The 71525-nt window shown below is 48.3% G+C and overlaps 1 protein-coding gene across 2 annotated transcripts; it reads left to right on the forward strand.

Moving 5' to 3' along the window:
* Nucleotides 1-17019: 17019 nt before the first annotated feature.
* Nucleotides 17020-45716, forward strand: PMP22 (peripheral myelin protein 22). Of its 2 annotated transcripts, none has more exons than XM_060133979.1 (5): nucleotides 17020-17203; nucleotides 21304-21415; nucleotides 22655-22754; nucleotides 36370-36510; nucleotides 44416-45716. In XM_060133979.1, the coding sequence occupies exons 2-5, from the start codon at nucleotides 21338-21340 to the stop codon at nucleotides 44577-44579; spliced, it is 483 nt and encodes a 160-aa protein (XP_059989962.1). In that variant the 5' UTR covers nucleotides 17020-17203; nucleotides 21304-21337; the 3' UTR covers nucleotides 44580-45716. The 2 variants fall into 2 exon arrangements, with proteins under 2 accessions (XP_059989962.1, XP_059989960.1); XM_060133977.1 differs by lacking the exon at nucleotides 17020-17203 and adding an exon at nucleotides 18259-19765.
* Nucleotides 45717-71525: the final 25809 nt, after the last annotated feature.

Here is a 71525-nt window from a genome sequence, read left to right on the forward strand (position 1 = left end):
GGTAAGACAAGTCCCAGCCTTCCAAGCCTTATAGCCTAGAAGGAAGACTCCACTAAGGAAATAAATGAAGAAATGCAATGAAGTATAATTAGATTCTCAACACATGGACTTGGTATTCATGGTGTCAGCAGCCTCTGAGTACTTACATAGGTCTATGCCATACATTGATTTTTTTTTTTTTTTTTTTTTTTTTGCGGTACGCGGGCCTCTCACCGCTGTGGCCTCTCCCCTTGCGGAGCACAGGCTCCGGACGCGCAGGCTCAGCGGCCATGGCTCACGGGCCCAGCCGCTCCGCGGCATGTGGGATCTTCCCGGACCAGGGCACGAACCCACGTCCCCTGCATCGGCAGGCGGACGCTCAACCACTGCACCACCAGGGAAGCCCTTTACATTGATTTTTAAAAAGACTATTTTTAAAGAGAAGTTTTAGGTTTACAGCAAAAGTTGAGAGAAAGGTACAGGGATTTCCCATATAGCCTCTGCCCCACACATACACAGCCTCCCCCATTATCAACGTACCTCACCAGAGTGGTACAGTTTTTACACCTGATGAATCTACACTGACACAGCATCATCATCCCAAGCCCGTGGTTTACCTTAGGGTTCACTTGGTGTTGTACATGCTATGGGTTTGGACAAATGTATAATGACATCTACCCATCATTATATCATACGGAGTATTTTCACTGCCCTAAAGATCTGTGCTTTGCTTATTCATTCCTAACTGCTCCCCAAATTCCTGGCAACCACTGATCTTTTTACTGACTCCATAGTTTTGCATTTTCCAGAATGTCATAGCGTTGAAGTCAAACGGTGTGTAGACTTTTCAGATTGGCTTCTTTCACTAAGTCATATGCATGTATATTTCCTCCACGTCATTTCACGGCTGGATCGCTCATTGTGTGTGTTCAATAATATTCCATTGTTGGGATGTACTGTAGTTTAATCGAACATGCAGTGATTTTAATTTTGCTGGGTGCGGTATGACCTGGTTGGCTGAGGGCACAGTGTGAAGTGTATGGACAAGAACATGTTGCCAAATTAATGAGGACACCAGCTGACTTCCCACCAACAGATGCTGGCTTCTGCAGGGGTGATGGGGGGACTGGTACAGTTACCTTCACAGTGTCATAAAAAACTCAGTATAGTGAGAAACAACCTTGAGAAAAATCCAGTTGCTAGTGACAATGATACAAAAGAGGAGAAATGAAAGACCTCCAAGGACATGACTGTTCTTGTCCAGAAAACAGAGCATTTAGAGAGAATAAGGGTGCTTTACTGGTGGGCCCCGATGCAGGAACTCACGAAGTGCTCAGAATGTATTCCTCACGAATAGAAAGGCTCTATTCTATACAAAGTGCGTAGTGGTAGAGGGAAATTGTCAGGTTAAGCTTCACGAAGGGAGTGATCTTGGGGCAGATTCTTGGAAGATAAGTCATGTACCGACCATGTGACTAAAATCAAAAGAAGAGAAAGACCCTCGCCTGTTTGGAAAATACTGGTCAAAAACCAAACAAAGGGACTTCTGTTGCTGGCCAAGGAGGGTGATAGGGATTTAACCGCTGACCAGAAACAAACAAAAGTGATCATGGCAGGAAAAGGTCATAAGCTGGTTGTTTGCCCTTGAAATATCGTTTCCAATAGCATCAGTTTTAAGTGGTACTTTCATTCCTGACTAACCCACAAAAGCTTGTTTCCTCCACATGACGGAATTTCAACTGCGTTCTCTGTTAAGTAGGTTTTGTGGCCTGGTTTGAAGACACAGTCCCCACTTTATACATTGTTTTCCTGGAGGAGATTTTGGGAGACAAGAGCAAAGAAACCACGTTTATTCCAAAAGCCCTTTTACCTGCTGCCAGGTGCCTGCTGAAATGGAAATGGAGAGGTGTGGGTGACAGGTCTGGCCTCTGGGAACAGTTAGGCGTCCTTTGGTCAGTGGATGAAGGTCTTGTCTAAGCACTTGAGGGCTCGCTCCTCCGTGGGGAGGGCTGTCCGAGGCTCTGGGCTGCCCTGAAAGGGTAACTGGGGAATTCTTATGGACCCAGAGGCTCTCCAGCTTGATACAGCTCCTTTTAACCCAGGTAACGTAATGAGTGAAAGGAGTGGTGGGAGATGATAAATGGCAAATAAACGTCAATGTTCAGCAGGTAATAGGGTCTGTGGACATTTAGCAAAACAGAGAACACATATTCCTGTGGGGCAGAAAAAATACTCACTGGGTATTCTGTCGGCTCTTACATTGCCCCGTCTCCCTTGTAGCTGAGTTGGGTCCACCTGATAAGTTTTGGTCAATGGATTCTGAAGCAAAATGTCAAGCTGGGTGGTCAACAGCCAAGGTGCTTCCTCCACCTCTCCTTCCTCCCCCCAGTAATCTTGGATGCTACTAATTTATATGATGGGTCACAGGAAGGAGGAAGCCTGGATCCCTGAGTTGCTGCTTGGAGCAGAGCCCTCACCAACCCTCAGTGGACTTTGAGTGAATGAACAGTAATCTTTCATTGGGTTAAGCTGCTAAGATTTTTTTTTGTTTTATTTGTTATGTCATCAGAGCCCATTCTGTCTTGACTAATATACTATTTAAGTCTGAGCCAGATGGTTGCTGCCGTACATAATGCAGGATTGGTGTTGCCTAACATCCCAGTTTTTCAAAACAAGCCAGAAATGGACATTTTCGTGTGACTCCGGGTTTGAAATGCTGGCGACATATTCAACTTGAAAACACCATGGTTCTACGCTGGGTAGACCAAACATGTCGGTGGGCTGAGTTCAGCTTATCAGGGGCCAGTTTCCAATCTCTGAGGTCCCTCCAGCCTATTAAGTATTTTACAAACTGAATGTCCTGTTACCGTTCTAATTTCAGACTTAAAGGCAACAATTGCGGGGATCAGTGGCGGGGAAATAAATGTCTCAGAAACTTCAAGCTAAAACGTACGAGGTCATAGCCAAGGAAGGTAACCCAAAGAGGAAGTTCTTCTGCTTCTTCTCTCTCCCCTCCTCTCTTCCCTGCCCTTCCCACCACCTTCCAAAAAGGATGTGAGGCGTGCCTTAGGTCAGGTTCTCCAGAAGCAGATGCTGAGATGGGGCTTCAAGAGCAAGTGATTTGCTAAGCAGATGCTCCCAGGGCAGGTTGGTTAGGGATGGAGAGAGCAGGGAGCGAAAGGGGAGGAACCAAGCAAAGATGCCACCATCTCAGGCAACATCCTGCAGAAGGTAACTTGTCCTGACCCTATGGGGAAGCTTGGAGGGCTAGTCACACCTCCGAGTTGTCCCGACCCAAAGCAAGGGGTCTGTGCTTTCATTCTCCTCAACCGGACAGCCTGGCTAATGACCAAGGTGGGGGTGCAAGGCAGGTATGTGAACACCAGGCACCACCAGCTCTCCGAGCCTGCAGGTGGAGTGGTCCAGGAGCCCAAGGGCAGCCCTTCAAAAAAGACCTGCAGGTACCCGCCATTGGAAGCACAGTGATGGGGGCAGTTGGGGGCGCAGGTGCAGAGAAATGATAAAATGGAGTGTGAGGGTATTGGGGCACAGCATGGATACGGCCCACGTTAGGCGTCAAAAAGATCTAAGGAGAAGAATTCTCTAAAACTGCATCATTAGGGAATGGAAAAGAGTGACTTTGTTGGGGGCTCACGTAGTAGTGATCGTAGTTCTTTGTAAGCACATGGTAACTGTGTGACTTTGGGAATCTCGTTTAATTTCTCTGAGCCTCAGTTGGCTTGGGATGATAGGGTTGCTCTGAAGAACACAGAGATAGTGTGTTAGGCGCTTAAGCCTGGTGCATTTTGGTGCTCACCAAGAGTCCTTAGCACCTTCCTTCCACACGCTCCTGGGACCCCGGGTCCAAGCACCTGCCCGATGCTCTCCTCTGTCCGGACGCCCTTCAGTAGCCTGCATCTCCCCGCTTCCCCGGGCGATGCCTCCTCCCAGAACTGGTCCTTCTCTGTCCACGGGGTCCTCTCCAGGGAGTAGATTCCACCTCCATCACTTGGAAGCATCTGATAAAAAACGGATGCATGTTTCAACATTCCTAACCTAAAAGGACCCTCCGGCAATGAAATCAGGAAGTGTTAAAAATCTTGATGTGCAGGTAGTTATTCTGGTTGTCAGAAATAGAGACAGGGAAGAAAAAGGAGCTGCTTGTACGAACATATGAGAACTTGAACTGAAATCAAAGCTGACCAGGGTCCCGGGCAGCCTCAGGGACTCGATGGCCCCTCCATCTCACTCACTTCCCATCCTCCAGGGCCAGATGTGACAGGGGTCAGCAGCCAGCCTGGGTGCCCCCATTACAGTCCGCGACTACCTCTGTGCACAGTCCCCGGGGTGCTGGTGGCAGGATTGTGACATTTGTGGTTTTGTGGGACAGGAGCCCGACCAACAGCACTTTGTCACAGATTCATTTCTGTGATATACTAGGGACTCACCAACAAGGTCAGCCCTGCTCCAAGCTGCAAGGTTAAAATTCACAGTCATCCACGGAGCACCTGCTGTGAGTCAGAAATGGTGCTTTGGCCCAACTTGGAGACAGTGCAGAAGACGGACAAATAAAAAGAGAATCTCCAAGGCAACGGAGAGGAGTGCTATTTGGGCGGGATGCGGGGGTGGTGAAGTGGGGACCGTAGCAACACAGGGGATGGATTCCTAACCGGTCCTTTCAGGGCGTTTGGGAACTTTCCAAGAAATAATAAGCTGAGAGCTGGGGGATGAGCACAAGTCAGAGAGGAGGAGGTCGAGAGAATTCCAGGCGGTGAGAAGGGGTAGGGCAGGGCTTGGAAGACAGGACAGAACACACATGTTCGTTAGAGGCGCTGCAAAGTGCAGCCCACCTGTCACCTGGGACGGAATATGTCGGGGATATTTCAAAGCACCATCACAGCAAGTTTTGTTACAGGAGAAAAGGATATAAGTCAGCTAATAAATAGGCTATAACCAGGTTTTCGTTTTGCTCTGTTTTGATTTTTTTTTTTATTGCAGGACTTCTCAGAACCTTTAGAATTCTTCTAGATGCTCATGTCCATCAGGAAATCCTCCAATGGACTTTTTTCCCAAGAAATATTTAGCGTGCTCCATGGAGCCCTTAGTGGGCAGTGCTACCTCGGTAGAGGCACCTGGCTGAAGCTCCGTGGACAAAACAGGGCTGAGAAAGTGGTCTCTGGAGATCGAAAGACCCAGGTTTTTTGACTGATTCTATGAACAAATTGTTCCCTTTTTCTAGCTTTGTTTCCCTCATTGGTTAAAAAAAACCAATACAAATAATAGTTCCAAAAATAATAGTTGTCAACAGTGGTTGCCCCTGGGGGCTGGGGATGGACTGGCCAAGGGCTTGATGGAATTTTCTGGGTTGACAATAACGTTCTGTATTACCCAGGTGGATGCAATTATCAAGTTCCACCCGTGGTGCCCTTGAGATGTGCACATTGTACTGTATGTAAATCTTACCTCAGAAAAGTTAAACATGTATTGCACTTTAACGATTTTCATGCCACGTGATTTAAGAGTGAAAAATACCCTGGCATCTGCAACTTACTTTTAAATGAATAAAAGTTAAATGGGTTGGTAGATGGATAGTTCTGTGATAAAGCAAATGCCGCTAAAAGGGAGCAAATAGAGACTCTACGTGGTAGGAATTTGGGTGTACACTGGGTCACTCTTTCGAATTTTTTGGTAATTTTTTGCATAATAAAATGTTGGTGAAAAGGAATAGTAACTATTTCTCAGGTCAAAATTTCAGTACTTTGGGGCTTCCCTGGTGGCGCAGTGGTTGAGAGTCCGCCTGCCGATGCAGGGGTTCGTGCCCCGGTCCGGGAAGGTCCCACATGCCGCGGAGCGGCTGGGCCCATGAGCCATGGCCGCTGAGCCTGCGCGTCCGGAGCCTGTGCTCCGCAACGGGAGAGGCCACAACAGTGAGAGGCCCGCGTACCGCAAAAAAAAAAAAAAAAAAAAAAATTTCAGTACTTAGCACAGTGTCCAGAACAGAATAAGTTGGTGATGATTGTTATTATTAATGGTAAGTAGATAGTGACAAAACGGAGGCGGACAGAGCCTTTGGCTTTGGCAGTAATTCAGAGAAATTAAACCAGGGCCTAAAATAGAGTAGTTGCCGTGAGAATGAAGGTGGTGGAAGCATTTCTAAGGTGCAGCTGCTAACACTCGGTGGCCAGTGGTAACTGGTGTTGAGAGAAGGGGAAGAGGCTGGGATGCTGCTGCAGCTTCTGGTCTTGGCAATGGACGGATGCTGGTACCTTTCAGAGATAACCATCCTCTCCAGATGGAGGAAAGCTGGCTCTAGAATGTCCTGGGACTCCAGGCAGTTTTGTTGCCGAGGAGCCGCAGCAGCCCTGACCCTTTGACAAGTCTTATCTTCCCCCTTCCAAAGAACAGTTCGACATATGTCAAGCTTTGTTTCCACCCATGAAGGGAAAATCTTAAGGCTTCAAGACCCTCCCTCAGGAAGATGCTTCAAGGGACACTCTTTAAAGTACTTTGCAGCTTTCTCTGGAAACGACACCCTTCGTGGTCCTGGTGTCTGCAGGTTGTTAAGAAAGTGGTAGCTCCGTGGAGGGGAGTGGCCACTCAGAGAGCAGGCTGCATCCTTCGGCGGGCTGGAGTGCAGTTCCTGCAGCCCTGAGAGCTGATCCTCGCTGGGCAGTGCTTGTACCAGCGCTCGGGGCAGGGCCGGCACTCAGATCAGCGTTGCCATCAAAACTGTGACCCACAGGTGGTAGAACGATGCTTCCCAGTACAACTACTTTTTCTAGCCAAGGAAGTGCTGAACATTGAGAGGTATTGTTTTCATTATTCAGCGCTCTTCCCAAGTAAGGGTTCTGTCCTTCATAAAAACTTGCCTGTTTTTTGATTTTCCATAGGCCTTGCGTTGGGGATTGAAAAAGTACCATTTGTTTCGGTGTTCAAAGAAAACACTTTAATAGTCAAGCTTATGCCACAGATGAGAGTTCGTGGTTCCAGGCCAGGGATTGTACCAGCTGCAGGGCTGGGCTCAGCCTTCTCCACAGCGATGCTGCTGGAAGTATTGTGCACACATGGGACCGGTGCCGGCTCAAAAACTAGTACCGGGCTGCTGTGAGTAAGTAGAAGTTGAGAGTGAGAATTTAGAAGGTTTCAGAGCAGTTTTACGTGGCATGACATCCAGTGCGTGACCAGGGGACACGTCCATCTGGCATGTCTATAGGATCCTACAGAGGCTCAGGAGTCTTCTCAGTCTCTCTGACCTTACCACTCTCCTTCTTCATGGACACAGCCGAGCCAGCAATGAAAGCCCGTTTTCCAGGCCCCAGAGCACCAAGAGCGCCACCAAGTCTATCCACTACCCCCGAGGACATTGCCTCTGCTCTGCTGGCCGAGAGTCCTGCTTCTGAATACAACCTGTGTGGTACCAAACCCCATCCCTGTGATTCTTCATGTATCAGTTAGCTTCTGCTGTGTAAGAAATCATCCCAACTCAGTGGCTTAAAATGACACATTATTGGTTTTCACGATGCTGAGAGCTGGCTGGGTTTTGTTTGGCATCCCTTCCGGTCTGGGCCAGCATCAGCTGTTCTTTCCTGGGGTGGCTCACACGTTTGGGGCCTTTGCTGTGTTGGCCGGGATGGTTGAGATCATGCTCCGTATGGTCTCTCGATACCCAGCAGGCCTCCCTGGGCTTATTGGGATGATGGGGAACAGTGCCCAGCAGCAGGAGAGTAACCCCCAATGGGCAAGTGGGGGTTAAGCCTCTGCTGATGTCATCCTGCTAATGTCCCATTGGCCAAAGCAGGTCATGTGGTCAGCTCCGGATTCAAACAGTGGAGAAACAGACTGTACCTCTTCATGGAGGGAACAGAAAAGCTACATTGCAGAGAGGCGGGCATACAGGGACGGGAAGATTTCCCGGCTATTTTTGCATCTAATCAAGATTGAAGAGACCAAGTGACATTGTTTGCTCCTGGCCCATAGTAACTGCTCACTAAAGAGCTACTGAATGAATATGTTTACTTTTTTTTTTGCGGTACGCGGGCTTCTCACTGTTGTGGCCTCTCCCGTTGCAGAGCACAGGCTCCGGACGCACAGGCTCAGCAGCCATGGCTCACGAGCCCAGCCGCTCCGCGGCATGTGGGATCTTCCCGGACCGGGGCATGAACCTGCGTCCCCTGCATCGGCAGGTGGACTCTCAACCACGGCGCCACCAGGGAAGCCGTGAATGAATATGTTTTTAAGAGGCCTTCAGTTTTCCTCCTCTTCACATATTTGAGGTTAAGATGTTCAAAGTACACTGCTCCCAGAGTCTGGTTCTGACTGTCGATGGCCTTGGATGCCAAAAACGCTTAGTCATCTGTTTACTCTGTCATCATGGAAGAAGCCAGTAAAGTCCAGTGACCTTAGTAAGAGGAACTGTATGGCTTTTGTTTCCCATATAGAAGCAACCACTGGTGTAGACTGGGAACTCGATCTTCATTCATTGTGTGGTTGTTAAGACAACACCAGCTGGTTTCAGCTATTCACACAGGTATTCACACATAACATTGTGCATAAAGAATAGGGAGTAGGGATCAGCTGGTGAAATTGTTGGGCGAAAAATGGCTCCATCAGGCATATATCTGGAGAAAACTCTAATTCGAAAAGATACACGCACCCCAGTGTTCATAGCAGCACTATTCACAATAGACAAGACATGGAAGCAACCTAAGTGTCCATCAACAGATGAATGGATAAGGAAGATGTGGTGCATATATACAATGGAATACTACTCAGCCCTAAAAAGGAATGAAATAGTGCCACTTGCAGCAGCATGGATGGACCTAGAGATCGTCATACTAAATGAAGTAAGTCAGACAGAGAAAGACAAATATCATAGGATATCACTTATATGTGGAATCTAAAAAAATGATACAAATGAACTTATTTACAAAACAGAAATAGACCCACAGACATAGAAAACAAACTTATAGTTCCCAAAGGGGAAACATGGTGGGGGGAGGATAAATTAGGAATTTGGGATTAACAGATACGCACTGCTATATATAAAATAGATGAACAACAAGGACCTACTGTATAGCACATGGAACTGTACTCAATATTCTGTAATAACCTAGAAAGGAAAAGAAATCTGAAAAAGATTTTTCAGAATCACTGTGCTGCACACCTCAAACTAACACAGCATTGTAAATCAACTATACCTCAATTTAAAAAAACAGAAGGGCTTCCCTGGTGGCGCAGTGGTTGAGAGTCCGCCTGCCGATGCAGGGGACACGGGTTCGTGCCCCGGTCCGGGAAGATCCCACATGCCGCGGAGCGGCTGGGCCCGTGAGCCATGGCCGCTGAGCCTGCGCGTCCGGAGCCTGTGCTCCGCAACGGGAGAGGCCACAGCAGTGAGAGGCCCGCGTACAGCAAAAAAATAAAAAATAAAAATAAAAAAACAGAAAAAAATGAATAGAGGAACTTGAGCTTGCAGAAAAAGTTTTCTTGCCTTTTCTAATAAACCTCACGTTTCCAGAAAAAAAAAAAGTAAGGAAAATGGCCCCAGCAGTCATCTGAGTGGACGCAAACCCACTGGCGTGCAGAGAGTGGGGCTCTGGTGCCACCAGGCTTACGGACAGGTTCATGGACCAGGTTCTTCCTTTACATAGCTCCGTAGCTAAGTGGTCCAGGCATCCAGCCCCATGACAGGTCTTTTCCCTCAGCTGGATCGAGTGAAGCTTCTTTGTCAGGTCTTCCATTTGGGGGCCCATCACTGGCAACCCATGCCAACCACTCTCACCCTGGACTCTCTGGAAGAAGCTCTTCAGCTGGGTCATTTGAGGAAGCTGGGGTGTTCTGCATGATGATACGACCAGGATGCTTCTGTTTCTCTGGAGGATTTCCTGCCCTCCCCTGCAGCCTGCATCCTACGGCCATCGCTGGGTTTCTGTGCACCAGCTCCAATATTCCTCCACGCATCACCTCTCTCTATATGTTGGGGTGCGTCAGAGGGGCCTGGGGCTGATCTAGGAAAAAATGATATCATCACAGGAAGCTGTAACACACAGCAAGCTTCATTAGGCTCTTGGACAGGGTTGCATGAGAGACAAGGTCTGTCACCGCATGAGACCCTGCATAGGGACCACCATCCAGAAAGGGAAGAAGAAAGGAACTCCTCAGGAGGGGGGGTGTCCCATTGAGGCTGCCCAGCTGCCCGGTGGGGCGTCTCTGGGTCAGAGGACTGAAGGACCGAAGCAGTTTGGGGGTCTTACAACCACAAGGCTCTCATCAGTAGCCTGCAGATGTGAGGTGAGGTTTCATGGGGTATGCAAAGCAGGCAGCTTCTAAATAACTAAAACTTTACTCATTCCGGCTATTTTAAACTGATTGGCTGTGTAAAAACTGGCGTTAGATGCCAGCAAGCTTTCAGGTAATGGGTCTCAGCTATGCTCAAGATATAAACCACTGAGGGGCCAATACCCAGAGGCCACCTTCGGATCACTCCTATAACCCCATAACTGGGTTCTGGGGTGTTCTTCTGAAGACCAGGATGAGGCCACCCCGAGTTAAGATGCTGTGGTCCCCCTAAAAGGAGAATAAACGTATGACAGGGGAGAGCCTGAGTGGCGATTGGCAACCACATTGCTCCGATGACCTCAGACCACATCCAGCCGATTCCTTACTCAGGATCACAGCCCCTGTGGAAGCTGTCTCTTCCCTGCTGGGGTGAAGTTAGCTGGCCTGCGGGCCTTAGCCGATGCCTGCTACCTACACATCGCCTCTTCATTTCCTGATGTGCCTGGAGCCAGTCTGAGGAAATGCCATCTCTTCCATTTGTCTCCACTGATTGAGGCTAGAACGTCAGGGCCGGGGAGGGTCACGTAGCCCAGTGTTTCCAGTAGTGAGCTCCAGGGAATCTAAGTCTCGGGAAGAAATCTGGGAACAAACGTTCCATGGTACCATACATTTAGAAAATGCTTCATCACCTCGTTCCCTCCTAGGGATTCCCAAGACACGATTGTAAGTTCAAGGATCCAAGATTATAGAGGAGTGAGTGTGTCAGGTAGAGCGTCCTTTGGGGAGACTCTTGAAGATATTCACTTGGGAGGAAAATTCAAACGGCCCTGAGGTCTTCCAAGGGTTTAGGAACTCACAAGGTACTGAAATTCAGATAGTAAGGGTATTTTGAGTTCATTATGGTTGCACGGCATAAAGGACAGATGAGGCGAGAGAGAGAGGGAGAGAGAGAGAGAGGGAGGGAGGGAGAGAGAGAGAGAGAGAGAGGTTCTGAGAAATAAGCTAGTAAGACAAGGGGGTCAGTTTAATGCCCTTGGTCGAATGAACCACAGTTTTCATCTGAACCATGTCTGACCTTGCTTTTGCTGAGGGTTGCAGGGAATCTCAGATTCAAAGTCACATACTAAACTAAAGAACTGTTGGCTTATTCAGGGTTCCTAGAGAACAACCAAAGTCCAGGCCACTCCCCCGCTTTTTCTCTGAGTCTCCTGATGTATTTAAACACGAACAACATAAGGTTGCCAAACTCACGGTCCATGTAGACGCTTACATTTGACCATCAACATCGTAAGATACACATCGTATTTCATTTGTAATTCAGCGGTGTCCTACCACCTCCGTGCCTGGGTGTGTGAGTCCCATCTGGAGACAGCACAAAAGATGACGCGAGGCCTGGCCTGAGGCCCTGCTGACCCCTCCCTGGGGTGGGCCGAGTGCAAATTCCTCCACTGACACCAGAAAAGTCAGAGGCTCATCGTGACGGAGGCACGAGGCTAAGATCTGTGATTATTAATCATGAATAACCCTGTGATATGTTTCGTTGCATGCAACCTTATTTTCCCCATTTTATGTTACAAGTTGGAAACACAGACGTTAGCTGTCATTCTCCAAGATTTGCAGTCTTTCATTTTTGTCGCTGTGGAACCTGGGATGAGTCTAAGATGGTACATTTGATGGAATTTAGTGACGTATGGTCCAAGTTTACACTTGGGCTCCACCATCTGCCAGCTCTGTGCCCTTGGGCACTCGGTTAGCCTTGTGGGGCTGCAGGGCTCACAGCGGTCCACCCACCCTGGGATTTTTGTAGGTATTAAATGCGAGGTTATAGCACAGCACCTGGGGAGTGCCGATCAATTATAGGGATGGTATTTTGTAACTCCCCCCTCCAACCACGCGTTGTTGACTTTTCCTCATTTCATTAAATCATCTTCCTCAACGTTATGTTTCATATCTACACAGCATTTCATCCGAGGACTGTACCGACTTTTGTCCAGTCCCTCCCCTATTGTTCGAGGTTTAGGATGTTCATGTTTTCCTTCGTTATAAAAGTGCTGAAACATATAGCTGCATTTTTTGTTTAGCACATCCACATTTCTAGCATTTTAATTTCTAGATCAGAATTCTAAGGTAATTGCCGCATGAAGCCCAGACCTTATCACCCACGTCCCCTGGAGAGAAATTTCCTACTCTTTAACAATGAAGAGTAAAAATACTTGAAGCTTTGCCCAGTCCTGCCTTGAACCTCTGCAAAGGTTTTGACCTCGATCTGTGAACATCCTTGGCTTTCGTTGAGGTTTCACGCTGGGTAAGTGGTTTGAGGAGTCGTGAGGAGGAAAACTTCTGCTCTCAAGTTCACTTGAAGTGCAACCTCGTTCCTCCAGCTCAGAGGCGCTCATGGGACAGAACCAAGCATCGTGGAGGCAACGAGGCTTCGCGGGTGCGCCCCCCCCGCCCCCCCAGGTCCCCTGCGGGATGGTCTGCGTGCACCCTTTCTTTAAAAAAAAATTTTTATTGGAGTATAGTTAACTTACAATACTGTGTTAGTTTCAGGTGCACTTTTTTTGCTTTGTTTTGCTTTTTTTGTGTTTTGCTGGTGATGAATGCCCCACAGCCTGGTGTGGTCCCATCTGCCTGAATCAAGCATTCCCTCGGCTTTTAGTGGACTTTCCCGTCCACCTCCCTCAACAGCTACCAACATTGGCATTGTCGCACCTGGTCTCCACGGGGCTTGGAAACTCCATCCACGCCTCTCCTAGCCCATCATCCTTATGTGGCAAGATTGTCCCCTTCCCCACCTCCGGGAGCCTCTCCCGACCCAGAGCAGAAAAATGTCCCTAGGAGTAAAAGTTTTTAGGAAAGCTTCAGAGTTTTCAATCCCAGGTACAAATCCATCCAGACCCTCTCTTGCTTGAGTTGCTTCTGCATCCTGGCTCTGCCAGCTCGTGAGATGTCAGAGAAAAGACTGCCTTCCCCCCTCCGCTTGCATCTATGGAATCTGGCCTTCCTAAGCAACAGTGCATTTGGGAACAAAGAATTCTTTGTATTTTGTATCATGCCATTGATTCCACGTGATCAGTCTGTGCTTTCTCTCTCCCACAGGTGACGGAGCTAAAGGTACAGTTTATCCCATGATACATTGTATATTTGTGTAACTTAGGGAACAGCCTTGGGCCAACCAGAGTTTGTGTCTCATAGGCTGCTTTCCACCTGCTTCTCTGTTGCTCATTGAGAACGTCTTCCAGGGACTTGGAGATGACATAGTTTCAGACACATCCAGTTCTAGCGGGATCTGCTCACGGAAGTCACACCGGCTTCGTTCCTTCCTCTCTCCTCCCCCCTCCCCTTCCTTCCTTCCCTCTGCTCTGCTTTCTTTCCCCTCCTTTGCTAGCTCTCTTAATAATAAGCTGCTCAGAAGAGTCTGGATGGGGCAGTAGCCGGCCTTTGGAGGACCCTTTCAGTCCAGCTGAGTCCGGGCCTTGCCAGGAACGCCCACACAGGCTGCTGGCTGCCATGAAACAGGAAAGTCCTCCCTGGTCGAGTAAAACACTCCCCAGATATTGACCGAGCGCCTGGTGAGGGGCGGATGCTCCAACAACAACTTCATCCACTGGACAAATGCCCAGTTGAGACTCACCTCTGTTTTTCCTTTGGGAAATCTGCATAATGGAAAAAAAAAATCACAGGTTTGGAAGTCGGAGGAGCTGGTTGCAAGTCCCAGCCCCAGCAGGTACTCGCTGGCCCCTGGAGGAAACACTGTCAATTCTCCAAGCCTCAGTTTCCAGCTAGAAAAATGGTCATGATTCCCCTTCAGGTAAGAGACTATATGAAACTGCATTTTCGCCACCGTAAGTGCAGAAAATAAGGGCTGCCTCTCCCTTTCAGAATCTGCTCGGATTCTCCTCCCCGTAGAGAACAGTGATGGTCTTCTGAAATCAAACTGTCAGCCACGTGCTAATTCCACCCGGGGCTGGCTGCACGGGACAGTGAAACTGACACCCCCGAGGCAGGGTAAGTCAGGGCGCTGGAAAGGGGGACGCACAGGACTGGGGCAGTTGGTGGAGGCTTTAGGACATTCTCTTCCTTTTTTAATGAGAAGAGAAACCTGGGTGTGTAAATGGATAAAGCGTGTCAGTATCTTTGGTGAGAGAAGGGAATTAGATTATATAACGTCTATGGAAGCGCCACGGAAAAGGTACCGATGTGCTATGAGCGTCGGGCGCCCATAAGAGACTCCAAACAGCACTGGGTACCGAGCATGGGCTCTGCTGCCACGTGCCTGGTTTGAATGTGGCCTCTGCCATTTCTTCACGGGGTGTCTTGAGAAAATCACTCAGTGTCTTACTGTGTCTTGGTTTCCCCGTTGTAAAAAAGAGGCTGATGGGGTGCTTGTTTCCAAAGACTGCTGTAAAGATAAAATGATCTGATTCACGCAAAATGTTCAGAATGATGCCGCACACGCAGGAAGCACCAGGCAAATAGGAGCTATTCTTGTTGTTATTACGTTGGTGAGTGACTTGTGGGTGACTTATCTCTAGTGAGCTGAGGTAGCACAGTGCAGCCAGTCGGGACGAGCTAGTCCGATGTGTCTTCACTTTCTTTCCTCAGGGAGTTTGCCTAGTTCTCATTTTCCCTCGCTAGAAGATGGGAGGAGATAATTTAATAATAATAATAATAATAAATGGGGTCTGGTGACTATTCGATTTATTATCATGGCAAGTAGCCCAGCGGATACTCCCCATGGTCCTCAGGATACATTGCTCAACACAGATGCCTGGAGTGGGGTCCCATCTGGCTGAAGAGGGGCCTCCAGAAGCGGGGAGAGAGGTCTCGGCAGGCCTTTTCCTCGGCTGACCGTGGGGAGGCAGAGACCCTGGCCCAGGTTGGTGGGACAGCGTGTTGCGACCCACGAAGGGGCCAGCAGAGCATAGCAGTGACCGGCTCCCAGGCCTCGAAGCCTCCAGAAGCATGTCACACAGGTCACAGCCAAAGCCAGCGGGCCCTCAGGGCCTGGCTGCAGGGGGCCACGTGGAAGGAGGCACAGGGCTGGGAGAGCAGGTCCCGGCTGCAGAGCTCATGCCAGGATGGCGGGCTGATGAGACTGGCCCAATCCAGCCAGAAGCAAGATCTATTCCCCACAGCCCACCCTACCCGAGCTTCCTTCCTCTGAATCCTTAGGGCTTGGAGCAGGAAGATCTTCTCAGACGTCTCCAGGCTGAGTCCTGGCCTGAGGGGCAGTGGCCTCTGTCATGCAGGCTTGAGTCGGATCATGGGGGCACCCAGGAAGGGGGCTGTCTGGGGAGGCCGGGAAGTCATGCTTATCGGTCCCCATCAGCACCGTGGATTGTGGGAATCTCCTCTGTCTGTGTCTGTCTCACACGCATGCACGCACGCACACACACACACACACACACACACACACGCACCCCAAATATACCCACACGCCCCTGCTTTGCCTGGCAAGACTCTGAACACAGCGTGTGTAACACTGCAGCCCACACTAGGACTTACCTCGATTTGGGTTCCACAAGAGAAGGCAGCTGGAAGGAAGCCGGGGACCGCCTGACACCCTATGACAAGCTGGCTGGATGCTGGAACATCCAGGGTCGTTAGAAATGACCCACACCTGAGCCCCCTCCCAGGCCACCGCGTCCACGGCTCTGGGCCCGGGCGAGGATATTCCCAGGCTCTCGGGGGATTCTGAGGAACAGCTGAGGGTGAGATCTGAGATATGAAAAGAGGCTAAATGGTTTCACTGGGCCTGGAAAGATGCTGGCTGGGGGTAGGACGGGGGAAGGCCAAGGCCAGCAGGCCACCTCCTGACTGTGGAGGCCAACAGAATGCAAAGTGTCTGTGGCAGAGTGGGACGTCCCCGCATGCATGGGCGCTCCAGATGGGGGACCCTCGACATAAGATGGGGAGAAACTGCCAGAAATCCAGGAAACTCATTCAGCGAAACCAAGTCTACTTGCTTTGAAGCTTCCACCCAGGAGGACTTGCTAGAGATGGAGGATGCTTTCCGAGCTCGAAGGGGGACAAGTTGCAAAGAGCCCGAGGAACACCTGCTTTCATTTGTCTACCTCTCCGCAGCAGCTCTTCAATTGTCCTTCCAGCCTGTCCTGCCCCACAGGTTAGAATGTTCTCAACAGAGCTTTGCTTATTTGAATTATCTCATGAAGGTCAACATTTAATCACGACTCGATTAAAGGCCCATGGAAGACAGAGCTGAAAGAACCCATTTCTTGGAGCTGTGTTCCAGTACCCGCCCATGTGGTAGAGCACAGAGGGGTCTAGACAGACAGGGCAGGTAGCAGGGCCCTTCTGCTGTTGGGGGCTGGGACCGTGGACGTGATTTGGTTCCCTGCAGAGATGCTGTGAAGAGATGACCTGTGCAATGTCTGAGCCCCTTAAAATTATGTTGTTGATAAAGGAGGGAACCTACCTGCACACACGTGTTAGACACACAGTGTATTTCATCTTTGCAGACTCCACTGGGAGGGGAGGGGGATGGGACCGAGGACTGGGGGACCTCTTTGTTCTCACACAGGCTGCCACTTGCGGTGAGAACGGGCACACCCAGGGCTCCTCTCCTGGCCGAGTCCAGGCTCTCCACACCCCCCAGGGCCTCTTGGGATCATTGTGTTTACTCTCAAATACGCAAAGCTGGGCGCTGTCTCTTTAAATAGTAGAGGCTGAGAGGCTCTCAGGCCACCATGACATATCCCAGCATTGGACCAGCCCCTGAATAAACTGGGTGGACGCCCGGTCTGGCTTCAGTTACAGGGAGCACCACCAGGGCACATCTCGAGAAGCCTGGCTGGAAGCAGCGGGGCTAGATCTGCCAGCTGCCGGTCTTTCCACCGCCCTGTTCCGGGGGGGCCTCGCCTGGGCCTCCGTCACGTTTGACTGCAAAGAAAGCCGCGGGGAGGAAGGGGTTACACCGTTTGGCCTGGTGAGTTGTCTTGGCAAACTCTGCCTCTGGATGGTGTGTGCTTATGCTTTGCAGAGAGCTGCCCAGCCCTGCGTCCTGCCAACCACAAATGGAAAGCGTTGCAGGGGAGGTGGCACGTGTGTGTTGGAATTCACCGGAGAGTCAGAGGATTTCTAAAATCCTTGGTTAAGAGCTGGATGTATACTCTGGCTGGGGAGGTGAGAAGGACCCTCTGGGAGCATCTAGAAACCTCAGTGTACCCAGAGTGGAAGGGAGAAAGGGGACCAGACGCGCCTTCCCTGATGGGAAACAGCTCTGCACACACAGCTGGCAGGTGGCCTTGGATTGGTAAGCAGGTTAGGGAGAAACCTAACCTCTGCTCCACCTGTAGCGGAGCCCTGGCTGGGCTCTGGGTGTGGCCGAGCTGGTGACACCAGCCACACTGGGTGGTATCCTGTCTTCCACCCCTCGGGGCTGAGTAGGCAGGACGCAGGCGAGGGGCAGTGAGGTGACCGCCAGGGACGGGTGGGTTCAGGTGTCCCACAGTGCGGTGTGACCTGGTTATTGATAAAAACATTGGATTCAAAAGAAAGGAAGAGATGAGCTATATCTGACCACGTGTGCACTTTTCTAAATGTATATACTTCATTTAAAAGTTTAGTTGGAACAAAAGAAAGGAAGGGAAAGAAACTCCTGAGTTAAATATGCTAATATTTATAAAGTGCTTAGAATAGTCCCGGGTACCTGGTGACCATGTGAACATTGGTTAGATAAATAAAAATGTCTGAATGGCATATGAAGAGGGGCAATAATTCCCAGGGCAAACCCGGCCTAGACCATGACCCAGGAGGCGAGAGGTCACTCCCATTGGTAGGTAGAAGGTAGTCCTTCTACCTACATATGTGCTTTCAATCTATGGGATTGATAAGCAATTTTAGTTTAGGGGGTCAGGCTTTCCTTAAAAGGTTGTTGTGAGGATTAAATGTGAAATAATAATTAATAATAATAATAATAGTGACAATTTACTGGGTACTGATCCTTTATTCTTTTCCAGACGCTATGCTAATTGCTTCACACACTCTTTTAATCAACACCATAACCCTTTAAAATGGCCATTCTCAGTCCTGTTTCCAGATGAGAAAACCGAAGCACCCCAAACTTCAGCTAACTGCCCAAATCCACAACCCTGAGTAAGCAGGGTAATCGGGTTCGTCTAAACCCAGTGGCAACGTGCCTAACCATTGGACCACACCACCTCTCACAGAGTGTGTCATGGGCACTGAGCGAAAAATTTACAAGGAGTCTTCTTTTTAATCTAAGGATTTTTGAAAGCCCATTGTTGGAAGATGTTTTTCAAATTATTTTTACCTGAAGAATGTACAATTAGCTACAATAAGCAGCTACTTTCATATAGTAAAATAAGTAGCATGGGAGTATTTGACTCGTTCAGAGCGATGATGTTTTGTGACACAAACGCTGGCAGGTGTAGGTGTCTTGTGTATGACCTGCTGCATTAGCCGGCAGACGTTTAATACCCACCTTCCGGCTCCGGGTTCCTGCCTCAAGGCTGGACCCCCAGAGCGTCTTGTTGGGGCGCGCCTATCGTGCGCCCGGAAGGGCTATCCTCTCTCCCCGTGACGCTGGGCGGACCCTGTTCAGGCGGCTGTGAATCAGCTGATTTCCCTGGCTGCGCTTCCCCCACCTCAAATGGCCAACTCCCCACCCTGTGGCCGGGGACGCGAGCCGAGGCCGGGCGCCAAGCCAGGCAAACTCGCCTGGAGCGTTCCGGGTTGTGGTCTGGATTTCCCCAGCGACCCCAGGGCGCGCTGTCCTGCAGTGGGCAGGCCTCTCCCTCCTCCCCCGAGCAGACCCGCTAGATCGGTCCCGGGAATCCGAGGCACCCGGCGCTGATCGCGCAGGCGGGCTTGGCGCGGGTGCGCCCCGCTAGGACTGTAGGGCAGGCCAGGGACGCCAGGACCCGAGGGAAGGGAGGTCTGCCAGCGCTTAAGTGCCATCTCCCCCTACCCGTGGCAGGGGCATCCAGGCTGGCTCTCCCCGCGGGCGCGGTCCGCCTGCGTGCGCCCCAGAGCCCCGCGCTGGTCACCCACGGAGGCGACCTCTGGCGGGCTTTCCCACGTGGGCAGAAGGGCCAGTATATCGGTCAACTCTTGGTCTCCGTGACCTCCGCGGAGCCAGGGAAGCGGAGGTGAGAAAGCTCGCTGCCTCCTAGTTTCGAGGACAAGCCACCGCTGTTTTGGAGTCATCGACTTTCTCCTGGGGCGCAGTGAAGGCCGAGGAACTGGCTCCTGCCCTGCCTCCCTCCTCACTGCCCTCTCCCCTCCCCGGGTCCCGCCCCCCTGCACACGCTGACCCGGGGACACACCCTACTGCAGCGACGCAGACAGGGCGTTGTTCCCGTTAAAGGGGAACGCCGGGAGCCTCCCTCCGGCCCCTAGCTCGGCGCACGCAGCCCCGCAGAGCAGCTGTCTTTCCGGACGCCAGCCGCCGAGCGGACGCACGCGGTCTGTGCCCGAGGCCACTCTGAGGATCTCCGAGGATCGGGGACAGCTATCCCTTTGGGCTGTAAGTGCTTTTGGCAGGGAAAGTGGAGGAGATGGAAGAGGAACGTGGGCATCTTTCGTAGACGGTGACAGAACGCGCAGAGCAGGGGGCCTCGGGCTGGCGCGGTCCCCGATCGCGGGTAGACCACCGCCTGTCTCGCGTCCTTCCTACGGGGCTTGTAGGGACCCATTGCGGGGTGCCTGGTGGTCTATAAACCGCCGGGGACGCGGGTGCTGGTGTCCGGGTATGGGGCAGGGGCGGAGCACTTTTCGCCTCGCTGGACTCACTGGCAAAGCGGTCCCTGCGGTGGACATCTCCGGGGTACAGGACCCCCGTGCCCCCCACCCCCACCCCCTGCCCTCGGCATTAGGAGTCACTGGATTTAATTTAAACCTTCTGGGAGACATCAGAAAATCGTGCTTATTTCCTCCTGCACATTCCAGAGTTTCACTGAACGTGTTGCTTAAGGGGAGGAACGGAGAGGTTTGCGATTGGGTATTTTAAAAACCGAGTTATTGAAACGATGTCTCTGGACCAAGATTCTGTCCTGAAGTAGCCCCCCAAACGCAGCTCATCTTCGCAGACGTGCAAATCCTCCCACAGGTCGGCGGGTCTCAGTCCCTAAGGTCTGCAAAATGTGGGGCTAGGACCACGCCGTGGCGGAGAGAAGATGTCCTGCCGGCTCCGTCCGGCTGCGCTTCTCCTGGGACCCAACCCATTCCCTCCGCCTCTCCTTCCCACCGGACACTGGCTCCCCTCCATCCAGGCTCCTGGGCCCCTGTCCCGGGAGCGCAACGGCCCGGCCCGCAGGGCTGCCGGGGGAAGCGCGCGTGGTGGGCAGGAGGCGCCGGCCCCAGCAGTTCTCTCCGGCCGTTCTTCCCTCTCCGCTCTACCCAGCTCTGCGCCTTCTCTCCGGGGCCGCTGGTGTCGATGCCAAGCTGTGCTGGGGCCGGGACGGCTCCCCTGCGCGGGAGGAACTGGGTGGAAACTTGGGAGCCTAGCGGAATGCGGAGCGCCCTGGGGTCTGGGAACCCGGCTTCCCGCCGCGCGCTCTCCCTCCCAGCTCGCCGCTGGTGTCCCTGGGCCTCTCGCAGAAATCTGGGCCCCTTCCGCTCACCCCCAGCTCCACCCCACGGGGGAACGCGACCTCTCGCCCTCCGCCCCCCTTCTCCTCGTTGGGCTGCCCCCGGAACCCCCAGGTGGGTGGAGGCGCGCTGCGGCCTCTGCTTGGCGCTCTGGAAAAACCTCGCCTCCCGGGGTGACTTCGACGTGCGTCGTGCGTACCACTTGTTTTGTTCCAAAAGCAGAAGATGTTCGGTCGCAGGCGGGCTCGACGGACTGTGGGGCGGGGATGCCGCGGTCGGCTGCTGCCCTCTCTCGGCGGTCGCCGGGCGGGGTGGGCGGGCAGGCGCGGCGCCAGGCCCGGGCCTTCCGAGCGCAGGACCCTCCCTCCGCGTCCCTCCCTCCCTTCTTTCCTCCCTCATTCCTTTCCTCCCTCGCTCGCTCGGTCAGGCCGGTTCGCTCGGCCTCACGTCCAGTTCGGCCCTCTCTCCGGCCAGGCAGAGACTCCGCTGAGCAGAACTCGCCGCCAGAATGCTTCTCCTGCTGCTGGGTATCATCGTCCTCCACGTCGCGGTGCTTGTGCTGCTGTTCGTCTCCACGATCGTCAGCGTGAGTCTCCGGCGGGCAGCGGGCGGGCGGCGGGCGGGAGGGGCGCCCGGGGCTCACCCCGAGCTCGGCCTCCGGATGGCGGTTCCAACTGTGCCCCCTCCAGTTTGCAGACAAAGCGTCTCAGACATCCCAGGGCCCTTTGCAGTTTCTGGCAATCCGCGCCTTTTCAAAAGTAGTTTTGCGAAAACCAGAGCAGATTCAGCGGGAGGAAGGAAGCGAGCACGGGGCTAGGTGAAGCCACGCAGGCCTCTCTTTAAGCCAGAGAATTTAGGTACAGATCCAGGGGTTCCCCCCCACCCCGGCCCTTCATTTGATAAGCTTGTGTAGCATTTTCCTTAATGCAGGGTCGTTGAGGAAGGAAGTGGAGTATTTAGGAAGGTTTGTTTTTTCTCCAAATGGCATCCGTCAGATGGGCGGTTTAGTTCATAAAACAGCCTTTAGGACTTGAAATTGGAAAGTTCAAACTGGCTTTTCCCTAAGAGTTCACAGCCCCAGGTCTGCTTTGCGCTGTGGACATGGTACCTTCTTAGAAAAGCCTCCTCCAGTACAAACAGGTCACTGGGATAACTTGTGTTGCAAAACCATCAGACGTCAAGCTCATGAGCTTTTCAACTTATTTTCTTGAAGCTAAGCCCAGACTCGGGCAGTTATGCGACCGTGGCCTTAACTTCTGTATATACAGCAAGTCCCAGGCGTGATGTTCTGGCCTGGTTCAAAGGTTGAGAAATAATTATGTTGGGGATTGGTGAGTTGGTCCATCGTTTACCAGCATCCTGCCAACATCTTAAGTGTGCCTTATGGCGATCTTGTCAGGTTGATAGGAATTGTAAGTAAGGAAATGGGCTCAGAGTGGCGGCGGCTTTGGGAATGGTACCCGGGAGATGGGGGGTGGGGGGAGCTTGGATGCAGGTGTCCTGGGTTGAGTCCACGGCTCCTTCTACTACAGCACACACCTCGGCACAGAGCAACTTATGTGTGTGTGTGGTACTTTTACACTTACAGAGTGCTTTTCACTAGCAAAGCCCCGGCCCTCCCCTCTGGCTGTCTGGGCCAGACCACCACATCTCCCCTTTCTCAAGCACGACCCTGGACTCTGGCTAGGCAGCCCCGGGGCAGGGCAGGGGCAGGCGCCGTAGACAGGTTGAGGAGGTTGCTCTTTGCCTACCCTTGGTCTTCTCCCTCCCCCTTTCCGTCACTCCTCACGGACTCCCCTGATTTACCACGTCTGGTTCTCTCCAGCAATGGATGGTGGGCAATGGACACGCGACCGACCTCTGGCAAAACTGTAGCACCTCTTCACTGGGCAACGTCCAACACTGTTTCACATCATCAGCAAACGGTGAGAATGGTTTTTTGCTCCACAGGTTCGTCCTGATCTGTCCGCGGCATGTTTCTCTGTCCAGACCTGGAAGCACTTGTTCTTGGAAGACATAAGCTAGAGAGTTGTTGCCAGGGTGGGGTGGGACATGGCCAAGACGTCCCAAGACAAAAGGGGAGGGGCGGTCGCTTCACTGGCTACACTGAGATCCTGGGGAGTCTTTGTGCGTTCTCTCTACCTACAGAGAAGCCCTAGAGCACCACACCCCCTGCTTCCCATCACTTGTGTAAGGCTTCTTGTGAACCAAGAAATGTGGACACACATAAGCAGTGATGATGCAAAACCTGAGGCAGACCCCACTGGGAGTTTCAATCCAATTAGCGTCTTTGGTTTGGTGGCAGGATATCCAGGAATGTCCTGTGTCCTGGTGCAGTGATGGAGGGGCTGTCCTGAGGATAGACGGGCCAGCTTTTGGTCTCCAGTTATAGGATTTCGTCTCTGCATCTTGGGCCTCACGGGTGCCATTTAGCATCATAGCTGTTGAGCGATTCCTCGTTGCAAGATGGGGCATTGACGCTATCTGCACAACCCCAAGCTGAGCCCGGGAGTATTTCTGCTCTGTCCTTAGCATCTTTTCTGTGAGATATTGGAAACCAGGCTTTCCTGGGTTCAGGTTAAGGGGTTAATTGGCCATGGAAGCGCTCACCAGCTACTTCCAGCGCCCAGAGGGAAGGAGGGCTCAGCGGGGACCTGGTGTCTTTGGATGTGGAGAGGCAGAGAGAAACAGGATGCATTCTTTTTGGTGACTGGGAGGTGTCTGGTGGCAGCGTGGACCCTGGCAGGGGCCACAGTGCCCGGCATTGAGGACACGGTGGGCCAGGCTCTGCATGGTCTCGTGTTCCAAAGGACATGTCCTTAGCCTGGAGAGGGAAGTACCTATAGATGTGACAGAACTTTCCTGACATCTTGGGTTTAAAGACCAGCAAAGTACACGTTTTGATGAGGCTGCAGCTGCCCCTAGATCAAGTATTTCTGTTGAAGATGTTACGCTCAGTGAGAGAAACCAGTTCAGACGCAGCTCAACAAAGCAGGAAGGGCAGTGGCCCTTCGTTCTGTATGTGCACGGTCCAATTTCTTTGCGGGACTTTTCCCCTCAGGGCTCTGCACCCAGCAGTACTCAAGCTGTCCCTGAAGTATCACCAACGAAATATCTCCAACCTCAGTATAAAGAGAAACTGCTCGAACTACTGTAGTTTATATGGGGAGGATAGGCAAGGACTAGAAGACCCTGCTTTATGTTTCCACTTTCCTGGGGGAAGAAAAGAAAAGACACCAGTCTTTGTTGAAGGGAGCAGTCCTTAAACTTTTCTCGGAGTCTGTGAAGGATATTGAATTCAAACCACCCTAGAGGTTGCATTGTGAGTTGGCAATCAAATAACTGAAGCACTCGGAGCGTCTGCGCATGTGGCCACAGCACTGCTTGGCCCCAAAGCCACAGCATCCGGTCTCCGGGGCAGGGTTTGGCTGGAGTTCCTTGAAGCTCAGGATGGGAGGCTCCCTGCTCGCTGCTGACACCTGGTGGCCACGAGTGGTGACTCCGCCCACAAGGGCCGGCTTTCCCTGAGACCCCCCCCCCCCCAGGTGTCCACCTGGACGTTGCCCAACTGGCATTTGGCCACGTGGGGCTGGCAGGGGATTCTCGACTCAGTCCCGGAAGGAGCAGTTTTGGCAGGCATACTCCAACCCGGCTGGGTTTCAAGAGGGATGAGTCGGCAGAGGCGCAGTGATCTAAATTGTCCGACCTGCTGGACGGTGATGTTTGCCTGCTGCGGACCTGCCTCCTGCATCTTCTGCGGTCGGCAGTGGCTGCTGTTCCGCCCTCGCAGCAGCTCTCAAAGAGGCACCGGCGTTATTCCTATCGCTCAGCTGGCGCTTTGTGTACAAGCTCACCTTCCTGGGTTCGTTGACAGTGACTTTGGGGTGTGCATCGCGGGTCTTTATCCAAATCCGCGTGGTTGCTTCCCGGGGGGGGGGGGGGTCCCAGATCGTGCCTCTCCTCCGCATCTGCCTTCTCGGCTCTCCCAGTAAGGGCGTTCTGAGGAACTCTGGACAAGCTGGGTTTGTTTGCACTTGGGCTGATTCTAAGGCAGAACTTCCCATTTAAGCTTCCCCAGTGGTCGCTATCTCTGTTCTCATCTTCTGATGGGTCAGCTTGTGTTACAACCTCAGCTCTGATGGGGGTGAAGCCTCTGGGACTCCTTTGCCTTTTCGATTGGGTTGAACCATTTCTGTGCCAAACAAGAGGTGAAAAAAAATACAGAATTAAAAAAAAATTAGACTGCCTTTACAGATGAACCCTGCTAGTTGTAAACCAGTCACCTTGGTCCGTATTTGCTCTTAGAATGTTTCAAACATACTTTTTATTTTAGTAACTGAAAGTAATTCGTTACAGATACCAATTTGTGAAGAATATGTTGCAAGCATGTTATGTGAAAACGCGTTGGTTTACGAGACTTGCTATTTCTGCTGAAGGGGCTTGTTTTTGCACGTGCGGGGCTGGGGCCGTGCACCTCTGCAGGGCGTCATTCCCTTGTTTTTCTTATACGGATGCTGCTTGTGCCACATTAACTGCACAACAGTCAAACGTCTATGTTATACGGTTGGAAGGAAACAGATTAGATTTTTTTCCCTCAGACTCTTTCTTGATATTAGAGTAGTTTTAGATTCCTCACTAAATGCCCTCAACTCTGTCTGCTTTTCCATTTTCTAAATGTATTTACACACCCTCTGGCCCCATCCTGATCCCGTCTGCAGGCGGAGGTGAAGGAGGCTTAGTGGGGGAATATTTATCATGACTTTGTTTTGAATGCCTTTCGGCCTGAGGGATATAGGGACTTGGAGAATGTGCACGTCGGCCTTGACAGTCCTGAGCTCTGTGCAGGGGGATGAATCACTGTGCAGGCAGCATACGCCAGATACCCAAGGAGTGGGGACAGGCGGGCAGCGCCAGAGTTCAGGGGAGGAAGTGGAAGGCAGGTCTCATGTGGGAGGGGGGATTTGATCCATCCTCCAAAGGATGGGCAGGATTTAAATAAATGCAGGCAAGGAGGAGGCGATTCCCTACTGAGGCAATGATGACCTAAAGCAAGGGGAAGGCAATGGAAGGACACATTAGACCAGTTGGCTAGCGTTCCGATTGGGATTAAGACTGACTGCATAAAACAGTACATCTTTAGATGGTAGTGGCCTAAATAAGATAGTTTATTTCTCTCTCTTTCAAAAGAAGTGTGGAAGTAGGCAGCCTGAGATAGGTATGGCTGTTCCAGGAAATTGTCAGAGCCCCAGGCACTTTCTAGCTTATTTCTTTGCCATCTCTCAGATTTGGTCCTCATCCTCATGGACCCAAAGGCTGCTAGAGCACCAGCCATTTCTCTACCCTTCAAGCAAGGGTAGAGAAAGGAGGAGGAGAAGAATGTGTCCCCCTCCCTTTTAATGAAACGTCCCCGGATAGACCACACACTTCTGCTTTTATCTTTTCCTGGAAGTTCATCACAGAACCACACCTAGTGACAAGGGAGGCTGAGAATGGAGTCATTTGGCTTCATGGGAAGCATGGCTTCTCGATTCATAGAAATTTAATAGCGAGCACCTCCCAGTAAGCCTGGCTTGAGACTCTTCCCTTCAGGGCTTTGACTACCCCACTCCATACCAATCGTACTCTTTCACAAGAGCTCTGCTGTGTCCTATGCAGTTTCAGAGCAGAGCCCAATTACTTTAGGATTCTCCAAATAGCCCCTCTCTGCTGTGTCCTGTGCAGTTTCAGAGCAGAGCCCAATTACTTTAGGATTCTCCAAATAGCCCATCTCTGCTGTGTCCTGGACGCCATCAGCAAGACAGTGACCCCTATTGGAAACTGGAGAATCCTTCGACTTGCCTCTCTTTCTTTCCACCTCCCAAGTCATTAACAAGTCTTACTGTTTCATGATGTCTCTTGAATCCTTGTTTCCTTCCTGTCCAGACCTCTCTTCTGACCCCCAGATGAGCATATACAGCTGCCTACCTGACAGTTTGGCTGGGATGTCCAGAGGCATCTCCAAACCGGCCAGACTTTGCCCCCCTCCACCCGATCTCCCTCTTTGATGGTCTCTGGTGTTTTAGTGGATGCCGCTTCACCATCCAGTGAGCTTCACGCTCAGAGTCTGCCTGGATGTGTTTCCTTCTCTCCCCTCTCAGAAGCACCCTAGGTCCCACTGGTTGCTCTTCATCTCCACGCCCGTCACCATGCCTGCAGTTACTGTCAGGGCCGCTGCTGCAGCCTCCTAACTCCTGACCTTTCTTCCTTCCTTGTAACTCGTTTGCATATTGAATCAAGGATGATGTTTAAAAATACAAACCTCATCGTATTACTCTCAGTTTAAAACCTCTCAGAGGTCCTTTACTGGTCTGCATCTTCAGATGAACATCTTTGCTAAGGTCCATACCTGAATGATCTGTTCCTGTTTCCCATTAAGCCTCACGTCCCATCTCTCCTCCCCTTGATCTTGGAATTTCAGCCTTCTCTCACTTCCTTGATCCTGAACTTCCCACCTCAGGACTCCCCCTGCCCTCCTTTCCCCCTCCCTCTGTTCTTTCATGCAGGACTATTCACTGAACACCTGCCCTGTAGGAGATTCCACCGCAGACACCAAGGCTGCAAGAGTGGACAAGAGTTTCCGTCTTACCGGGCGGAACAGTCAAGAAACGTGGATAGTCAGGGGGCAGTGATAGGAAAGACAAAGAGAATAAAGCAGGGTGATGTGTAATGAGGGACTTGGGTGAGGAAGGCTGTCCTCTTGGAGAAATGACGGCCTGAGGATGACCAGGAAGGAGTCAGCCACAGGGACGTCTGGGGCAGGTTCTAGACAGCGGGACCTCCCAAGGACAAGATCTCTGGGGTGGGAAGGAGCCTGGCAGAGTTGAGGAACAGAGAGCACAGGAGATGGAGCAGCGGCCAGCCTGTAGAGCCTTCTAGACCCCAGAAAGGAGTTTGGTGCAGATGGATGGTTTCTAATTTTTATGATTTCATTTAGACCTGCTCTGTCTTATATGCATTTCTCAGCTGTTTTATTCCAAGATGGAGTAAAAGTCTTGTGCGTTTATAAGGCAGAATACATCAGAAATCTTACAAAGTAGAAATGCACCTATCTATTTCCAGCAGCAGCGACCTCGTGGCCGTTAGGTTGTGGGCAGCATTAGACCAATGCTTCGGATTGAAAATTAGAAAAAAATAAGTCTTGCCAATCTCAGGAGCCCCCGACTTGAGCCCTCGGTGGTCTCCTGTGTCTGTGTCTTCTGTGATCTCAGATTTATCTCGTTTATCCACTTGGTGGCATTGTCATTTCTGCAAGGACATCATACCATTTCTTCATCTGAGGCTCAGCTTTTGGTCAGAATTTAGAAAACACAGGAGGCCCTCTGCACTTATGGGTTCATGTTTTGCAATTTAAAATCTCTGTGGCTCCCTGGGCCAACCCGCAAGCTCTGACCCAGTAATGACTCTTGATTTAACAGGCCCTCGTGGGATGAGGAGGTCCTGGCAGGTGAGGGAGGTGCAGAGAGTGGGACGTGGCGTCATAATGATGATGTTTCAACCCTTGGAGTCTCTCGTCAGATGCCAGCATCCATGAGTTAATTCAGAACGCTTGTTCAGACCTGTGTCTGTACCATATGGCCCTTGAAGCTCAGGCTTTGCTTTTTAAAACACTTAAATTGGGCTTCCCTGGTGGTGCAGTGGTTGGGAGTCCGCCTGCCGATGCAGGGGACGTGGAGCGGCTGGGCCCGTGAGCCATGGCCGCTGAGCCTGTGCGTCCGGAGCCTGTGCTCCGTAATGGGAGAGGCCACAGCAGTGAGAGGCCCGCGTGCTGCAAAAAAAAAAAAAAAAAAAAATTTAAATTGCATTTCCAGGATTTTGCCAGAGTCAAGAAAGCATCCCTTGTAGTTCAGGAGCAGGGATTGGCCGTGGGGTGGCCTGAGGGTGTGGATTTGGTCTTTGGTGCCTGAGAAGAGGAAGTCTGGCATGAAGGCTTCTGAGTATGTGGTCATCAGCACACACGTAGACTCTGACCTTGGCGGGGACCTGGGAGGTCATCAGATTCATCCCCCTTCCCATCCCACTAGCTTCGGACTGTCTGCAATGTGCCCACCATGTGCACATCCTACCAGTGATGGGGAACTCACTACCTTTCAAGAGAACGTCTTTCATTTTCAGAGCTGCCAGCTTGGTCCATGCATCCATTCTTCAAATATATGGAGCGCATCCTAGGTGCTGGGCAGACAGAGCTCAACAAGAAAGACCAGTCCCTGCCCCGGCGGATGGAGCTCACAGTTACGCAGGGGAGACGGAGGATAGACAATGAATGAGTCATTGTGGGCAGCGGGCAGTGCTCTGTAGGAGACAGAGAGAGCGATGGAATAGCAAGTCACCACTGGGGAGGAAGCAGCTGGTCATGGCAGGCCTCTTCCTGCCAGAGTCCCGTGGATGGAGGCTTATAAGATGGGAGAGACCAGCTGTGTGAAGAACGGCAGGAAGAGAATTCCAGAAGGTGATGGAAGGGCCAGGACCCTGAGGCAGGAAGAGTTTGGTGTGTCCACCAGTGCCAGGCTGGCGTGTCTGAGTGTGCTACAGGCAGGAGAGGACGGGCTGACGGCTCGGGCCATGATGCTGAGAAGGACAGCCCAGCCACACTGAAGGGTTTGGAGCAGAAGAGTGGCGTGACCTGACTTGTGTTTTGAAAGTTCATCCTGGCCGTTAACACTGAGAATGTAGAACGTCAGCAAAGCACTTGGATTTGGGAATCTGTGGCTCAGGGCAGAGGTCTGGGCTGGAAATTCAGATTTGGAGTCATCCGTGTCTACGGAGGGTATTTGATGTCCTGGTGCTGGGGAGTTGATGAGAGGAGAGGCAGAGGAGCAGAGGTGTCCAGAGTGAGTCCTGTGACACTCCAGCAGCTGATGGGTACAGGAGGGAGTTGGCAGAGAGGTTGGGGATGAGGGGCCGGTGATGCAGGGGAAATGCCCTGGGATGCTGTCATTAACAAATTACATAGCTGAGGCCACGACTGTCCTCTGAATTTCCAGTCGTTTCTGGATGTCTTAATTCATGCCTGGGGGGCTGGACCTGGGTTTTACAGGTTGCAAGCTTGTCCTCAAGGAGTTTAAACGCCCATCGTGTCCCCAGACTGACTTCAAATATTTGGAGGCTGCGGCTTTATCTCCCCAGGGTCTTCCTTTCTCTGTGATGCCTTCTTCTTGCAGTGGCTTTTCTGGTGCTGGTGACAGTCCTTGGCTGTCAGCTGGCTAACGTGCTGCCTCTGGATGGCAAGCATGGGCCTCTTGCTGCTTCTCTGCAGATGGCTTGTGGTTTGGCTTGGCAGGTGGACGAGCAGAGAAGGGGGAACTCTCTCCCTTTGCTGTCCCATTCTTCCTCCTTCCTCCCTATGTTCTGTGGATGCCAAACCTAAAGAAGGGCAGCAGGATCCTTTAATTTGTTAGATTTCAAACATGCTTTTCAACTCCTCAGCACCCCAGTGGGTGGGTACCTGGAGTCCCTGCTTTTCTGCACTGGGTCTGCCTCTTACGAGCTGGTTACCTGGGGCAGGTGCCCTGGTGGCCTAATAGGGTGAGCGTGGAGGTGGGACCTTGAGTAGGCACCCGTCGCATCCCATGTGCCCTGGAGCCTCTTCCTGTTCAGGATATAATTGTGACAGCGGGTGCGGGGAGGGGAACCTTTGAGCCGGGCCTGGGAAATTGGGTAGAACTTCAGCAGGCATGGGGAGGAGAGAAGAGTGGGTGCTTTCCTATGACTGGTGGGCTGGGGGCTCTTAATTTCCATGATGCTTGGCTTCCTTTTTATATTTTAGGATTAAAAAGGAGAGGGGACCTCTGATTATTTTTATATGGAGAATGCCTTTTAAAGCCAAAGATTGTGAGCCCCCTCCCCCAGGCATACCCTCCTTCCCTGTACATTTCCATCAGCACAGCTTGTGATCGGGCAGTTAAAATGCCTTTCTCCTTTCCACTGTCATTGCCTGTGGCCCAAACCCGCATGTCCATGTGGCCTGTTCTTAACAACACCAACAAAAAAGGTTCTCCAATAAGTCAATTTGGAAAACACCATTTAAAAGTTACCCAGGCTATTTTTTTAATGGTAAGACTTCTCAGAGCCTTGAGTACGTCGTTGTACATTGCAGTGTCCGAAGAGGGAGGTTAATATACTTGACCATGGAAGCCACTCCCTCTGTTTTTCTGTTTAATCAGCAACAAGTCTTTGGGAAACACAGCCTAACCTGACCCTCCTGTTACTAGAGTTTTCCAACCAGGGAATAGAGGAAGCTTGAAACAGCTGAATATTTTCAGTAACCTCAGAACCTCAATGGCTGTATTATATTCCCCGTTCAAATCTAAAGACTAGTGAGAATAAGACTTGTGGTATCAAACCACACATATAAATTAGACTCTGGAAAACTAGCTCTTGTGACCATCAGGAAGCCTCTTGGTTAGGAGGGCAGTTAACTGAGTGATGGTGTCAGGTGCAGCCAGAGCGCCTTGAACTTCTATTCACTAGTCATCAGCCAGAGGTTCTGCTGGAGTTGAAATGCCCTCGTGATTGTGAGTTGAAAGAGCCTCCCCCGTGGCCTTCCTCTTCCGCGTGAGCTCCTGGCCAGAGGGAGCTGAAAGCCCCTGTGTAGCTTTCCCCTCTGGCAAGCATCCTGCGTGGGTCACGGGCGAAGTTAGCCTGAGCCCTGGGCCCGATTTCAAAGCTCCCAGCTGGACTGGATGGAAAGAAGCTGGAGCCCTGGGCGAGGACCACGCGGGGCCCCGTATAGGCTGGCACCGGTGAGCGAAGCTTGACAGCCAAGGCCACCTGGATAGGAGGCAGGCCGCTGGGCAAGTCAGCCGTCTCTGGGATGACATTCATCTCGAGGAGGAAGGAGAGCGGTGGTTTGTGGGATGGCAGTGGGTAGGGTAGCCAGGTTCGAGGGTGGAGATCGGCGGGGATCGAGGCCTGGCGGGTCGCGCGCTTTGGGAAGCAGCACAGCATTATGCAAATGGGCGGCACTTACTCCTGCAGTGGTGACTCACCCCCACGGCCTCTTTCCTCCTGGCTTGGCTACCCCCAGTTTATCCTCTGACTCAACGGCCACCGTCCTTCCGTTCACTTCCGGAAAACCTGTTCTCTCTATGGAGTCAGAGAGCTTTTATGAACTGCCTGAGTGGAATGCAAGGTGGGGAGGGGCTGCCAGGGGCGTGGTTCCAGGCTGGGAGTGAAAGAGGCAAAGGAACGCAGCGGGGCTGGTGCACTGAAGAGGGCTGCATCCCTTCTGAGCTCTTAGCTCACCAGATCTAGGCCCTGGGCTAAGAATACAGCTGAGGGGGCAGATGTATTTCCTTCATTGCTTAGCTGCCGCTGGGGCAGGAATCTGACCTTTGGTCATTGGGCATCTCCAGCTTTCCCTTCTGCGGGGGGAGTGGGTGTGCTGGCAGCCACGGCCTGGCCCACGTCAGAGAGCTGTCAGCAGCCCTATTACCTGGCATGCGCATGAGAACAGCAGGTCTGCGAAAGGCTTTTAATTCCTGTGCTTGGCACCAACGTTGGAGGTTACAACGCTGCCCCTGGGGATTCCACGAATAGTTCTCGGGCGCTGGTCATGAGCTCTGCTAACGACCCTGAACTTGTGGTTTGGGAGAAAAGAGTATCACTGCCTTGGGGCTTGGGTAGAAGTTCAGACTCGCCACTTGGCGCGGCGGTCTCACATGAAGGTTGATCTGTATGAAACAGGACTGCAGTGGACAGGGCTTTCCCTTCCGTCCAGGTCTCTCCACTCTAACAATTGTTTTCTGTACGTCGGATGTGCTTGTCTGTAGCAGAGGCTGGCAAACGATAGCCTGCAGGTCCAGTCGGGTCCACGGCCTGATTCTGTAAATAAGATTTTATTAGGTGAACAGGCCACACCCACTCATTTACATATCGACGAAGGCTGATTTTCTGCTAAGGTGGCGAACTTGAGTAGTTGCCACGGAGACCATATGGCCTGCGAAGCCTGAACTATTTACAGCCTGACTCGTCACAGATAATTTGCCAACCTCTGTGCTGAAGATCCCGTATGAAATGATAGCAGAGTTGTATTAAAATACTTTTGGTGTTCCTGTTGGCACCTTATAATAACATGGCTTATGTGGACACGGCTGTCCCCGTTATACATGTCCTTGGTGCGGCCCAGGTGGAGATGCCCCAGGTACCATCCTGGAACAGTCTGTAGGTGCTCATTTACCCTGCCCCTCAGCTCAGCCTTTTCATGGGGTTATTTGTACTGTACAGAGCTTTTATATCAACACTTTTATTTGATCGTTACAACAATCCTCTGAGATAGTTAATCCCACTTGTTATAGGAGAGGGATTCGGGGGCAAAACTATGCAAGTAGCCGGTTAAGCCGGGGGTACCCAGGCCTGTTCTGATGGAGGGCGTGGCCTGGGCACGGCTGGGACCACAGCCTGTGGGTTTAACACACGTACTGTCAATATCATTCCTTGCTGAAGAAATCTTTCCTCCTCATCTTGATTTCTTTATCCAAGGGATTATCTGGGATACTATTTTAAAATGTCCCAATTTATGTTGGCTGGTTTGTTTTGAATTTCTACTTTCTGTTTGCCTTTAGTTGTGTTTACATCATGTCTGCTTTTTTTTGAGATTTATTGAGATTTTTTGGTTGTTGCCTGATGCACGGTTTGCAAGACTGTCCCATGTGTGTTTGAAAATAATTTGTAGTCTTTGTTAAAGGGACACACATGATCTACATAGCTAGTAAACTGAATTGGTTAATGCTGTAATACAAATAATCTATATCTTACCGTATTTTGATCTACTTGATTTATCTATTCTGAGAGAGCTATGCTTAAATCTTCCACTATGCTTGTTAGCTTTATCAATTTCTTCTCACATTTCAGTTATTTTTTGCTTTATTTTTTTCCAGGCCATGCTATTATATGCATAGAAATTTATGACTTTTATTTCTTCATGGTAAACTGGATCTTCCCTCACTGGCCATTTTCCTCTTTTTCAATTTGAATCCCGTCTGCCTGATGCTATTATTACTGTACGTTTTTGTTAATATTTGCCTGGTGTCTCTTTTCAAAATCTTTTGATTTTCAACTGTTGTTGGTTTTAGGTATATCTCTTGTATCAGGCTACAGATACAAATGACGTAATTCAAGATGGAGTTCCACATCTTATAATGAGTGACCTGAACCCATTCACACATGCTGTGATTGATATAGTTGGACTTGCTCTCAGCGTGTATGTGTGTTACTTATTGTGCTTAGGGTTGAAAACTTGCTTCTTCAACTCTGTATCCCCAGAACAAACCAGAGAGCTTGGCTCAAAACAGAAGGTGTACAGCCAAGACCCATTGAATAAAAACTTCCTTGACTTCCTGATTGGGATCTGATGTGAGAAACAGCTTACGGAAAGCTAACTCAATTGTAATGAGCTTGGCACTAAAATTCAAGTTCCTGGTGAAAGAGTTTCGAGAAGAATTTCATTACGTTATTAAATCTAAGGGACTTCTCCTATTGATGTAGGCTTAACATGTATGATTTTGAGTTTTCTCTAAATATGAGGTCTGGCAGAAGTTTCCTGGTGTTAATGATAGGTAAAGACTTAGGAAAAGATCTCAGAATCAGAGAGGGAAATCTAGGATGTCACCTGCCCCAGCTGTGCCCCTTCTGAGGGTGTGCCTTGAAGGCCACTCTGCAGCAAAATAGAATCACTGTTTTAGTTCTAGATTTGGGGCTCAGATTTCTTTGTTTCCAGCTTCACCTACCAAAGTGCTGGATAATTGCTTTATTACACAAAAAATGACATTATGGCAGCACTGGCTTTGTTGCAGATCACTCCTCCAGAAGAAGTGCTACGCTGGGCATAGTGGTTCAATTAGAGATACAGAAATGAAGCTGGGATGGCTCACAACGCATTAGACATCCTTTTCGAACCTTAATTGACAAAGAAATTGCAAAGATAAACGAAGTGTGTAGTCCATCACGGTGGAAAGAGCACTAGACTAGAATCAAGGGCCTCCCAGCTTTGTCTGTACCAGAGGCTCATGCAGACATCTCTGGAAATCTCGGTCAGTACAAAGGGGTGGGTTAGTTGATCCCTCAGGCTTCTTCCAACTCTAAAATGCTTCTGGTTTCAGTCTGGAAAAATGTCTGTGTCTGTGAAACTCGAGTCACAGTTACCCTAACCAGTACCCTTAAAATTCTACCTTGAGCCACTCGCAGCTCAAACCAGGTTCACCTCTGTGAGTTATTGGACTTCCCTGGCAGCCCAGTGGTTAAGACTCTGTGCTTCCACTGCAGGGGCCTGGGTTCGATCCCTGAATGGGGAGCTAAGATCCTGCATGCTGCGTGGTGTGGCCAAAAAGAAAAAAAAAAAAGGGAACATCTTCGCGAGTTATTGATGATAAACCATCACGATTTCACAGCTTTTTCTACTGTGTTAAGCACTGGTGTGTGTTTTTCTAAGCCAAGGCCCATTAATCCATTACTGAGTGGAGAGGATCAAACCTGGGTCTTCTCTAATTGATCTTTCTTGTTGAGAGCAGTGCCCGCCCCAGTGATTCTCAGGTGCTTGGAAGGAAGGATGCAGGCGACAGGTTGGCAGGGCCCCTGGAGGTCTCCTGGGGGCACACTGCAAGTTCCCCTCTCTGGTGTTAAGCCCAGGTTGTTGCCTCTTGTCCGTTCCTTCCTGAAATGACCTTCATTTGCAGTAGATGGTGAACTACAGAGTTCCCTTCCTTGCCTGAATTTCAGTTGGGTGCCTGGAGATTTGATCTAAGGCTGGGGGTTCAGCAAAGATGAGGAAGGGTCATCCGTGGTGCTATCTGATGGTCGGACTGAGCACCCACTGCTCTGAGATCAGCGTGACTGAGGGAGAGCAGAGGCATTCATAGCTAAATAAAGCATGCTCTTCCCATCAGCATTTTCTTGCGACTTTCTACAGAATTAGTCTTGGCTCCAATAGCATTTGCGTCTTCCCAGCCATCCCCACGGTCTCTCTGTCTCCTTGGGGGATGCTAATATTTTGAACAGTGGTTTGGAACTATTCTCAGAATCCAGGGACTCCAAGAAGCCCTTCGAACCCCCGAGGGCAGGGAGGGAGGAGGCAGAGGGCGGGGCTCAGAGCCCCTTGAACACACGCACATCTGTGTAAGTAACACATTTGGCTAGAAGACTGGAAGGGAATTCAATGTATTTTAACTGGAGTTTAACTCCTTGCGGTGGGACTAGGTAGTGTCTTAGAGCCTTTTCTTAAAACGTCTACAATTAAACACGTTTTAATACCTTTTTTTTTCCCTCCAAAAGAAAGCAGGAAATAAAGAATGACTTTTAAGAGTGGGAAGGTGGATAGTCCGACTTCTGTTCACAGGAGGGATGCGGCTGCTGCCCGGGGCGGGTGGGGGTGGGGGGGCGGGTGGGTGGGGGTGGGTGGGGAGTGGCTTTCAGCTGTCCTGGTGCCCCGGGCCCCGCCCCCCGCGGCAGAGCCCCGCCTCCCCGCGCCCCACCCCCGGGCTTTTCCTAACCCAGTGTCTCCTCCCTCAGAATGGCTGCAGTCGGTCCAGGCCACCATGATCCTGTCCATCATCTTCAGCGTTCTGTCCCTGTTCCTGTTCTTCTGCCAGCTCTTCACCCTCACCAAGGGGGGCCGGTTTTACATCACCGGAGTCTTCCAGATCCTTGCTGGTAAGTCGGAGATGACTGAGTCCATGAGGGGGCCGGGCACCCCCAGACTGCAGCACGATCAGTCAGAAGGGCGTGGCTCAGAATGACTGGCGTGCAGGAGTCCTCCCCGTGGATGGATTTCATACAGCACAGGTGTGTGTGTGTGTGTGTGTGAATCTGGGAACTCTCCACTTCTCCATGGAACGGGGTGCATAGGAAACAGGGCTAGGGGTTCTGGAAGGAGGGTCCCTAACCTGGGGCGGAGCTACAGTTTGGACATAGCATCAGAGGTAAATGCTGAGGATGTCGGTAGAGCACAGACCAGTCTTGAGGGTGGATTTCTGTAGCTCACGTTATGCCCCGGGACCATCCCTGCTTCAGCACGGAAATGGCCCCGATCTGCTGCCGAGGTTGCTCTCAGGTACCTGTCGCCTACCTCTAAGCAGTGATGGAGTCACCTGACAAATTCTTACTCTCCTTTACTCTGGCCCCTGGAGTCCACCAGCCTCCGACTTACTGGTGTCTTCCTTTCGGCATGTGTAACACACCATCGGTTCCAGGTTATCGACACGCACCGTGTGCAGAGTCCTAGACGTGACGCCTTCCAGCTCTTGTCTCTGGATTCTGGCCATTGTCTCACTTTGTTTCCTTTTATCCTTCTGTCCGTTGATGGCCAGTGGACTGAGTCAGCAGAGCACTGGAGAGACATAGGAAGCAGGTGTGGTGGATTCTACACTCCAGGCTAATAACTCTTAAAATCTGTATATGCCAGAGTACGTCTGGGGACTGTGAAATGTTCTCACTTCTGGCCCCTGAGTGGGCAGGGGTGTAGCATCTCTTGTTTAGTTGCTGAAGCACCGCCATGACTCACGAGCAGTCATTGGAGGGTTGAAAACAGCGCACAAGTCCTGGATGGATGGATGGATAGACGGGTGGATGGATGGGCAGGCAGAGCTCATGGCTTACATAGGTTTGTATGGCAAGACACAACCTGACGTTGAATGTCGATGACCCTTTTCTAGAAGCCAGAGACTTATGCTTTACTGGAAAAAGTAAGTAAACTAGAGAACCATTTCACATCAAATTCCTAAATACAACATGTCAATGTGCACAGTTTGGGATTTCAAAACCAAACAGTGCTTTGCTACTTGATTTTATCAAGGTTTTATTATATCAGCCAAGCTTCTGGGAGTGTTGCCAGCTTTGCTAAATTACCAATTCTTCAGTGAGATATCATTTCTGGGTACATTAGGAGCAGTGATCATTATTCACCCCATTTCCAGAAGTAGCACAGAAAACTAGAATATCTTCTGGGATTTCCTTTTAGGCTCCCTGTTTGCAGTTTGATATCAATGGTGATCCTGTCCATGGTATCAATGATTATATTCTCAAGAAAAAGTGATATAAAATACTTATATTTGATCTATACGCACTCGTTATTTTACTGATAAACTGAGACTGGGAGGGCTAAATGAACACGTAGCTCATGCAAGGACACCGGGTGCCCCCATTTCTTCCCATCCCACGTGGACTGAATACATTTAGAGATTCAGAATCCACCCGAGTTTTTAAGGAACGCAACATCCAAGGCAGAAACTCTGCTTTTGATATGATCTTTCATTGAACCTGACTGACCGTGGAAGATGAGTTCAAATCTACCCCATTTATGATTCTCAAGTTCCCAAACATCTGTGATGAATGAGTCTACACCACCAGGACTAGTCAGACTGGAAACATTGGACAGAGCGAACTTACTTTTGAAGGGACATCTCAGGGCAGGGAGTGCCTCATCTTCATTTTTCCAACTGAGATATTTTAGCCTAAAAGTCTCTAACATTGTCTTTTTAGCAAGGTCATTTTCGGTCAAAAACCAAAGTCCAGAGATAAGTACTTCGTTCAACCCAAACGCTCTTAGGTACTGAGATTTTGCTAATCTTCCAAAGTTTGTTTACTCATTCCTCCTCGTTTCAGTGTTTGGATTCTTCTCCAAACTTCTCCAAGCCTTCTAGAACTCTGCCATGAAAACCTCCGGATATAGAAGCACATGGTTTGTTCTTGCGTTATCCCCTTCAAATCTAGCTTCTTATCTCTCCCGAGACCTAGTTTTCGGTTTTATCGGTTTGTCAGTTTAGCGGTCCATCTGTGAATAGGAAGTTGTCTGGAGGTTGAAGTGTTGATCCAGAGTAGCGGTTGTACTTTGTACGTCCTAAGAATGTTCTGTGCTTGTTCCGTCCGGTCAAAAGGACCTGAGAAAGCGAGTCTTCTAGAAACCTCAGCTCTCTAGAATGTTGTGTTTGAACTTGCTGTAGGGTCTTCCTACTAAACTTGGGATTTAAGAGAGTGGGGACTTCCCTCAGAGATTTCCAGACTTCAGTGTCTGACAACCCTGCTCATGTGTGTTTCCTATCTCACGGCCTATGAAGGATTCAGTAACTAGAGAGACAGTTAGGGAAGGGCTGTTGGGGGTGAGAAATTACCCCTTAATATCAAGGAACAAATCAGAAAAGCAAAAACAATCAGAAAACAAAAAGGAGAGTAGAAAGGAGGGAGGGAGGGAGGGAGGAAAGAAGGAAGGAAGGAAGGAAGGGAGGAGCCCTTCCATCATGGGATGTGCAATCTACAAGTGGGTTGTGGCCACCGTAGCTGCGATCCACGCAGGGCAGATGCTTCTTGAAGCACTGAAGCCTGTTGTGTGGAAGCCTCCAAACTATGCTGAGTGTCCCAGGGGCTGTCAGGGCCGGATCGTCTCTGCGTAGCTTCCTTCTGGAGGGTCCTGCTGTGGACTTTTTAAACACACGCGTGAGCATGCAGGAAGGGCAGGTGAAAGGCGTGTGGGGCTCTTTGGCTGATTGCAGACTTGGGAGCCGTCTCTGCCTGGCTCTAGATGACTGACTTGCCTGTGCTTGTGGGGCTGCCTGTCTCACTGCATCATCTCTTCTCCACTTATAATAAGCTGCGAGTCTCACCTTTAAGAACTGTCTTTCCTTGATTACATACTTCTTAGGTTGGCTGCTTCTTTTTTTTTTTTTTTTGCGGTACGCGGGCCTCTCACTGTTGTGGCCTCTCCCGTTGCGGAGCACAGGCTCCGGACGCGCAGGCTCAGCGGCCATGGCTCACGGGCCCAGCCGCTCCGCGGCATGTGGGATCTTCCCGGACCGGGGCACAAACCCGTGTCCCCTGCATCGGCAGGCGGACTCTCAACCACTGCGCCACCAGGGAAGCCCAGGTTGGCTGCTTCTTGAAGACGTTTTGAGAGGCTCCGTCATCTAGTTGGGTGCTCCTCAATCTCAGCTGCAGACCAGAATCACCTTTTGTGAGAAAGGGGGTGCTTTTAAAAAACGCTGGTGCTCAGGCTTCATCCCCAGAGAGTCTCATTTAAGAGTTCTTGGAGGCTTCCCTGGTGGCGCAGTGGTTGAGAGTCTGCCTGCCGATGCAGGGGACGCGGGCTCGTGCCCCGGTCCGGGAAGATCCCACATGCCGCGGAGCGGCTGGGCCCGTGAGCCATGGCCGCTGAGCCTGCGCGTCCGGAGCCTGTGCTCCGCAACGGGAGAGGCCTCAACAGTGAGAGGCCCGCGTACCAAAAAAAAAAAAAAAAAAAAAGAGTTCTTGGGCAGGGCTGCTCCCTGGTGACTCTGATGTCCATCCAGAGTTGGGCACCACTGTTGCAGCCATTAACCTGCCCTAATCCCACTGTAAGTTCTTCTAGGATGATTTACAGAGCTCATCCTATCCACGAGCCATCAATTCTTCTAAACCCTCTTCTTAGAGAAGGACCGTCCTGATCCTGTATCTGGATTTTGGAGTCATTCTTATTTTCAGGACCTGCAGCCATCTGTTCCCAGACAGTGCTTACCCTGGCCCCGGCTCTGCTGGGTTGAGTGGCCCAGGATGGGAAAGCATCACGGAGATACAGACTATGTTTTGATTTATTTCACGAGTCACACCCAGCGGCGAGCTCCACGCACACCTCCTAGAACGCCCTGAATGTCCCACTTGTTGAGTGACTGGGTAATGTGTTCCCTTGGCAGAATTAAACTCAGGCCACCTGTGTAGTTTCTGCAATTTGTGTTTATTGTGATTACGAGGAACAGCAAGGATGGTAGGAAACTCCTTTTAAAAGTGACTTTTACTTTTTCTGTTTGTTTTGTTCCTTTTCTTTCATACACATTGAGGTGGGTAGAGAGCATTTAGAATGAAAATCTGGGGGAGGAATAAAAGCCCAGTGCCCTCCCTGTTCTGAGTGGTTCCAAGACAGCTTAAGTCGGAGACCACGTTAAGAAACACCAGTTCTGGGCGAATCATCCCAGATGTTGCCCTGGCTGGGCCCAGATGGGCATCTGGTAATGCTGTGGGCGCTTTGCAAGGCTGCAGGAATCACACGGAGGCTGAGAATGGAAAGGGGGCTGGCGGCACAGAGGAGGCTCGGTGTGGGTGGGACAGAGAGCCCAGTGCTCTCCGGGTAATGGACCTTCCAGCCTCTTCCTTCTCTCCCTTGTGGCCTGAAGGGTGAGGTGGGGAGAGACAGGGGCCTCGCTCACGGAACGAGCTCCAGGGAGGCGCTCCCGCTGCCCATCTCGGTGGTCTCCCCCAGTGCTCACTCCCTAGCCAGCCCCACCCAGGCTCCTGGCTTCGCTCCAGGCTCTGAGCTGCTTCGGCAGAGGTCACGGATGTGCACGGATGGCCATTTGCTGACTCCCTCCCCTGCTTTCGATACTGTTGCCATCTCTCTCCTTGAAACTGTACTTCCTCAGCTTGCAAGACCATTTCCCCAAGTTCCCTAAGTTAACCCACCAGGCAGTCACGCCAGAGCCGCCCACCCCCACCCCAGTCCACCACCGGCTCCTCCGTTGTGTGGCGTCACACCTAGACATTGTGCTCATTTCTTTTCTTTTACTTGCAAACACCATTGCTGGGCAAAAGCCAACTCACGCACCTTCCTGTCCCCGATCTTGTCCCCACCTCTAAATCTGGGGCGGTCTTTCTGGACACACCTCTGATCCTGTTTCTCCTCCACAAAAGCTGTGCTTCCCTCCACAACCTCGTCAAGTGCCCCGGTGGCCCTCTCTTCCAGCCTCCATCACAGAGACTCTGAGTGGGACCCGCTGGTGGTGTCCACGGGGCCCTCCGTCCTCCTTGCCGCGCTCGTGGTCTCCCTTCTACCTGGGATTTCCTTCACACCTTTCAGCACCTGGCCACCTCTTCCACATCCTTCAGACCCCGGTCAAGCCCCGTGTCCCCTTTCAGGATTCCCCAGGCCCCTGATCGATCTGTGCTCTCAGGGCATCCGGTGTGTTTCTCTCTCCTTTCCTTGGAATCACATCCTACTCTCTTGGAAGTCTCTACTGCCGTGTCTGTTTCCGGATGACACTCACCTTGAAGGTGGGGACCACGTCTTGTGGATCTCGGTGCACTCAGTGTCCAGAATGGTACCCGCACATGCCAGGTGCTCATTCCATGTTGACTGAACCGAACAGAATGGAGATGAGGAAGCCTAGAGGACCCCCTCCCTTCCTTCCTCTGCCTTCGGTCTCTTGGGCACTCCCTTCTAAAGATGCCGGGCTCTGATTGTTCACCTGTGGCTGCTGTCACCATTAAAGGGGGCTCGAGGCCTGGTCTTCGGGGAGCATGTCTAGTGATGCGGACCCAGCCATGCTGAGGCAGGGGGGATCTCTTGGGAAGTCTTGAGCGGCCAGCATTTCTGTGTTGTCTGGACAGGGTCAGTGCCTTTCCACGTACAGCTGACCTTTGCTCCCAGACGCAGGCCCCTCCCTGCTCATCTCTGGGGAGGGCAGCACACCTGCGTGTAGTCGGTGGCCTCACTTACCTTCTCCACGGAGACCTTCAAAAACGCATCTCCACCTACTGGTGGCCAAGAACGCGAATCACAGTCCCGTTATTGGGAGAAGTGTTTGACATTTCGGGACTCACTACCTGCTCTGTATTCCGGGGCACGTCTGTTGCTTTGCATACAGACAGCCTTGTAATGATACATTCCCTAAAGCATCAGTCTCCCGACAACAGTAATTATAAAGTGTGTATCCTCTTGTTGACTTTGCAAGTGTACAAGCGTGTGGATTCTTGAAGCGAAGCATAAATCCCTTTACTTCTGAGATTCTCCCAGGGCGAATGTCATATAATTAAGCCACTGAGTTAGTCACTGCACTTGTGTGTCCTGTCTCTCTCGCTCCCCCCAGGTCATAGACAACGTGTTTTTTCTTTGCTATTTTCTCTTTGCTGGGGAAATCTGGACACAGCTGGTCCACGCAGCTATCACTACATTTCTCATGCTGTTGCTGGCTAGACACACGCCCCATTTGGAAGATGATGGACACTGTCTTGCCCTTCAGATGCTCTGCTTACATCTCACTCTCTCCCTTGCTCTTGCCTCGCCTTTGAGGCTCTGCCATCATTAGGTAGGTCAGATATAGCCTGAGAGACAGGCAAGAATTAGCACTTTGGAGAGGTGAGCTATAGACCTTGAGGTCCAGCAGATCGAAACCACAGTTTCCCTCCTGTGACCGTTGGCCAGCTATGACTTCCCCGCGGAAACAGATGTCTTCCCGTCCCCCGGGCTATCTGTAGGTGGCAGGTCCTGGAGCTGATGCCCCTGTGGTCCCAAGACTGTTGTGTGGCTCTCTCGATGGGGGCCAATGGAGTGGGTGTTTTCTCTCTCTGACTTGCAGAAGGACAATCTTATCGGGGCAGTGAATGTTACACAGTCCCACTTCTGCACTTTGTTCAAACAGAGTCGCAGTGTCCAGTTAAATAACCCAAATAGCAGTGAGGTTAGATGTAGGTGGTCCGGGCCTTGGGGGGCTCTGGACCCACAGGCATCCCACATGCGTTCTGGACTTATAATAGAGTCAGTCAGAGCCTGTCAAAGCCCCTGTGTTCAGGAGCGGACAGAGCAGGCTTTGTGCCGCTCTGGGCTGGGGTGCTCACGTCACTGGACTCCTCCCTGCAGGGATGCTGACCGTCACCGTGGGCATGGACCGTCACGCTTGAACTTGCCTGCTTTGTGGGATCTCAGGTGGAGGATTTTCTTGTCCCTCCACCAAGGCTCTGTGGTAGACAAGGAAGGGGTTGCCTGACCTGCCTGCAGATCTGATACCCTTTCACCTTTGTTTGGGCTTTAGACCAACCTTGGGGGACCAAGAACAGTTGAAAGGGACCAGGCACCACGCAGCTTGGCCGTGACCACCTCCTCTCTCTGCAGCGTCCTTCCTCCCTTTCCTCTCCACGTGTTCTCTGTCTGCCTAGTGGTGCCCGTGGGCGTTGCTTGCTTGGTCTCTGATGTAGCGATCCTGCTGAGGAGGTCAGCGTGGAGTTCCGCCCCTGTGCTCGGCGTGAGTGCCGCTCAGATAACGGTGAGGTGTCACCTTCCCTGATTTCAGAGGATGCCGCCACCCATCTGTGGAGTGGTGTACAGGCTTCCAGGGGCTCCCACACCCAGCTGTCCTTGCAAAGACATAGGTGGGCTTCTCTTGCCACCAGAATTCTCGCTGGGCCCCTCGTGTCAACTGGCAATGGGTGACGGTTAAAGGGAATGAGGAGGAAAGAGGAGGGGAGACCTTGGAAGCCATGGTCTGGGTCACATAGATTGGACGCAGAGAGCAGATCGTTTCCTGGGTTCCGGTACCTTTGAGCCCCTCCTGTCAGTTCTGGATCTGGTGGCAGATTCCTGCCTGAGATGGACGTGCCCTCTCTTCCTGCAGCCCGTATCCTTCTCCCTAAGAAAGAGAAAAGGGTGCCCTGGTGTGTGTGTGTGTGTGTGTGTGTGTGTTTGTGTGAGGTGGGGTCGAGTCTGGGAGGAGAGCAGGGTGGGTGGGGCAGGTGCTCCGGGTCCCATGGAGTCTGGTTTGGGGGTGGTGCAGGGTCCCCGCTCCATGACCCCTCCTGCCCCCAGCTGGTCCCTCTCCTTCCCAGGTCTGTGTGTGATGAGCGCGGCATCCATCTACACGGTGAGGCACCCGGAATGGCATCTCAACTCGGAGAACTCCTACGGCTTTGCCTACATCCTGGCTTGGGTGGCCTTCCCACTGGCCCTCCTCAGCGGCGTCATCTATGTGATCTTGCGGAAACGTGAATGAGGCACCGGGACAGGACGTCCGAGGGTCTGAGCGCACGCAGGGAGGGAGGAAGTAAACCAGAAGCCAGGAAAAAAAAGGAGCTAGCCAAAAAACCCAAACTCAAACCAAACCAAACAGAGAGCAGGTGCGGGGGGTGGTTAGTGTTGATTGAAGATGTATATAATATCGACGGTTTATAAAACCTATTTATAACACTTTTTACATATATGTACATAGTATTGTTTGCTTTATGTGTTGACCATCAGCCGTGGGTTGAACCTTAAAGTAGCTAAGGAACTTGACATCCTAACCGTATAATCAAGCTCAGTTTTTTTGTTTGTTTGTTTTTGTTTGTTTTGCCCAGAAATAAAATAAGTCCATCTTGCCCCTTCCCTTTCGTCTGAAAGAAGATGCCTCCCTCCCACTCCACCTCATTTAGAAAACCAAAGTGTGGATAGAAACCCCAAATGGCCCAAAGCCCTTTTACTGTGGGTGACCCAGTGCGTCACACACAGACATGCACTGCCCACGCCTCTGTGTGCAGCCTTACCTGCACTCGGACAGAACCCCCAAACTGGAGCCCTCGGAGGATCACGGCTTGTGGCTTTGGAATACTTGCCCTTGAAGGGGGGTGTCCCGGTCACGCATCTAGGTGAGAAATTGGTGACAGCAAACCTATGAAGTGGTGCTATGTATTTACCATTCCTTGTGATCACTAATCGTCTAAACGCCTCACTGGAAATTCAATTAACCATTTTACAGCATGAAGTCGAACGGAGACCTGAATAATTCTGTGTAAGATAAATGGTTTATAACCACATTTGTACCTAGCTAGGCTGCTGTTATTACTATAATGAATAACAAACCACCGCCTTTATCACTCCCACGTTTTCCTTATGGTCGGAGCATCAGGACAAGCTTCTAGACCCCCTGGGACAGTGGTTCCTGAGATGCAGCACGGTCTAGACTGTCCTCTGACTCCAAGGACTGTCTGGCAATGACTCGTACTGGCCACCAACTGTAGATGTATATACGGTGCCCTTCTGATGCTAAGACTCCAGACCTTTTTTTTTTTTTTATATTTTTTGCTTAGCTTTTTCTGATTTTATACCAACTGTGTGGACTAAGATGCATTCAAATAAACATCAGAGTAACTCACTGAGCTCTCGTGGGTTTTTGTGGGTGAGGGTGCGAGGTGCGTGTCGGAGCAGAGGGAAGAGGGTCACGGAGCCGCTGTTGGGCAGATGACCTGGGTTGCTCTGGCGTCTTTGGACATCCGTGATGGAAGAGCTTCTCCCTTCCAAGGTTTCCAGCAGAGACCCGCTTTCTCTCTTTTGACTCGGATAGATTGGGTAAAGTGGCACAGATGGCCACAAGGTGATTGAAAAAACTGGGAATTTCACTTTACGTGCTTGAACTTTGAAAATGCTCATGTTTATTTCATAAGGTTTCTTTTATAGCATTTAACTAAAAATAAAAATTAATAATTAAGAACAAAGAAGAACAGAAATGGCCCAAATCTCACCATTTAGGTAACACTTTTGGCATTAAAAAAAGTAATATACATCCAGGATCATGACATGTGAAAGCCTCTTTTCCCCCTCTTTTCCATGGTCTCTCGCCAAAGGTAACCAGAAGACATAGTTTATGATTTCTGCCAGGAAAAAATGCAGTGCCCACACAGATACATCCATTCAAGTATTTGTAAAATTTACGCAAAATGGAGAAAAATACTCACGTTATTCTGCACCATGCTGTTCTTCTCACCTAAGGATATAAATTGGAGATCTTTCTATAGGAACATATACCTTATTCTATTTTTAGTGAGCTGTGTTTCAGTCTTTCCAAATCTGCATAGTATTTCACTGTGTAGCTGCACATTTATTGACCAGTCCCTCAATGATAAACACTTTGATTGTGTCCTGGTTTTTATTATTACCCAAAATGCTTCAGTGAACATGCTTACACATGAATATTGGTGCATTTTAAGAGTACATCCAAGTGCTAAATTCCTGGTAAGGATATTACCAAGACAAAGGGCATGCATATTTTTTAAAAGTATAATAGGTATGGCCAACTTTGCCTCCAGAAAAATTGGACCAACTCTGTGCTCTTTTTCTACACATAACTCATGGTGGCTGCCCCAAACAGAGGCATGTTAAACTAAAAAATCTTGAGTAGAAACAGGGACTTGCTACCAGTTCCTTTGCAAGTGGTTGTGATGGATCTCCCGTCCACGGGCCAGTCTTTCTGATCTGGGAACCTGTCTGCCGTAGTTTCTTCTAAGTGTGAAAATACTTGCAGATCATATATCTGGAAAAGGACTTGTATTCAGAATATACATAAAGAACTCTAACACTCAATATTAAAAAGACAAATAATCCAATTAAGACGTGGGCAAAGGATGTGAATAGATTTTTTTTTTTTTTGCCGTACGCGGGCCTCTCACTGTTGTGGCCTCTCCCGTTGCGGAGCACAGGCTCCAGACGCGCAGGCTCAGCGGCCATGGCTCACGGGCCCAGCCGCTCAGCGGCATGTGGGATCTTCCCGGACCGGGGCACGAACCCGTGTCCCCTGCATCGGCAGGCGGACTCTCAACCACTGCGCCACCAGGGAAGCCCATGAATAGATTTTTGTCCAAGGTATATATGCAAATGGCCAGTAAGCAACTGGAAAAAATGTTCAACATCTTTGGTCATCAGGGAAATGCAAACACAAACCACAGTGAGATACTAGTTCATACCCACTAGGTAAGCTCAAATCAAAAAGTCTGATAATAACACAGGTTAATGAGGAGGTGGAGAGATTGGAGCCCAGATACACTGCTGGTGGGAATGGAAATGGTTCAGCAGCTTTGGAGAATACTGTCCGTTCCTCAAAGGGTTAAGCATAGCAACCCTATGACCCTATGACCCAGCAATTCCTCTTCTAGGTATTTATGCAAGAGACATGAACAAATGTGTCTGAGCAGGAACTTGTACCTGGATGTTTATGACAGCATTATTTATAACAGTCAAAAGATGGAAACAGCCCCAAAGTTCATCAGCTGATGAATGAATTAACAAAATGTAGTCTATCCACATGCTTTCTCCATAAAAAGTAATGAGGTACTGCTATGTGCGACAACATGGATGAACCTAGGAAATCTTATGCTAAGTGAAAGAATCCGGTCATAAAAGACTGCATATTACACGATTGAATTTCTATGAAAATCCAGAACTGGGAAATGGATAGAGACAGATTTGTTTAGAGCTGGGAAAGGGCGGATGAGGATGTAGGGCTGTAATAGCTAAAAAGTAGGATGTTTCCTTTTGAGTGTTGCAATGCTCTAACATTGTGATGATGGTTGTACCTCTTTTCACAGAGGCGAATATACTAAAAACCAATGAACTGTATATTTTAAATGGGTCAATTGGATAGTAGGAGAATTATATCTCAATAAAGCTCCTAAAAAAGAAAAGAAAAGGGACAGCTGTTTGCTCTAGCCCTTGCTAATTTTCTCATTAGGTCTGTTCTTTCTGTTTGGAAAGTAGTCACCTTTTATTTTTTGTGCTTTCAGATGAGATTCTTATTCCTTCTGAGCGATATAAAGCAAAACAGGATATTAGAGATGAACGGTTAACATAGCTCTTCACTCACAGAATCTTGGGTTTTCCCAGAGGGTTGTTTTGATGACATTTATTTTCCGTCCTTGAGCTCTTCTGAGAAATACTGCAATCTTAGGAATTTGTAGCAATGGAGTTTTGGTTCGAAACTGCCCTCCTAGCAGCTGCTTTGTGTTTTGCACTCAGGAGGGTACCGCTTATGAAATGGCAAATGCAGGGAGGTGTCAGGCTGGCTTCTTTGCAATTATCTTCTCTCCAGGACCTTGAACCCTTTATGTCTTAGCGACTCTGAACTTCAGTTTTGTCTCCCCAACTTTTCGAGGTGCTAAGAACGCTCTTAGCCTTCCTGCCCTTTGCAACTGCTTTCAGGACAGCTTTTCAATCGCTTGGTCTGTGGCTTATTAATTGGCAAATTTTTAAAACAGAAATTTAGGAAAGGACATGGGGTTTTCTTCTCACATCTGCTGCCTGAGTCCTGGAGGTCTTGGTATCTCTTGATGCTGTCAAACAGATGAAAAAACTAGAATCCAGGTTTTCTAGTAGTTCTTGGCCAGAAGAAGTTATCTATTCTATAAGCTGCTATGAGCTATTCTACAAGAAGACCCTTTTATTTTGAAAGCAAAAATTCAGTATTTATTTTGAAAGAGTTCATTTAAATGTATAAGTGTCAATTGGGGGGAACATTGATAACGTCCTGGGCAGGCACACAGTCTGGATAAACGCTAATGATTCCACTCTTTGTTTACACTTTAGTAACATTTTTTGTTTTCATTATGTAGGTCCTATACTTTTACGTTAACTCTTGTTTCTAGGCATTTACATGCTTTATGGCTTTTGTGAATTTCTTTTATTCTATGGTGTTTTATTGCTAGTTATTGTGGGCATGTTGGAAACATTGATTTTTCTCAAGTTTTATACTCGTTTCTTTTACTGAATTGCCTCATTATTTTCAATATTTCTCTAGTTAATTATCTTGGCTTTTCACATAGATAATCACAGCATAGCAAGAACAGAAAAAATGAGAGATAATGTGCCTTTTCTTCCTTTTCCGTATTTACAGTTCTTAATTCTTAAAATTTTATTAATTTTCTAAAACTTCTAGAACATGCCAAATAATAGCTGTGAGAGTAGACAGCATTCCAGTTTTTTTCTGAATTTAATAGGAACGCTAGTGCTTATAATTATTTAACAATAATTTATTTCAGTAAGTACATAATTCTGATTCTCAACTTAATAAGAATTTTAACCAAGAATTTATATTAAATGTTACCAATTTTTTTCAATCTTTATCAAGAAGACTTTATTTTTTTATACCTTTAAAAAAGAAAGGTGAATCCTATCAATAGTTTTCTTAATATTGACTCTGATTTTGTTAATGGAGTAAAGTCCACTTTTTGGAAAGCAGCATTCTTTTGACATATTGTTGGGTTATTTTTGCTAGTATTTTATTAAGGCACTTTTGGTGTTTATATTTGTAAATGAGATTGATTTTGAGGGATGTGTGTGTGGGTTGAGGATGGAAGTGTGGAACGAACTCCATCCGTATTAGTACACAGAAAACATCAGCGTGTTTTGTTGGGGGACTGTGTGGGGGACTCATTTTCTACACTTTTGGCAGTTTTCAAGTCATGTGCACTTCTGTGCAATGACTGCTGAGCATTGTAAGACAATTCACAATCGATTGACCTGTTGATTTGACATAATTGATGGTGACGTTTAGACTCTTCACAATCTAATCAGTGGACTCTAAAACTTAACTCTACACATTGAGAATTTCCAGTGGATCGTCTCTGGGATTGATATTGATCCTTTTCTTTTTGGAATTCCAGCTGGAGCCAAGAAGAAGGTAAAAATAAGATCTAAAAATGCCCAAGCTTTATTACTGCACTCGGATTTAGAATATAAAATCTTCAATGGGCCGATCCGTATGCGGCAGGCGCGGAGGTTTAAGATTGGGAGAGGTATGGGACCACCTTGAGGCGCCTACCCTGTTTATCAGGACCTAAATCTCTGAGAAATATACGGTGAGTCCACATCTCTGAAGGATTGCAGACAAGAAACATTTCCTAATTGAGTGAAAAAACTTTCCCTTTACTCTTTGTGCTCCTTTGGTTTCCATTAGGTATTTCCCAGGATAATTTTATGGCTTTGCCAAATTAAAAAGAACAACAAGAAGACTATTCTCTAAGAGCACTACATTCGCACTATTCATCCTGAAGGAGATGAATATTCTTTTACGTTACGAAATCAGTGACTCACCTTCAAAAGTACTGGAAAGGCGTTCATTACCCATGTAGACAGGGGATGTCAGTCTTGAAAGTTTAAATTATGGGTGCTTTTCTCACGCCATTCCCAAGTAGGTAATTCAAGGAGTCAGTTACAATGTATGGGTTTCAAAGTAGATTTCCACAGAGGGAGCCCCTGCTTGAGTAATAGAATGTTCCTTTTACCTCCGTTAAAACTAAGAAACTAGAGATTTTGAATAGGATTCATTTGCATAATTTTTCCACCTCCAGCTCTATTTGCAGTCAGATGCTCTACCACTGAGCTATACTTCCACACCACTCCAGCTCTATTTGTGTACTAAGCACAAGAATTTTTTTGGCAGAAATGAACCAAAGGACTGTTTCTATTATGGCTGAGTAATATTCCATTGCATATATGTGCCACATCTTCTTTATCCATTCATCTGTCGATGGACACTTACTTCCATGTCCTGGCCATTGTAAATAGTGCTGCAATGAACATGGTGGTACATGTCTCTCTTTTTTTTTTTTTTTAACATCTCTATTGGAGTATAATTGCTTTACAATGGTGTGTTAGTTTCTGCTTTATAACAAAGTGCATCAGTTATACATATACATATGTTCCCATATCTCTTCCCTCTTGCATCTCCCTCCCTCCCACCCTCCCTATCCCACCCCTCTAGGTGGTCACAAACCACCGAGCTGATCTCCCTGTGCTATGCGGCTGCTTCCCACTAGCTAGCTATTTTACATTTGGTAGTGTATATATGTCCATGCCACTCTCTCACTTTGTCACAGCTTACCCTTCCCCCTCCCCATATCCTCAAGTCTGTTCTCCAGTAGGTCTGTGTCTTTATTCCCGTCTTACCCCTAGGTTCTTCATGACATTTTTTTTTCTTAGATTCCATATATATGTGTTAGCATACGGTATTTGTCTTTCTCTTTCTGACTTACTTCACTCTGTATGACAGACTCTAGGTCCATCCACCTCACTACAAATAACTCAATTTCGTTTCTTTTTATGGCTGAGTAATATTCCACTGTATATATGTGCCACATCTTCTTTATCCATTCATCCGATGCTGGACACTTAGGTTGTTTCCAGTGTTTTTGAGTATATATCCCAAAACTATATATATAGGGTTTTTTTTTTTTTAGCATTTTGAAAGGATTTTTAGTATTAAAAGATGCATATATGACTTTTTTTGCTGGTATCAACTGATATCAACATTTCACTAGTACAGAACTCAGCACAAGACAGCTCTATGAGAAACAAAATAAAAGAAATATAAACGTCTAGAATCTTAGAAAGACTACAGACTAGTGAGGCGGGTTCGACAGATGTATACCCAGAATCTCGGTGGCGTGCTTACAATTTGACCTAAGCTCAAAACAATATGGGTACATCCCAAAGTGAGAAATAATGGTGTCACCTACCACTTATTAAGTGCTTTACCGGGCATGAACTGGAGTGTTTCCACTCATTGTTTCTTTGATGACGCATGGAAAATGCATATGAAAATCTGAACTTACAAGATAGCTCAATTAAAGGGTGACTATTTGCATTATAAAAGAATTCTTTGTGGTGCAAAAGTATTAGCATGGGGTTCCTTTAAATAGCATCTCCCCTGCGTATTAACGTGTTTATTTATAGATCATTAACTACTTGACAGAGATGCCGCAGGGCAGAGCAGCTCACAGACAACTGGTCAGGTGGCCTTACCGGTGGAAGATCAATTCGATTTGAAGACAGAGTGTCTTTGAAATGCTACACAAAGTGAATGGGGAAAGGGGATTCATTTGCCCAAATTTGTTTGAGCTCAGTGGGGAGCACATACATCGGGTGAACCGCACACCTATGTGCTCTCACTCATGCTTTATCCAGGCAGATGCGTTCTCCAGTCTGTATGGCTAAGGTCTGACCTGTTCAGGGTCATAGCGATGTTTGGCCTCCTTTTGGTTGCGCTTTAGTTAAGAGGTAAAATGATTAAAGTGACAGATGTTTCTAGCCTGAGGACCTGGGCCCCGTTACATCAAGCAGATGGTCCCGAGTAGGAGAGCATCCTCTAATGAAGAAACATTTGCAATTCATGAGCGTTCGTGATGTCCATTTCTCTCACTCTCCAATGTTCTGCTTGTCAGGGGTCCCATTGTGTGGCCAGGGACCATGATGAATTAGGCAAACCCCTTCTGGTTTGGGACAGTGTCTTGCGCTGACGAAAATTAAAAGTAGTATCACCCAGAAGATCAGAGTGGGGAGTTCTCCTGCCCTCTCTCTCATGTGCCTGCTGATCTGGCTGAGAGTCAACACCTACGGCACAGGCTCTATCAAGGTACGAATCGGCTTTAAGGACGCAGAGCTGTGAAAGAACTCACTTGCTTCTCCCTTCGATTCCTGAAATTTTCACTTTGGGATTGACCCTGGGTGATCTGGGGCTCCTTTTGACTCTTTGCCCGGACGACTGGCAGGCAGAGACTCAGGAAAAACTGTCATTTGCAGGCAAAATATTTTGGCTTGATACCAGAAAACATGGATTCAGCTTTTGATGCCCAGCGTGACCTGGGGCAAATCACACACACACACACACACAACCAGATAAACTTAACGCAAATAAGGGAAAACAAATACACCACAGTAGAAGTGAGACGGGGAAGGTGACCCCAGATTCTAGGTGGATTAAAACAATAAAAAGATGATTCTGGAAACAATTCCATGTGAATACATTGCAAATTGTTACGGAAATGGATGCTTTTCTAGGAAATTCAGAACTTGACACGAGGAAGAGACCTAAATAAAGCAATCACCGTGAGAAAATGTTTAAACATTTGTTAAAGGACTATCCCATCCCAAAAATACGAGGCCAAGAGGGCACTAAAAAGCAGCTTTTTGACCTTCAAAGGCTAGAAAATTCTTGCACTATTTAATGTGTTCCAGAGCATAGATAAAAATAGAAGGCTTTCCAGTTCGTTTTACTAAGTGAGCCTAACCACACGTATCAATCAGCTTCCCGGCAGGAAACAGATCTCACACTCACATGGACTAATTTGAAGAGAGCTCAGTTAAGGTGTGGGAAGGATGCAGAAGTACCAGATGGTAGTGCAGTCCTGTTCACCACCCTTGGCTTGAAGGGGCGGGGAGAGGGTCTTATCAGAACCTCCCAGGAGGGCCTGGCAGCAGTGGTGATCTTTGCTCCTTGGACCCAGTCAGCCTCCCGTGAACTTGCAGGGAAGGCCTGGGAGAATAGATGCCCTCACCCCCTTCTTCTCCCACCCTCCGATTTCCTTCCTGGTTCCTCATTGGCCAAACCCAACTGGAAGCCATAGGTCAATGGAGTCCATTGATGTGGTCCCTGTGGGTCAGCCTCCTAGGGCAAACAGCAGGTGGAGGAAGGTGGAGGTGGCCCTAGAGGGGCCAGCGGAAGTCCTGGTACACACCATAGTACTGCAATACCTTGAGGGCAACCTGAAAAGCATTGCACAAAGAACACAAGTAGAGAACAACCTAGCTTCTAAATAGAGATGCAAAAATATTGAAATGAAATACAAGCAAATTGAATTCATTACTTTATAATGATACTATTAGCAAATAATGCTTTAGAGTTGGGTTGGCTGTTATTCTAATTTCATATATGTATATTTTTAGAACACTTTGTTTTTGATATTCTTCATGTTTCAAGGAAAATCCCCACTCTTTCCTTCCTTATTCTCTCCTTCCCAAGGGAGGAGAAATAACTTACTTAATTGATGAGTGTTGAAGAGGACACGGGGCCTGATGGCTCTCTTTTGGAATGAGTTTCTCCATGGAATGTAAGCCTCCTCTGCTTCTCCATGGAGTAGCATTACAGGGAAGACCTCTGGGCTTTAAGCTGGGCCAGTGACCAGGGGGGAAATTTACTGAATTCAGGGGCAAAAAATTAGCAAGACCATTTAGCTGTGCATCTAGACCGTGTCATCCAATCCAGTTTTTATCAGTAATCAAGCTAACATTTATCTCCATCTGATTCCTCTATCTTTTTATTCATTCTGCACTTTGGAGGAGAATGAAGTGTTAATTTAGTGGCCTTTAAAAAGTGCTAACATCAAGGGTGTGGAGAAAAGGGAACCCTCCTACACTGTTGACGGGAATGGAAGTTCGTGCAGCCATGATAGAAAACAGTATGGAGGTTCCTTAAAAAATTAAAAATTGAACTACCATATGATCCAGCATTCCCACTTCTGAGTGTATATCTCAAGGAAACGAAATCATTATCTTGAAGAGATATCTGCAGACCCACGTTCATTGCAGCATCAGTCAAAACAGTGAAGACATGGAAACAACCTAAGTGTCTGTCAACTGATGAATGCATATATAAGATGTGGTCTGTATATACGAAATGGAATAGTATTGAGCCACGAGAAAGAAGGAAATCCTGCCGTTTGCAACAACATGGATGGACCTTGAAGGCATTATGCTCAGTGAGATGAGTCTTCAAGCAAATACTATATGATCTCACTCATATGTGGAAACTTAAAAAAAAAACCTGAACTTGTAACAAGAGACTGGATTGGTGGTCCCCAGGGGCTGGGGGTGGAGGATTTGGGGAGACGTTATTTAAGGGTACAAATTGCAACTGGTAGATAAATAAGTTTTGGAGATTTAATGCACAACATAGCAATGATAGTAAAAAATACTGCATTATAAACTTCAAACTTGCTAAGAGACTAGATCTGAACTGTTCTCAACACAAAAAAGAAATGGTAGTTATATGACACGATAAGGGTGTTAGCTAATGTTGCTGTAGTATTCATGTGACAAAATATAAATGCATCAGACTTACACAATGCTATGTGTCGATTATAGCTCAGTTACAAAAGTAAAAAAAAAGTAAAAAAAAAAAAATGCCAACACCATTTACCTCTAATCCTTTCTGTAGACACTGCTCTGTCATCACCACCAAGCAGTCGTATAGCTAGTGGGACTCTCTATAAATCGCCCTCTGGGCAGGGAAGAATCAGAGAGAGCAACAAAAAAAATTCATTGCCTTTTGAGCTCTGAAGCAGACCTTCAGAAATCCGTAGCCCAAATAGAGAATTAAAAGCCACCGCTCTTCTGTGAGTAGAGAGAATAAAGCTTTGATTTTTCAGAAACTTGGCTCTAAGCGGAAGAATCAGACGTGAAGTATATATCGTCTCTCGGAGCACGAGAAGAATTGGAGCTGAAGTAAGACTCTCTCCCCTGCCAGGACAAGGAGAGATCTCAACCATCAGCAAGAAAGGAAGAGTGAGAGGGTACTCGAGGTTGGAGGTGATGGTCAGGGATGGAAATTTTTACAGTATCATCAGAGGAGCTGAAGGAGGGTCCCAGAGCAGAAGAGGCCATTTCCGCCCCAAAGTGGAGTCACTGATGCTGAGCCCCATGTCAGGAAACCAAGACTTAATTACAGTTTCAGCCTCTCCCAGAAACGGAATCTTAAACCAGGGAATCGGGAATCCCCTGATCAGCGCCAGTGAGGTCACCTGCTGGGTGGACCCCTGCATCCCCTAAAGGGAAGTGAGTGACCTTGCAGTAACCAGCCTGCTTTTGGCCGAGTACAACTTCCTGTTCCCGCTCCTTCTGCCTGTAAAAGTCTTTGACTTTGTACAGCTCCTCGGAGCTCCTCTCTCTGCTGGATTGGATGATGACCAATTTAGGAATCACTGAGTAAAGCCAATAAGATCTTTAAATTTTACTCAGTTAAATTTTATTTTTTAACAGGTCTAAGTCCAAACAAAACACAACAAAACATGCCTGTGTTGAGTCCAGTGGTTGAAGTTGACATGGAACCATACGGTCTAGGAGGTGGCCTTGGGGTGGGGGAGGGAGAGATTAAAAGTTTGGAATGAACAGATACACACTACTGTATATAAAATAGATAACCAGCAAGGACATACCGTATAGAACAGGGAACTATGCCCAATATCTTGTAATAATCTATAGTGGAAGAGAATGTGAAAAGAATATATATATATATATATATATATATATATATATGTATAAGTGAATCACTTTGCTGTTCACCTGAAACTAACACAACATTGTAAATCAACTATATTTCACTAAAAATAAAAAGAAGGTGGCCTTGCAGATTCCTGGGCTCTTTTGGGGAAAGCAGGCAGAATTCCCTGCCCCAGCCCCCTGGTGGAAGGCCAGACATCTGTTAGAACAAGTGGTCCCTAGAACACACTTTGCGATTGGCGGTTGTGCTTAGTTAGTTCCTGGATCTGAGGCCAGGAGCTTGAATTTGGGCAAAAGAGCACACCTGACACCTTTGGGCAGAGAAGCTTTAAGCTGCCTGCACTTTCTCCTTTCCTGGGGACCGAGTGGATTGTGTCAGCACCTGCCAGAGACCAGAGACTCTTGTTTTCTGATAACCTGACTGTATTTCTCAGAGGTCTTGCTGCCTCAGGAAGCTTCACAGTGCTGTGATGCAAGAAATAAATGTCTTGGCTGTTCCTAAAGGGGCTCCCACGACCAGATGAAGACAGGAAAGGGGTGATGGTAAGAGCGCAGATGCGCAAAACGACTGAAGCTCTCAAAGTACTTGCTCACGGCAGCGTTGAATCGGAGTCACTTCGAGCTGAGAAAAGTGGCATCTCAGAAGATTAAAATGTTTTCCCAAGAACACAGAGCCATGGCGTGGCAGAGAGGGCATTCAGACCCAGGGTTTAAGCTTCTGGCTGGTCCCAGTCCTTTCTTGCTCCATCTCTCTGGGCTGCAGTGATGGCTCGGGTCGCGATGAATGTCAATGAACTTTTAATGAGGTCTTAATCAACTGCTTCATTACTGGGACTCTCGGGGAGCCCAAGCCATGGTCCTTCGGAGACAAAGGCTGGTATTCAAGCCAAAAGGACTTGAGACTGCTCACAGGTCCTGCTTCCTTTCAAGGACAGCGCTGTCCGCCTTTTCACCCCATTACTTCCACCGCCAGGAGGACCTTGAACCAAACAAAAGGAAACCCTCAGATCTACTTTGCATTAGCTCTGGACCGCCCTTGGCCTCAGTGCTAATGAAGGAACTCAATAAATTCCCTCCGAAAAGTTGCATGTTATTTGCATATGTTTAGCTGCCCCCAGTATCCCTCATTCCTAAGACTGATGTGACCCTCAGAAAACCACAGGAAGCCACATTTTCCCTCCCTCCCCTCCCCAGCTAACCTGTCTTGCTTATTGAGGCCCATCTAACAACAGAGTTTAGCCCCTGGCAGATTTTCCACACAACAGAAAGGCAGAGATTCATACGCCTTCATTCTGAGCTGCTGACTTAGCTTGAAAATCCCAGCTTGACCTCATTTCTTACTGTCTTTTCTCCTGCAAAGACCCAAATGTGGATACGCTCACAGCTCGAGAGAACTACTGCTGGTGGAAGGATCGTTCTCGATAAGCTCTTGGTTTTCAAGCGTTTTACCAAATAATGTGGACCTGTCATGAGCATTTTGTCTGGGTGCCGAGATCAGACTTGAGGAAATTGTCAGAGACTTTTTGTGTATTTTACAGTCATTCTCATCAGATGCCTTGAACACGGAGCCCTGAAAACGGCCAACTTTTAAAATTCAAATATCGATTCAGTACATCACGCTCACACAGAAGGAGCTGGGCATCCTGCTATTTCACTCTCTGAAGTAACGTCCGTAAGAGGATGGCCACTGTAGGTAGCACGAGTGGGATTACACAGTACCTACTTATTGGAAGGATAGTAGAAATCAGATTGTAATAATAATAATAACAACAGGGCTTCCCTGGTGGCGCAGTGGGTGAGAGTCCCCCTGCCGATGCAGGGGACACGGGTTCGGGCCCCGGTCCGGGAAGATCCCACATGCCGCGGAGCGGCTGCGCCCGTGAGCCATGGCCGCTGAGCCTGCGCGTCCGGAGCCTGTGCTCTGCAACGGGAGAGGCCACAACAGTGAGAGGCCTGCGTACCGCAAAAAAAAAAAAAAAAAAAAAATAATAATAATAACAGCAACAATAACACTAATAATAATAATGGTTCCAGTGCATTTTCTTTCCTGTTTCACTTCTATTAACATTAGACACACAATTCAGCTTCAGCCAGAAAATGGCGCAAAGGAAGGATCCCTTTAAAAGCCCACTCTGGTTGTCAGGTCCTTCACCCCTTTCCCCATCTTCCTTCTTAACCACCTCAAACCCAGGAGGAGGGAAATGTTAACAAACAAAATTCAACTGAGTTAGTTTTGAAGATCTCATTGACTTTATTCAACAGTTCACGAATCAGGCACCATCCAACCTGGCAGATAGAAAGGAGCTCCGAGGACCCGTACGAAGTGCACAGTCGCTGAACGCTCTCTCTCGAGAGCCAAGTTGATCCAGCGCCTCAATGTTTTGGTCCAAATGCAAAGTTACGTCAGTCATTTGCGTAGTGAGACACATCCTCCGTACCAATGAATTTTAAATTTCAAAGCAAATATTAACTGTATATTATTCATATATGTCACCTCTTCCTATATAAGTGATCGTATTTTTGTCTATTCTGTTAAAAACAAGACAACAGGCCCAAAATGGAGTCACTTAAGCTAAATCCCACGTCACCCAACCAAGACTTAATTATAGGCAACAAATGGCTTTACTACTTTATAAAAATATTTTTAAATTAAAAAAGGTGTGTAACAATAGGTGTCTATTTCCACAGCAAGTGTGCAATAGATTCATTCCTGTAATTAGCATTTATTTAGTCTTAGTTATAAGGCACAGAGACATGGGAAAGACACCCTTTATCCTGAAGGAACTCTCAAACTTATGGGGAGACCTATAGTTCATTGTTAACCATTTCTATTATATACTTGTGTATCATGCAATTTTATAAAGCTATAATGTATAATGCATAATTTATTCGTCAAACACTAGGGAGCCCTCTATGTTCATGTATAGTATATAGATGCACACACAATAGAATTCATTCATCAGGAAAGTTTGGGAGGCCTCTCACAGAGGGGAACATTGATGATCTCCGTTTTGAGATAGACATTCTGTCTACAGGTACGTTCAGAGCGGTACAGGGCGTGCAGAAGCCAACTCAGCCACTGAAGCAGCTTCTGGAGTAGTATGCAGGGGCAGATGGGCTGCAGTCCCTGGGAGTGACAGGGGAGGGACCTGGGCTGAGCTGCCAATTAGGGGATTCCCTAGAGGTCCTATCTGTCCCTTTACATGTTCAGGTGAATTTGAAAACCTTATTTCTTCCTTAAGGAAGAGACAGGAGAAACTGCTCCGTGAGGTGTGGAGAACGCTGACCTGCGTGAGGCCATTAATGACAAAGGAATCATAAAGAATCACTTGGGGTCACATCCTTAGCAGAGGACCAGCTGAGAGACTTCAAACCCAGGAGAAATCTGTGAAAGGTCCAGAGCTGAAGACAAAAGCAAAGAAAAAAGGGGGTATTCAGGCAAGAAGTCCAACATCTCTCAGAGCAGCAGTTACCACATCCCACTGCCCCCCAACCTCCATACCTGTGTCAACTACAATCAACCCTCGCCATCTACCTCTACCAGGGTTAAATCATGTGCTCTGCAGCTGCTGACTTGCACCACCCCCCCGAAAGGAGTTCAGGGCGGAGAGCAGAATTGAGGCGCTCTGTGCTCTGGGAAAAACTGGCAGAACAGGTCTTCAGAGAGTTAAATATTTTCAGGAGCTGATTTTATGAGCCCAGTCCTTGTATCTCCTCATATCTAGAAAAGCACTAAAATCCTTCGTGGTGACGACTGCTCCTCGTGACTAGCAGAAACCTGCTGCAGAATAATATGTGCTCGATCGCATGGACTCCCCTCCCCCCTTCACCCAAATCACATCTATCCTGACCTTCCCCGCTGCCTCTCTGGAGCAGTTTCTCAGAGCTCTCTGAAATGCTGTCTCCTGGGCTGCAGTTCTCATTTTGCCCCCAATAAAACTGAACTCACAACTCTCACGTTGTGCATTTTTTTTAAAGTTGACACCTGCCAGGGTTCCTTCAAAGCACGCACCACGTGTAACCCAGGCGAGGGCTCGTACATGACCTCACGAGGTGAATACCTGTAGCCCCGTTTTATTTTATTTTATTTACTTATTTTTAATTTAATTTTTATTTTATATTAGAGTACAGTGGATTTACAACGTTGTGTTAGTGTCGGGTGTACAGCAAAGTGATTCACTTACACATACACATATATCCATTCTTTTTCAGGTTCTTTTCCCATATAGGTTATTGCAGAATATTGAGTAGAGTTCCCTGTGCTCTGCAGTAGGTCTTTGTAGATGATCTATGAGCTGCAGAGAAGTGAAATAATTTACCCAAAGGTAAAACCTCGGTGAAACCAAGACAGCAACGGGCAATGGATGCTGAATTGTTCCTGGCACCTGTTTCTAATAGTTCGCTGTGGATACACAAGACGAGGTTCAGGACATGCGACCCCAAAACATGGCCGCTGGGCGTATGCAATATTTTTGACCAAAGGCATTTGAGAAACGGCAGGTACAGGAAGGGCTTTCCAACCTTCCCCTGAAGCATGTCCGAGGTGCCCTCCCGGTACCCGGAGGAGAGGAGGGTCCTCGTCTGCAAAGATGGACGGAGCTGAGGAATCTGAAGGAACAGCCTTGCCAACCCCCCCAGTTCATCCCTCGTAGCTCATACCCGTGGTCCCATCACGTCTTCCCGGGACCCTCCACTTTTCATCAGAACTAGCACAGAAACGCTCAGGCTGTACCACTCCTTGGGGTCTTCACTTCTGAAAGCTCCTGTGTCCCATACAGCTCACGGTAAACGCATGTGGATCCTGTTCTCTTGTCAATCTGTCTGTTGTTACAGAGACCCAGCCGAGAACCAAAAAGCCTAGAGGAAAAGCCTATTTCCGCTGCCTTGCAAGCATCCCATTTAAATACGACTCAAGCCCTCCTTCCTCCCCTTGGTTCCCGGTTCCAGCCCTATGGTCCTGGAACAGATCTGAACCTCTCTCTCTCTCTGCAAAGCCTTACTGGCTGAGGACAGCGTTACTTTGACTGATGGCTGAGGTTTGTACTTTTCTGTACCTGAAAGCTCACCCTTGGGGACTACCCATCCCCCGTCCTAGGCCCTTCCCCCGACCAAGTGTCCAGGCCCAGCACCCCAGCTTCTCCCGTGGGACCTTGTTTAGACTCTGGCGTCTTTAGTTCTTGCTTCTCGTTAAGTAATGAACGCTGTGACTCCATCTGCAAGTTGAGGTAGGATGTGCTTTGGGCCAAGGGCCTCCCTGTTTATTACTCCTAAAGTCATCCTTCCGGGCCACAGGTGTCCTTGGAACACCTCACGTGCTCCCTGTATGGTGTCTGTGATTGGGGGCGGGGGGCATCATGGCAACAGGTGGGTCCTCTTTCCTGCAAATCCCAAGGGAAAAGAGCTCTGGCTGCAGGGACGGGAGACCAAGACCAGGCCCTCTGTCTTCGGGTCCAGGTGATGATGGACAGGCCGCCCCATCAGAGCCCAGGGCTGCTTCCTGCCCTTCTCTCTTCCTTGTGGCCAAAACCCAGTGTCAACACAGAATTAAAGTTAACCTGCTAGAAACACTGATTGGAAACACTGTTCTTCTTAGAAAGTCTCGTCCCTCTGTACTCCCTCCCCCCCTCCCCACGCCTCACTTCCCACTCATCTCTTCCACCCTCCAAGTTTATCTGTTGATCCGCCATCCGTCCCGCTCCCCTGAAGGTCACCCACAGGTTCCTGGCCCTCGTCTGCACTGCCCTGGGCAGGCCGGCTGCCCGGGTGCTCAGAGCCACAGAGCTCACGGCCTCCTGGGGTGAGGGTGGGGTGCCACAGGCCAGGGACGGCAGAGGGGGAGGCCCAGGGAGCCCCACAGCCCACCTAGCCTCTGGGTGCCACCCTGCTGGTCCCTCAGCGTCCGTCGTACCTGCCGGTCCCTTCCCTTACGGTCTGGGGAGCTCCTTGCCCGGAGCAGACGTTCCCAGAGGGTAGAGACCACGCCCACCTTGTTCACCTGTGTCTCCAGTGTCTAGCTAAGCGTCCGGCCCATCATAGACACGGCGTATGTTTGTTGGCTGAACGGATGCAGTGAAGCTCTGTGTGTGTCTGTGTGTGTGTCTGTGTTTGTGTAGAGAGGGAGGGGGTAAGGTGGGATAGAGAGTAAGATGCTCCTTGTATGCTGTGGGGAAGGGGCTCATGCTGTAATGCTGAGCACGTGGGGATGAAAGAAGAAAAGAGAAAAAACTAGAACGAGAACCAAATGGTCATTTAACCACCCATCCCCCTATGCCTCACGGCAGCACCCCCTCCCGGAATAGAGCTGAGCACGAAGCTTGCTGAGTCTTTTCCCACCTCCCTTGCAGCTAAGACTGGCTGGTGGGGCCCGGGGAGAAGGCTGCTGGGAGCGGGGGGGGGGGTCTCTTGTAGTAAAAGAGACGCAGGCGCAAAGGCCCTGCCCTTTCTGTAGGATTTTGTGTCTACAAGCGATGCCTGTGCTTTTTTGTGACCATGAGTCTAGCTGGGGTAGAAAAATAACAAGACCTGGTCTTTGAGGACAAGTTGAACCTACTTTGAACAAGTCTTGCCTTCAAGTCCTGTTGTTTGAAATAACAAATGATCTTGTTTTTTCAGCCATTTTTCATACTTTCGGAAGAAAGTGTCCTCACTGATGGATTATTACAGCCACTTACGTGAGCAAATGGCCATTTCTGACTAACACAAAAAGCTTTTTTTTTAAAAGATAATTTGCTCTGCCATGATCGATTTTTTAAAATAATCTTTATTTATTTATTTATTTTTGGCTGCGTTGGGTCTTCCTTGCTGTGCGCGGGCTTTCTCTAGTTGTGGCGAGCGGGGGCTACTCTTTGTTGCGTTGCGTGGGCTTCTCATTGCGGTGGTTTCTCTTGTTGTGGAACACGGGCTCTAGGTGTGCGGGCTTCAGTAGTTGTGGCGCACGGGCTTCAGTATTTGTGGCTCACGGGCTCTAGAGTGCAGGCTCGGTAGTTGTGGGGTAGATATAATCCCCACAACGAAGAGTATGGGTAGATATAGGCTAACTGGCGCGATCTGGGGGAGAATTTTAAATTTATTCATAGGTGTCCTGTGTCTGACTTACGGTTCATATTTTTATAATTATTAGCTCACAGCTTGAGAAGGGTGAGGACCGTCATTTAAAGTGTATTTTCATTTCCTGTATTTTCATAACATCTACAAATTAAATTTCTTGAATTTCTAGAAGGTGCTACAGCCACTGTAGACCATCAGATAGGCCTGTGTATATTAGTGTGAACCTCTGAGATTCTGTGAGTCACTGAGGGGCTTCTTGAACTCTTTTTTCTCTGTTTATCCAACTGAGAATCAGGAATGCTGGTTGTATTACAAAAATCTGGCTAGGAGAAATGGTGAACCGTGCATGAAGGTCTAGGCGTCTGGGACTTAGAGGTAGGTGTCAGCAGATCGTCACTACATAGTAGGTTCTAAGTACCATTGGTTAATAATGAGCGAATTCTCAATTGCCTTTTCTAAAGACCCTCCCCTGCTCCATATTTTAAAGGGAAATGAACCGTCATGAGTGCTAGCAGGATTTCCCTATTTTCTCCTGAAATTCCATCATATCCCAGTGGCAACACCGCTCAAGTCTAGCTGATCTGCTCAGCTCACTGACACACAGAAGAACGTGGGTCGAAATTCATCGGTGAAAATAGCCTTAAGGAAATTGCAGTCAGATGTTGGCCAGGGTCTTTTTCCCCCACAGGTGTAGTACCAGGCTGTGTCCACTGGGTGGTACGCGCGGCCACCGACTGCGCCCGGGAGGCCCGGCCTGGCTGGACTGAGTGGAAACAGATTTATAGGAAATGGAAGCGTTTAGTTCAGCACAGTTCACAATCTGATGTTTTAAAAATGCGCAATTTCCTCTGTTCTTGAACGAGCCTAGTTCTGCTTCTTAACATCGAAAAGAGACAGGCTGTAAAGTGGTCTTAAGAGATGAGAGGGTGAGTTTGAGAATAAAAGACCCCCGAAGGGCTCTGAGAGCCCAGGAGCCCAGGGTCTGCGTGAGGCTCTGGTATCGCCCAAGTCACTTTACAGCTCGGGGACTCGGAGGGAGCCAGGAGAGGGCGTGTGGTATCGATCTGATTTCCAACTCCCTTTCCATGGGAGATCCTCTGATGTATGGTAAGGAGGTTGTTTATACAGTCTGAACGTGAGGCCAGGGTCTAAACCAGGATCCTGGTGGGAGGAAAGGACAAGAAAATTGTAAACGATGATTGCTTTCGGATATTGGAGCATACATGCGGGGGTCACATTTCTTTATTTTCCTAAAGTTGAATCAAGCCAGACCTCCAGGAGGCCAGGTACCCGGGAGGAGAGAATCTGAAGGAGGCTTGCTCTTTCCTGGAGGACCCCCGTCCTGCGAAAAGCAGTCAGAGTTCATTCCTCAACGGTGGTGTCGAACTGCCCCGCAGGAGAGAGACACAACACAGTAAGAGGAAAGGCTGTGATGGTGTTTGGTGAGGCGATGCCGTCCAGCCAGAGTGATGGGGAAAGCTTTTGGCATCATTAGTTTAAAAAATACAGAGAGGGCTTCCCTGGTGGCGCAGTGGTTGAGAGTCCGCCTGCCGATGCAGGGGACACGGGTTCGTGCCCCGGTCCGGGAGGATCCCACGTGCCGTGGAGAGGCTGGGCCCATGAGCCATGGCCGCTGAGCCTGCGCGTCTGGAGCCTGTGCTCTGCAACGGGAGAGGCCACAACAGTGAGAGGCCCGCGTACCGCCAAAAAAAAAAAAAAATACAGAGAAGTGAGGAGGAGCTGCATTTGGAAGGAAGTGAATGCATTTCATTCATTCATTCCCTCGTTTTTTATTGAATGAGAGAGGACACCAGGCACCAGGGGTGCTGATCTCCTCGAGGACTTTATAGTCAAGAGGGGCAGACAGGCAACTGGACAGATGAGCGCTCAGATAGATGTGATCGCACAGTGCAGTTAGCGCTCTCGGGGCTGCTAGGAAAGCCACGAAGGAGAGGGTGGTCAGATCCAATGTTCACAGCAGCACTATTCACAACAGCTAAGACATGGCAAGAACCTAAATGTCCATCGACAGATGCATGGATAAAGAAGATGTGGTACGTATATACAATGGAATACTACTCAGCCATAAAAAGAATGAAATAATGCCATTTGCAGCAATATGGATACAACTAGAGATTATCATACTAAGTGAAGTCAGTCAGAGAAAGATAAATACCATGCGATATCACTTATATGTGGGATCTAAAATATGACACAAATGAACTTATTTACAAAACAGAAACAGACTCACAGACATAGACAACAGACTTGTGGTTGCCAAGAAGGAGGAGGGGTGGGGGAAGGATGGAGTGGGAGGTTGGGATTAGCAGATGCAAACTATTATATATAGAATGGATAAACAATAAGGTCCTACCGTATAGCACAGGGAACTATATTCAATGTCCTGTGATAAACTATAACGGAAAAGAATATCAAAAAGAATGTTTAGAGATTGGTTCAAGATGGCGGAGTAGAAGGACGTGTGCTCACTCCCTCTTGCGAGAGCACCGAATCACAACTAACTGCTGAACAATCATCGACAGGAAGACACTGGAACTCACCAAAAAAGATACCCACATCCAAAGACAAAGGAGAAGCCGCAATGAAACGGTAGGAGGGGTGCAATCACAATAAAATCAAATCCCATAACTGCTGGGTGGGTGACTCACAGACTGGAGAACACTTATACCACAGAAGTCCACCCACTGGAGTGAAGGTTCTGAGCCCCACGTCAGGCTTCCCAACCTGGGGGTCTGGCAATGGGAGGAGGAATTCCCAGAAAATGAGACTTTTAAGCCTAGCAGGATTTGACTGCAGGACTTCAACAGGACTGGGGGAAACAGAGACTCCACTCTTGGAGGGCACACACAAAGTAGGGTGCGCATCGGGACCCAGGGGAAGGAGCAGTGACCCCATAGGAGACTGAGCCAGACCTACCACTAGTGCTGGAGGGTCTCCTGCAGAGGTGGGGGTGGCTGTGGCTCACCACGGGGACAAGGACACTGGCAGCAGAAGTTCTGGGAAGTACTCCTTGGCGTGAGCCCTCCCAGAGTCCGCCATTAGCCCCACCAAAGAGCCTGGTAGGCTCCAGTGCTGGGTCGCCTCAGGCCAAACAACCAACAGGGAGGGAACCCAGCCCCACCCATCATCAGACAAGCGGATTAAAGTTTTACCAGAGCAACACCCAGCTTGACCCACCACCAGTCCCTCCCATCAGGAAACTTGCACAAGCCTCTTAGACTGCCTCATCCACCAGAGGGCAGACAGCAGAAGCAAGAACTACAATTCTGCAGCCTGTGGAAGGAAAACTACATTCACAGAAAGACAGACAAAATGAAAAAGCAGAGGACTTTGTACCAGATGAAGGAACAAGATAAAACCCCAGAAAAACAACTAAATGAAGTGGAGATAGGCAACCTTCCAGAAAAGGAATTCAGAATAATGATAGTGAAGATGATCCAGGACCTTGGAAAAAGAATGGAGGCAAAGATTGAGAAGATGCAAGAAATGTTTAACAGGGCTTCCCTGGTGGCGCAGTGGTTGGGAGTCCGCCTGCTGATGCAGGGGACACTGGTTCGTGCCCCGGTCCGGGAAGATCCCACATGACGTGGAGTGGCTAGGCTTGTGAGCCATGGCCACTGAGCCTGCACGTCTGGAGCCTGTGCTCTGCAATGGGAGAGGCCACAACAGTGAGAGGCCCGCGTACCACAAAAAAAAAAAAAAAAAAAAAAAAGAAATGTTTAAAAAAGACCTAGAAGAATTAAAGAACAAACAAGCAGAGATGAACAATACAATAACTGAAATGAAAAGTACACTAGAAGGAATCAATAGCAGAATAACTGAGGCAGAAGAACGGGTAAGTGACCTGGAAGACAGGATGGTGGAATTCACTGCCACAGAACAGAATAAAGAAAAAACAATGAAAAGAAATGAAGACAGCCTAAGAGACCTCTGGGACAACATTAAATGCAACAACATTGGCATTATAGGGATCCCAGAAGGAGAAGAGAGAGAGAAAGGACCCGAGAAAATATTTGAAGAGACTATAGTCAAAAACTTCCCCAACATGGGAAAGGAAATAGCCATCCAAGTCCAGGAAGAACAGAGAGTCCCAGGCAGGATAAACCCAAGGAGAAACATGCTGAGACACATAGTAATCAAATTGACAAAAATTAAAGACAAAGAAAAATTATTGAAAGCAACAAGGGAAAAACGACGAATAACATACAAGGGAACTCCCATAAGGTTAACAGCTGATTTCTCAGCAGAAACTCTACAAGTCAGAAAGGAGTGGCATGATATATTTAAAGTAATGAAAGGGAAGAACGTACAATCAAGATTACTCTACCCTACGAGGATCTCATTCAGATTCAACAGAATAATCAAAAGCTTTACAGACAAGCAAAAGCTAAGAGAAATCAGCACCACCAAACCAGCTCTGCAACAAATGCTAAAGGAACTTCTCTAAGTGGGAAACGCAAGAGAAGGAAAGGACCTACAAAAACAAACCCATAACAATTAAGAAAATGGTAATAGGAATACGCATATCGGTAATTACCTTAAATGAAAATAGATTAAATGCTCCAACCAAAAGACATAGGCTCACTGAATGGATACAAAAACAAGACCCATATGTATGCTGTCTACAAGAGACCCACTTCAGACCTAGGGACACATACAGACTGAAAGTGGGAGATGGAAAAAGATATTCCATGTAAATGGAAATCAAAAGAAAGCTGGAGTAGCAATACTCATATCAGGTAGAAGAGACTTTAAAATAAAGAATGTTACAAGAGACAAGGAAGGACACTACATAAAGATCAAGGGATCAATCCCAGAAGAAGATATAACAATTATAAATATATATGCGCCCAACATAGGAGCACCTCAATACATAAGGCAACTGCTAACAGCTATAAAAGAGGAAATCGACAGTAACACAATAATAGTGGGGGACTTTAACACCTCACTTACACCAATGGAAAGATCAACCAAACAGAAAATTAAAAGGAAACACAAGCTTTAAATGACACAATAGACCAGATAGATTTAATTTTATTTATAGGACATTCCATCCCAAAACAGAAGATTACACTTTCTTCTCAAGTGCACATGGAACATTCTCCAGGATAGATCACATCTTGGGTCACAAATCAAGCCTCGGTAAATTTAAGAAAATTGAAATCATATCAAGTATCTTTTCTGACTACAACGCTATGAGATTAGAAATCAATTACAGGGAAAAAAACACAAACACATGGAGATTAAACAATACACTACTGAATAACCAAGAGATCACTGAAAAAAATCAAAGAGGAAATAAAAAAATACCTAGAGACAACTTGCAATGAAAACCCGACGATCCAAAACCTATGGGATGTGGCAAAAGCAATTCTAAGACAGAAGTTTATCGCAATACAAGCCTACCTCAAGAAACAAGAAAAATCTCAAATAAACAATCTAACCTTACACTAAAGGAACTAGAGAAAGAAGAACAAACAAAACCCAAAGTTAGTAAAAGGAAATAAATCATAAAGATCAGAGCAGAAATAAATGAAATAGAAACAAAGAAAACAATAGCAAAGATCAATAAAACTAAAAGCTGGTTCTTTGAGAAGATAAACAAAATTGATAAACCTTTAGCCAGACTCATCAAGAAAAAGAGGGAGAGGACTCAAATCAATAAAATTAGAAATGGAAAAGGAGAAGTTACAATGGGCACCACAGAAATACAAAGCATCATAAGAGACTACTACAAGCAACTCTAGGCCAATAAAATGGACATCCTGGAAGAAATGGACAAATTCTTAGAAAGGTATGACCTTCCAAGACTGAACGAGGAAGAAATAGAAAATATGAACAGACCAATCACAAGTAACGAAATTGGAACTGTGATTAAAAATCTTCCAACAAACAAAAGTCCAGAACCAGATGGCTTCACAGGAGAATTCTGTCAAACATTTAGAGAAGAGCTAACACCCATCCTTCTCAAACTCTTCCAAAAAATTGCAGAGGAAAGAACACTCCCAAACTCATTCTATTAGGCCACAATCACCCTGATACCCAAACCAGACAAAGATACTACAAAAAACAGAAAATTACAGACCAATATCACTGATGAATATAGATGCAAAAATCCTCAACAAAATACTAGCAAACAGAATCCAACAACACATTTAAAGGACCATACACCATGATCAAGTGGGATTTATCCCAGGGATGCAAGGATTATATATAAATCAATCAATGTGATACACCATATCAACAAATTGAAGAATAAAAACCATATTATCATCTCAATAGATGCAGAAAAAGCTTGGCAAAATTCAACACCCATTTACGGTAAAAACTCTCCAGAAAGTGGGCATAGAGGGAACGTACCTCAACATAATAAAGGCCATATATGACAAACCCACAGCAAACATCATTCTCAATGGTGAAAAACTGAAAGCATTTCCTCTAAAGTCAGGAACAAGACAAAGATGTCCACTCTTGCCACTATTATTCAACATGGTTTTGGAAGTCCTAGCCATGGCAATCAGAGAAGAAAAAGAAATAAAAGGAATACCAATTGGAAAAGAAGACGTAAAACTGTCACTGCTTGTAGATGACATGATACTATACGTAGAGAATCCTAAAAATGCTACCAGAAAACTACTAGAGCTAACCAATGAATTTGGTAAAGTTGCAGGATGCAAAATTAACACACAGAAATCTCTTGCATTCCTATATACTAAAAACGAAAGTTCAGAAAGAGAAATCAAGGAAGTAATCCCGTTCACCATTGCAATAAAAAGAATAAAATACCTAGGAATAAACCTACCTAAGGAGGTAAAAGATCTGTACTCAGAAAACTATAAGACACTGATGAAAGAAATCAAAGATGACACAAACAGATGGAGAGATATACCATGTTCTTGGATTGGAAGAATCAATATAGTGAAAATGACTATACTACCCAAAGCAATCTACAGAGTCAACGCAATCCTTATCAAACTACCAATGGCATTTTTTACAGAACTAGAACAAAAAATCTTAAAATTTGTATGGAGACACAAAAGCCAAAACAGTCTTGAGGGAAAAAAACGGAGCTGGAGGAATCAGACTCCCTGACTTCAGACTATACTACAAAGCTACAGTAATCAAGACAATATGGTACTGGCACAAAAACAGAAATATAGATCAATGAAACAGGATAGAAAGCCCAGAGATAAACCCATGCACCTTTGGTAAACTAATCTATGACAAAGGAGGTAAGGATATACATTGGAGAAAATATAATCTCTTCAATAAGTGGTGCTGGGAAAACTGGAGCGCTACATGTAAAAGAATGAAATTAGAACACTCCCTAACACCACACACAAAAATAAACTCAAAGTGGATTAGAGACCTAAATGTAAGACCGGGCACTATAAAACTCTTAGAGGAACACTCTTTGACATAAATCACAGCAAGATTTGTTTTGATCCACCTCCTAGAGTAATGGAAATAAAAACAAAAATAAACAAATGGGACCTAATGAAACTTAAAAGCTTTTGCAAAGCAAAGGAAACTATAAACAAGATGAAAAGACAACCCTCAGAATGGGAGAAAATATTTGGAAAGGAATCAACAGACAAAGGATTAATCTCCAAAATATATAAACAGCTCATGCAGAATAAAAAAATGGGCAGAAGACCTGAATAGACATTTCTCCAAAGAAGACATACAGATGGCCAAGAAGCACATGAAAAGCTGCTCAACATCACTAATCATTAGAGAAATGCAAATCAAAACTACAATGAGGTATCACCTCACACCAGTTAGAATGGGCATCATCAGAAAATCTACAAACAGCAAATGCTGGAGAGGGTGTGGAGAAAAGGGAACCCTTTTGCATTGTTGGTGGGAATTTAAATTGATACAGCCACTATGGAGAACAGTATGGAGGTTCCTTAAAAAACTAAAAATAGAATTACCATATGACCCAGCAATCCCACTACTGGGCATATGCCCAGAAAAAAACATAATTCAAAAAGACACATGCACCCCAATGTTCATTGCAGCATTATTTACATTTAGTCATGGAAGCAACCTAAGTACACATGGACAGATG

The sequence above is a fragment of the Lagenorhynchus albirostris genome, chromosome 20, assembly GCF_949774975.1.
Source record: "Lagenorhynchus albirostris chromosome 20, mLagAlb1.1, whole genome shotgun sequence".
Classification (NCBI taxonomy): domain Eukaryota; kingdom Metazoa; phylum Chordata; class Mammalia; order Artiodactyla; family Delphinidae; genus Lagenorhynchus; species Lagenorhynchus albirostris.

Excerpts from the sequence above, each read along its gene's own strand:
- PMP22 (XM_060133979.1), top strand. The coding sequence starts at position 21,338 with ATGCTTCTCCTGCTGCTGGGTATCATCGTCCTCCACGTCGCGGTGCTT. Across the intron at positions 21,416-22,654 it reads TCGTCTCCACGATCGTCAGC|CAATGGATGGTGGGCAATGG; the intron begins GTGAGTCTCCGG and ends GGTTCTCTCCAG. Across the intron at positions 36,511-44,415 it reads AGTCTTCCAGATCCTTGCTG|GTCTGTGTGTGATGAGCGCG; the intron begins GTAAGTCGGAGA and ends TCTCCTTCCCAG.